This window comes from Dipodomys spectabilis, unplaced genomic scaffold (genome assembly GCF_019054845.1).
Source record: "Dipodomys spectabilis isolate Male_0828 unplaced genomic scaffold, ASM1905484v1 ptg000669l, whole genome shotgun sequence".
Lineage (NCBI taxonomy): Eukaryota > Metazoa > Chordata > Mammalia > Rodentia > Heteromyidae > Dipodomys > Dipodomys spectabilis.
Window position 1 is genome coordinate 2434112 of NW_024871346.1, and position 72089 is coordinate 2506200.

Genomic DNA, 72089 nt, shown 5'->3' on the forward strand with positions numbered 1-72089 from the left:
GTGTAGTCAATATTCTGAGTTTCTAGAGGAGAGGTTGATATTGCTCTTCTTCATCAACATCTATGTATTTTCTGCTAGGTTAACAGCATCTATGGAGATATGATGGATTCTATTTATTCATGATCATGTTTATCTAACCATGGTTTCTGCAAGAGCAACATTAGGCAGGAATTTAGAGACTTCCAGGCTCTGTTCAAATCTGTTGAAGAAAACCAGTGTTTTAATATGACAGGTAGGTGGAAAACATGCGATCTAATGCCTGTCCTGAATAACAGATAACCCTGCCTTTCATTCACTCAGAAAATGTGTAAAACACCTAACACAGGCTAGGATACCCAGTGATCTGTGCAATGTGATCTTTTTTTTGGTTGTGGGGTTTGAACTCAGAACCTGGGAGGTGTCACTGAGCTCTTTTGTTCAAGGCTGGCACTCGACCACTTTGAGCCATAGCACTACTTCCAGCTTTCTGGTGGTTACTTGGAGATAAGCATCTCACAGACCTTCCTGCCCTGGGCTGGCTTTGAACTGTGATCCTCAGATCTCAGCCTCCTGAGTATCTAGGATGACAGGCCTGAGTGCAGTGTGGTTTGGGGTGTGTTGGAAATCCTCTTTCTCTGCCCTAGGCTGCTTTCTTTATCTGACTGCCATTGAGTAACACAAGACTTTCTGTGATATTTTAAGCCACTGGTCTTTAATATTGCCGGAATACTTTAGGTTATATACTAATTTGGCTTCACTAGTTAAAATAGAGAGTGCAAATTCAATATACTTGGGGTGCAGTTCAAGATTACACCTTTTGTAACCAATTCTCAAGTGGCAATGATGTCACTGGCTCTGGAAGTCCATGTCCAGTAGCATGAACTCAAACAGAGCAATAAGCATTTGACAATGATTATTATTCCTGTCTCCGCTCTCATCAAACAGAGGGTTCTTTTATATTTTAATTGAATGTCCCTAAATGGCTCTCATAATTTAAAACAGCTACCATAAGCCCCCCAAATGTACTGCATTACTCTTGTCTGAATGTCTGTCACTACAGGTCTATGCTGGCAAGGTCAAATTTACCCTGTGTAGGAATGCGTATCATATAAATGTTTATGTAACGAATACAGTTGCATAATGGTTGCACAGCTTCATGACAATGCTGTACTCAGATCACAGCTCAAAATCTGTGATTACCGTTAAAAGACAGACCCACTGGCTTTGCTATCCCAGTCTCTTTTTGGGGAGTTGCCAGAGCAGGGTTCATGAACACATCCACCTGCCCCCGGCCACACAGTGGCCTACGGGACATGTCCTCTCTCAAAGGATCATTCTCCTGTCCTCCACCCCAACCATGCTGCAAAGCTGGGATTCATTCATGATTGGAGAATGAATGTGTCGTCAAGATTTTTTCCCTTATAGATACATTAAGAAAAAAAGAGATTATAACCAGTATACTTCTTCAGATATTTCCAGTGCCTTCAGTCTGCTGGCACTTATACATTCTGTGGAATTTCTCATAGGCAGAAGGGCTCCATTGTCAACTAACGAGGTAGAATAGCCTCGGGGGCATGCGCAGGAAGCTCTTTTCTCCAATAGTGTCCTCATTTGTACAGTAATGCGTACATGCGAAAAAAGAGGCATTTTTCTTTTAGTAATGGCTTGAAGATCATCCTCATGTATAGGATTCAGAAGTATAGATCCTCGGACTGTATGCAGTGTTTGATACTCAAAATAAACATGAGGTTTTCTTAGACACAAGTGCTACAGGTTCGGACTCCATTATCTGCAACACTCGGAACCAGATAGTTCTTGGAATTCAGAGACGTTTGCCTTTAGAAAGACAGGGCAGTGCATGTACGCGATGCAATATTTAACAGCTCTGTACCGGGAGCTAGGACAGCGCCTCAAATTTAAGTCCAAGCTTGTTCCTTCTGTGAAAGAGAAGTAGGGCTAAATAAAGACTATAAATTGCATTATATCCTTTCAGGTCAAGTTCCATTGCTAAATTAATTATTTAAGAAGTATGAATCTCAGAGCCTTTTGGAATTCCAAATGATGGGAAGGGTGTTGTGTTCTACACATGGACCTGCCTCAGCAGAGCCAGTGATGCCCAATAAATTCATCATTAGGACCCGTGCTCTAGCCTCGTTAATTTTGTAGTATATAAAATTCTAACCATGCATTGACATATTTCCATGACTTTTTTTTTTAGCATATATCTCCTGACTGATGTTAGGCTGCTTGAATGATGATCCTATGTATTAGAACTTAGGAAAAAAAAAACTTTTGTGATGGTTGTGCAGACTTCATGTCTTAGACAAAACATAAGAATGGAACAATTTAATATGTACCCCTGAAAATGTCCTTGTAATCATGTTATGAGGGTGCAATTTAGCAGTATATAACTCTAGGCAAATTAACCACTCCAAGCATTCTTGGAGTGTGTAAAACAGAGATGGTAATGCCTCTTACGTGTTACTATGAATCACTTTCTGTGCATAGTACTCACATATCATTGAATACACTGCCTTAATATGAGTGTGCTTAAATGGTCTTGCATGGTTATCTTTTATTTGTAGTACAAGCACCTAAAGTGTATTTTCTTTTTAGTGTACAATGCGGTACTAGCAAATTCTAAAGTTAGACAACTATGAGACCATTTCCAAGAATAGGAAAGGCTAAGTTGGGATACATGAGGCAAATGCATACACACACACACACACACACAATCAGGGTGAGTCTAAAGAATCGGATTAATGATTGGAGGGAGCAGGGTGAGGTGTGGCAGGTGTCCCAAGGCCATGAAGGCTCCCAGACACCCCTGTACCCCAGATGCCTCAAGCAGTGATAAGAAAAATGCCCACAAATGCTTTTCAGGAAGAATCTTGCTTCAAGACACTTTCTCTCCATTGATCCTGATGGAGAGGAACAGCTGTTGGATTTTGCACTTAAAATTACGCTTAGTGACATGATAAATTATACAGGTCTCTAAGCATTCACACATAGAAAGGAGGATATTCTTAGGAGAGGATCATGTAGGTAGAACGGCTATATGCATCTGACCATAGAAAATAATATTTATCAAAATGAACTCTGGGAAATGGAAACACAAGGTTTGTTTTTTTCTTGGCTGGTATTTTTCTTTTCTTTTCTTTTTGTCTTGTTTATCTGTCTTAGGGAGGGTAAAGGGATATACAAATGGAGGGACACAGGGTGAACAAACGCAGTCATTGTACTCACTGGACACCATGTTAGAAATGAACTGTACAACTTGTGGGAGGTATTGAGAGGGAAAAACTGGGAGACTTCAAGGGAAAGGGTGACATTGTTCCAAAAGAAACGCACTCTTCGTCTGGCTTACGTAACTGTAAGCCCTCTGTACATTATCTTTACAATAATAACTAAATTTAAAAAATTACCCCTAGATTATGTGTGTCTGAGTGAGGCTTGGGAATGAATGCTCCTTCTTCCCATGCTTAGGACCCTAGCCCTGGGGTCCAGCCCCACCCTCTGGCAGAGACCCTCACTGTTAGGATTCACTCCTGGTCCTGAGGCCCTGGCCCAGAGTTGGGATAGTGTTAACAACAATGTACCTCAGCTTTTCCTGCCTGTTGTGCCATATACTAGGTTCTAGAAGTTACTACCATGTTTGGTCATAAATTATTTCCAAGGATTTTATTTAAATTAATGGAGTTTTATTTACTTATCTTAATTGATTTAAATGAATGAATTTCAATCATTATGTGATGCTTATTTTCCCCTGGCCTGTGCATTCATTGAAATCATGCTGATGAAGTAGAAAATTAGAAGCTAGATGATAGTAAGTTAAAGCAAATTCTGAATTACATTTGGAACTGAGTAGAAATGTTCTCCCATTTAATCTTATAAAATTTACCATTTGCTCGGATACAAAAGGTACCCTAAAAAGACCAACTTGAACAGAAGGTTAAGCAGCCTGAACGACCTCTGACTTTTGTGAGCTTTTTTCATATAGCAGCCTTTGCAGCCATCTTCTACCTTACTCATGCAAAACAAACAAACAAACCAACAAAAAGCATTTCACAGCCCCCTCCAAGAGATGCACATAGTCTGAGCATAAGCCCATGAATGAGCAGGGAGCCACGGTCCCTATTCTTAGGGATTCATGGTGAATCGTGACATAACAAATTCATTCTACTAGGTGTGAGTTTCTACAACAATGGGCTTCCTGAGAGTCTGGCTTAGATAATAACTCTGTTCCATGGACCATACGCACGGCCCAGAGAGTGACCTGAGATGTGACCCTTACTGGCTGGGCTCCCTCTACACTCTGTGACATCACTCCACATTCCTAAAGACTAGCCAGCCCATTCAGTGGAGCCAAGTAGAAGAGACACGGTGGGAATTCCAGGCTTTTCCCCCGACTAGTAGCTGCCGATTCTGAGTACATCAGCTGGGGGTAAACATATGCCGGCATTTACCGTTTCATTCTCTTGGAGAAAACAGGGTAACACTTAAGTGTTTTGCCCTCTGGGCTTCCATTAAAAGTTAATTACCGCCTGGCGGGCCCACCTCAGAAGGCTGGGACGCGGGAACCCGTGTGCCTCTCTGCTCATCCCTGCTGGCTCATCGCTCAGAGCAGCGTGCGTCTTCCCCCTCAGTGAATGGTTATGAGTTAAAACCCACACTACTTTCGGTGCGAGCACTAAGTGAAAGAAGGCCAACTTGGTGTGTGGGGGGGGGGGGGGAGGAATTAGAGTGTGGGGTCACACAGTTAAAGAGGAAAAAAGTGCTGTGTGAGGTCCGATCTAAAATATCGAGGTCTGGCTATAATTAGCGACCCCCAGTAACACCAGCTATGTAATTCCCAAAGCTTGGTTCCGCTGATCGCTCATTTCAACATACTTAGGCTTTCAACAGCATGCACTTAAGAATGAACGCGTTTGTTCATTGATCAGTGTTAAAGCGATGCCAACTGATGAATGGTCGCCTTGTTTCTTGGTTTATATGACTTCAAATCCAGTTCACTAAGTTCACTACTCAGTATGAGGAAGAGTCTTCAAAAATGCTCCAATGAAGACAGGGAGGCTGTTTCTGCTTACAGTTATGCGAAGAGGGGGAAAAGAGATATCTCAGAAGAAGAATTAAATAGTTATGGTAGTAAAACCAAAACCAAGGTGATGCATACAGAAGAATGAAATGAGATGTGTGGAAATAAAGAGGGTGAGAAAGAAACTCACATGGAGAATTGAATCGGACCCGGGAAAAAAATGTCTGAAAATCTACTACTAGCATCAATGTCAAAAAATCCAAAGTGAACAGATGATCTGAGTGTGCGGCTGACATCGTCGGTGCACCCTCTTGGTCTGTGAACACTCCTCCAGTGCCTCGAACAAAGGCGCTGCTGTGGTCTACACAAGGTGCAGCAAAGCAAAGGAAGCGTTTCCTCTCCCCTGCACGCATTACTCATCTGTGTCCTCCGAATGTGTGTCTTAATTGCCTCTCCTGTCTTATTAGATTGAAAACCTACTGGGTTGGGACCATTACGACTTAGGTGAGCAGTACTGAGCTTGGCAGGTGATCAACACTCAATAAATGTCTATTGCGACTATAAACCAATGTATAAATCTCAGAAATAGGCCTAATCATGGACCTGACAGATTAATGCCTTGGGCTATTTTTTGTACAGCAGCATGGGCTAGCCAAATCAAAAATCAGACATCTCAGATTCAATTCTTTTCAGTTTTGCATGTAATCCTCACTCTCACTTTTTTTTTGGTCCTGTGACAGACAGGGGAAAAAAATGATAGTCAACTTTTCACTATAATTGAATTAAAAAGTACTCTCTTTTGCTTTCCCACCCCAGCCTGCCACAACCCTTCTTTGTTTTCTTCTCAAATGCTATTGACCTATTGTGGAGATGGCATGACTTTTTTATATTATTTTTATTGATAAAGTAATTTCAAATTGCATAGAAGATTCTTTTTGTTCTGGTGTGTATGTTCAACATTTTAAATTCTTCTCTGCGTGGTGGATTCTCTCTAGGATGAGAACTACTTAAAAGATGTATCTAATTTACACTCTGTTGAATCCCCAGAAGTGACTAAGAGAGAGCTATTCTCACCTGTTCTCTTCCAATAACAAAATCTGTGTGGAGAAAAATAAATAAAGCCAGGTCCATCCGAGGAAAGCTGGCATAGGTCTGGGGAGAATTCTGAAATAAAAAAGAAAGGGTGTTTGGGTCACAGAGGGTATTGGCGATTATAATAAAATAGAATAGTGTAATAGTGTGTGTGTGTGTGTGTGTGTATATGTATGTGTGTGTGTATGTATGTGTGTGTGTGTGTGTGTGTGTGTGTACCAAAGCTTGAACTGGGCAATGTCCGTTAGTTTTTATACTCAAGGCTGATGCTCTACCACTTAAACAATAGTTCCACTTCTGGCTTTTTTTCTGGTTAATAGAAAGCAAGTGTCTTAGGGACTTTCCTGTCCAGGCTGGCTTTGAACTATAATTTTCAGATCTAAACCTCCTGAGTAGTTTGGATGACAGTCATGCAAGAGCACTAGTCTCCATGAGTCTAATTATTAAGTTGTGATCCTCTTAAGAAATCTTCGTTGTATGGTCAAAAAGAGAGGCCTGTGCATAAGTCAACTGGTATTGCTTTCTATTTGCTACTTAAGAAATGCTTAGTGAATTTAGTATAGAACCTCAAATACTTACCAAGTTCCAACATATTCTCTATTGATTTCATAACATGTTAGCTTCATTGCTTAATGACCACTTATAGGTTGATTGGAGTAACTTTCAAATTGTCTTTTTTTTGTTTGTTTTTTTGTCCATCACGGGACTTGAACTCAGGTCCAAGGCACTGTCCTTGAGCTTTTTCGCTCAAGGATAGTGTTCCATCACTTTGAGCTACAGGACCACTTCCAGTTGGAGATAAGAATCTCATGGTCCTGCCTGGGCTAGCTTTGAACCATAATCCTCAGAGCTTAGTCTCCTGAGTAGTTAGTATTACAGGCATGAGCCACAGGAGCCCAGAGTTTGAGTTGTTTAAAAGAATTTTCTATCTTAAACCAGAATTTTCCAGCTCGAACCTTTATCTATGGAAGGCTAAATGCACTTAAGCCATCTTCACTACGATTAAAAATAAGATAGCTGGCATAGATTCAACACGGATCATGTTCTAATCACTTTTCAGAGTTTGAATAAATTAATTCTTACACCAAATCTACAAGGGAGCTACCAGGTCCATTCCTAGGGAATAGTTGATGTACATTGAAATTACTGTGTTCAAAGTCACATAGATAGTAATCACAGAGCTAAGATGTAAATGTTGGAAGTCTGTAGATGAAGAGTGTATTCTTTTTCTTTTTCTTGTGGTTGTTGTTGTTAGTGGTGGTTGTGGGGCTTAAACTCAGGGCCTGGGTGCTGTTCCTGAGCCTCTTTGTGCTCAAGGCTCATGCTCTATGACTTGAGCCACAATGCCACTTCTGTTTTTTGAGTGGTTAATTGGAGATAAAGAGTCCAACAGGGACTTTTCTGCCTGGGCTGGCTTCGAACCATGATCCTCAGATCTCAGCCTCCTGAGTAGCTAGGATGACAGGTATGAGCCACCAGGTATGTGCCAGGCTGCAAAATGTATTCTTAACCTCTGGACCCATGGATGCTAGCCTATGCTACTCTGAACGACAGCTTTCAACAGCTTTCTAGTCATCACCACTGATGTCACATCTTGACTTCCTCAACAGATCCAGAAACCTCCCGCCATATTTTATTTATTACATCTCCCACACTCTGAAATATGCTTGCTCTGGAAATGAGAATTCCACAATCTAAGCTCTGTGTTTTGCATATGCAAATTGTCACAGATTCTTTCCAGCATTCTTTAAATTATTTGCTTCAATGTTTGTTGCTGTCTTTAAAAATTAGCTCAGAAATGATGATTATCTTCATTGCCACCAGCTAAAAAGCGCTGGACTCCTACAGAGAAGCTTGAGGGAATTTGTAAGTTTTCTTTCTTTCCATTAATATTTAAGCTTAAGCGAAGGCAGACAAAACTGAATACATAACAAATAACCATCAAGATTACTCTTTATGGGTCAAATGCAATGACAGCCTCAATTATTGAAATCCCCTGCAAATGAAGGAGATGCATTTTACTAAAAATACTTTCCAAGTTCTTCCTTAAACTTGCTGGCTTTCCAGTTTTAATGAGCTAGTTTGGAGCATCGTATATAGCAATAGAATAGAGCCGAATCTTAGCTTCTGTTTTTCTTAAAATATCTCTCCAAGCCAGGTGCTGTGACTCATGGTTGTAATCCTACTTACTCAGAAAACTGAGAGCTGAGAATCCCAGTTTGAAACCAGACCAAGCAGGAAAGTCCTTGAAACTCTTGTCTCTCTGATTAACCACTGTAAAGCTGGAAGTGGAGGTGTGACTCAAGTGGTAGAGCACCAGCCTTGAGTGGAAAAACTAAAGGGGAGCCCCCAGGCCCTGAGTTCAAGCCACAGTACTGGGGCTACCAAGTTTTCTCTCCAATGTGGATCTTACAGGTTCATATGCATATCTATACAGTTATCTAACTATAGTGCATGCAGGAGTGAGACTCCATGGAGACAGTTTAACAAAATGAGCATCAGAAAGCTGAAGCCGGTTTTGAGTGGGGAGTTTCGGGACAGAGCCGCCCCTCCAGAGAGCTGTGGCACTCAGGTCATGCTCAACGTACAGATGTGAAAAAGGAAGAGTATTTGTGTCTGGAGGGGGGAGGGGAGGAAGGAGGGAGAGGCAGAATGGCGGAAAGGCTGACTCCGAACTTGCTGCACACATTAATGGACAGGGCAAATTGTAACTGTGGTGCACACCACTTGACGATTTTTTTTAAAAAAATGTAAAACCAGGGCTGGGAAGGTGGCTCAGTAGTAGAGTGTTTGCCTTGCAGGCATGAGGCCCTGCGTTCGATTCCTCAGCACCACGTAAGCAGAAAAAGCCAGAAGTGGCGCTGTGGCTCAAGTGGTAGAGCCCTAGTCTTGAGCTGAAGAGCTGAGAGACAGCGCCTAGGCCCAGAGTTCAAGCCTCACGCCCGACCAAAAATAAAATAAAGAAAAGGAGCATCACTTAGGCTGGGGGCAGCAGTGTAGCCCATTCATGCCGGTACATTGGTCAGAAAATGCATCGTATCTCAAACATGTGGCAAACGCTGGATTTTCCTCTTCACTTAAACTCATATTCAAATCTCATAAATTAGCTTCCTGGTGAAGAGTTTAGAGTCTCCTATGGGGGAAAAACAAGGCAGGAGCAACAGACTCAATGTGAAAGGAAGCATACCCCTGAATCCTGGGCTAGAATTGCTGGTTTTCTAGGTCAGATTTTTCTCAGCAAAAAACATCCTGAGAAAGAGAATGAGAAGATGACAGCCAGTCTGTCTCTCTCAGGTGGGATGCATTTCCAAAGAAGAATATCATTTAATTCTTACAACAGACCTCTCATGTCCATAGCAGCATGGGTGTTGCATAATTGTACAGAAAGTTAAGACAGAGATGAATGCGATCCAGCCCCCACCGTGGTGAAGTCTACCTTCCCCGCCTGACACACTTGGCTTGGGATAGCCGGCAGGCCCAATGGTGCCCACAGCCTTGGGGTTATAAGTGCCAAGATAAAGGTGTTCTCACGCTGTAAGAGAGTCTGAAAGAATTGCCCAGCCAGGCAAATCACCCTGGAGAGGGGGAGGGCTCACACGCGTGGTAAACATCGGACGGAGAGACGCATTCTTGGGATCTTAAAAATGAGTTATCTTGCGAACTCTGATGGAACATGATGGCTTTGTGGGCTCCCTGTTTTGGGTTGAAATGGTTTCACCTGGGGCTGTTTTGAATTCATATACATTTCTCATTCCAGCTTAGAAATTCTCAGTGCTAAATGCATGTCTTGCAGATCAAATTTGCCTGATGTGACACCATGAGACAATACAAGAGAATATTTGATTCACTGAATGCTCTTCCTCTGTTTCTGACTCTGTCTGTCTGTCTGTCGTCTGTGTCTCTTTCTTCCTCATCTTCACAGCTTCATTTTGTGATTTTTTTGAAGCTACCTCTATCAATGATAAGGAAAACATGACTGCTGCTACATGTCTAGCAACATTAAAGGACTCTTGCTACCTCATCTTTGTGCAAACTGTTTTTCACAAACTCGGGGACAGCCCTGAATGACGATGGTGAAGCCCAGGGAGTGTGTATGCCTGTGTTTCTGTTTACATATTTACTCGGTGGAAGCAATGGCTAAATGTCCTCTTGTGCACAGAGTAATGACTGCACAGTCTGTGGCTGAACGCTGAAAACTTGCTAGGGCATCTACTGCAGTAGCAGAAGCTCGGGCAGCCCCGGCTCTGACCGTGGGAATGGCGGGGAACATTCAGGTAGCTCTCATCCTCTTGAATGGGGGGAGTGTGGCTTAGGGAAGCATGCTTGAAGAGGAGAGAATTGCTTCTATGGAATTCTTCCTGACTACTTGAGACCACCTTGGTTTTTGAAAGAGGTTGTACTTGTATAGTTAAGAAATGGAGCACTATTTTCCTTAGAATTCTATTATCTTATTGAAGTCTGAGATTTGCTTCTCGACTTCATTTTCTTAGGCCAATAGTATCCTCAGATTGACCCCATCCCTACCATCATCATCACTACCAAGTCTCCCCGCACAGTTGTTATGTGCATTGCGCTTAAATAAAAGAGGGGTATTTAGGAGACAGAGGCCCTGTTGCACACAAACCCACTCTTTTCTTCAGATGGAACTGGAGATAATCTATGTACCTGCCACCCTCATTTTCTGACTTCTCCGCAGAGTCTCAGTAAAGGTAGGAGAACTTGACATTGATTAATTAGCACCAAGTAACTGGGGGCTGAGCTTCCGCTTTGCAGTTCCCACAGTTACCATGCTGGGTTGGAAGTCAGGGTTCTCCCGGGGGGCTTTTGAGGTAAGGTTCAGTGTACACGCTCATGTAACTGTCACCGGATGTGGGTGGAATCTGGGTTTATACACTCATGTGACTGTCACTCAGGCTGATCCCAAGAAACAGATCATATATATATATATATATACATATATATATATTGGGGTGAAATAACTAGGAGAGTTTATTCTTTTTTTCTTCCAGCCCCTCCAATTCATTTTATTTTTATTTTCATTTGTTTCTTAGCCCAGCTCCTCCTGCCATATCAAACGCCATCATTACCCTCTGTACCCACACTAAGGTGAGGGAAGTGCTTGCCGCCCCCAGAGGTACCCGGTCTTCATTAGATGTGAACTGTCCATCAAGCAGATCCGTTGTAAATTGAGGACATTGGCCGTTCCCACGGGAAAGAGGCTGACGGGTATGAAAAGAGTCAGAAGCCAGAAGACGGCGCTTCTGCCAGACTCCAGCCCGGGAAGGGCTGCATAATCACCAGGAACTAGGAAGACAGACGGAGCTGAATTAAAATTCAGCCTCATTGCTCAGGTGCTAGGATAATACTGCACCAATTTCTCAAACTTTCTGAAAGCGAATTCCCGCAATGGTGGACACGTAGGCAGTTTGCCCAGGCCTGGGTGTCCGGTGCACATTCAGGGGCATGATGCAGGTGAAATGCTGACCTTGGGCATAGAGGTCACAGCTGACACACACTTGTTGTATTATTAGAGACATAATGGCTATCCTATGTGGAAAGAGGGTAATGAAAAGACTCAACTGAGAAGACGCCATTGATTTGGCTTTTTCCATTTAAATGCAGTATTTATCTCTTTCCATTGCCGATTTAGTCTTGGATATCAGACAGCGAATACAAAGGGAAACATTATAAGTCAGATAGTCAAAAGTTAGTATAAAGTGGACCCATTGCAACCATGAGATGTACAAGAAAAAAAAATTATCCACCAATAAGCAGGAGGGATGCATACTGAAAAATGTGAGGTTATTGTTTTTTTTTTTTTATAAAGTAACTTATCCCTGTGGAATAGTAAGTTGGGTGGAGTTGTATTCAGATATGAAAATCTCACAATGCACCCCCTTTGTGCAATTCATATATGCTACTAAGAAGAGAGAGAAAAGGAAACAAACATTAGGGAAATAGAACTTCCTGCAATGTCTGTAGGCATGGACATGCTCTAGAATCAGTTTTATGAATTTTCTAGGTGAGTATGAAGCCTACTGACTTCTCTGATCTACCATTTCATAACATCGGCTTCACTGTGGATTCACTATGCACAAAGTGATTTATGAAAAATGCACATTCTTGACAACAATCTGCTTTGTAACATTTGTGTGTGTGTGTGTGTGTGTATGTGTGTGTGGGGGGAGGTGTATCTAAGTACTGGGAGTACTGGGGCTTAAACTCAGGGCAGGGCACTGCCTCTTTGTTTTTTCATTTGAGGCTGGCACTATACCACTTGAGTCACAGCTCCACTTCCAGCTTTTTGGTGGTTGATTGGAGATAAGGATTTCATGAACTTTCTTCCCCAGGCTGTCTGCAAACCTGGATTCTCAGATCTCAACCTCCTGAGTAGCTAGGATAGCATGTGTGAGCTGCCGGCATGCAGCTTGCTTTATGATATTTTATTCCTTTAAAACAGCCTCTCAATTCTATCCTTTCCCATTAAGATTGAGTAGAAAGGATGACAACTCAAATATTTTTATTTTCACTTGTTCATTCAACAATCAGCAGTAGACTCTGCAGTACCCGAACTGACAGAGAACAATCAGCCTGGCTGGTCTCTCCTTGAATGATCTGAAGGGCAAGGAGGTAATTTTCTACAACCTCAGGGATGAAGTACAACAGTTAATTAATGACAACAACGACAATAGCACCTCACCTTTATTTCCTTACTGCATTTTTCCCATCTCTAAGCATCTTCCTCGGGAAGTGGGTTCTCTTATTTTATCCATTATTTTTACTCCTGGTAACCCGTGCTTTGTTAAAACACAGCAGAACTCTCCTTGTGGGTTACCATAGCAAATTGCATAAGAATTTACACCATAAATTATTCATTATACCCAATTTAGTATAATTATTAATTCCCGCATACATTGGTGCCTGATTACATCTCAGGGCTCCTTGCTGGATCTTGACCATGTTCAGCTCAAAATAATGATCTGTCATGGCAAATCAGGATCTAACAAGTCCCACTAAAACCTGGAAACATTTAATTAATATTGGTTTAATGGAACAATGATGGATCCAGTTGTTACAATCTGTCAAAGTTTCCTTCTGAGGTCACCCGAAATCTAACTGCTAATGAATTTCAGAGCAAGCAGTGGATGGGCTTTCCAATTCAAGGGCAAATTGGGATGCTTCCTTGGGTATCATTCTGCAAAAGTAAATAGCTGTGTTCTCTCCAAAAGGCTTTGCTCCCAACACCAGTTTGGATATATCAAACTTTCATGCTTTTGCTCCCTGGATGCCCTTTCCTGTGTTGTATGCGAATGTTCCATGCTGCATTGCTTCCCATGCTGATTTCATTTTACCTCTGAGTTGAGCCGAACAAAGTTTGCAGTTGTATTTCCCACCAGAATTTTAACCTGCATAGGATCATACTGTGGACTCATGGTTACAAAACTGTGCATCTGACTCCCCAGAGAGTATCTCAACCTAGAGGTGACCTAATTTGGACTTGAATTTGGGGTGTCTCCTGCAGTGTGGAGGAAAAAATGGGTCTGATGTGCAATAAGATGGATGCAATTATGTGATGTTGTATTTACACACTGGCAGTGCATTTTCCTTCTTGGTATGAGTGCCCTGCACATGAAGAATGGCACGCTGGTGGTTGTATGCATGCTGTCCCTGAACTTGGGAATCTGAGGTAGGAGGATTTTGAGTTCAGGTCAGCTTGAGCTATAGAATGAGACCCTTTCCCAAAAGAAAGTGACAAATGATATTAAATATTTATAAACTTGCAGAATAAATTTAGTGGGTTGTGCTGTCCAATACTGGGAGAGAAATCTCACTAAAATGATAGCGTCTGGATCAATGAAGGTAAGCAATGTCTTAGGTATATATATATGTATATATATATATACATATATATATATATACACACACACACACAAACACAAACAAATATATATATATATACATGTGCGCACACACACACTATATGCTTTTTCTAAACGTATTTGTTTTCACTCACTGTTGGCAAATAAATATTCCTCATTTTGCAGCCGAGCATGCCAAAGAGGAAGCTCTCCTCTAGCAAACTGATGAGCAAGCATACACCTAGATATGTATGATATCTTATGTCTACAGTTGTCAGTGGCAACATATCGTATTGGAAAGCAGCTCTAAGCTATGGGAAACAGGACCAGACTGAAGAGCTCAATGGATGAGCTGTTCTAATCTTTCCTTCTTAGGCCCTGGGTTAATGTTAATGCAGCATCTTTAAAGCATGTCTATGGGTAAAAACGATTGGGGTAAAGTTGATTGATTGGTTTACTGGCTGCTCCCTCTCAAAGTAGCAGGAATGTACACATCCCAGTCTTTCACGCAGTAACGAATTGTGGTTTCTCATTTCAGTTCTACTTCCTTGCCACTGCCCTAGATATTTTCAGCATTCGTGTCTAAGGTTTCTTTTTTCATTGTGTGTGGATGAATTTGGTTTCAAATACTTTTCCCCAGGAAGTATAAAGCCTGGGACTTCCAGATCACTGTCAGTCCAGTGCTTTGAAGGGCAGTAGAAGCCACAGGAACATTTTAAGTGGCCATCTTAGAGACACCGTTGATGGACAAATGCTGTCATCTTTGCCCTGTAGTTCAGCAAACACAAGTTGAAGATGCTCTGGCCACCAGAGAATTCATTAATATCTTTACATCGAACTCCCACTCATTCTGTCTATCCTAGAGTTCTTCAACAATACAGATGTGACTACCATGCAAAAGAGGTCATAGCTATGTTTATCTATAACTCTTCTATCTGCTTCTGGGACTTCATTATACCTAGTGTCATGCGATGTAGAGGTCTTTTCTGAAACTAGTTGCTGAAGTGTGGAGCTTTTCTTTTCCCCCTCTTTCTTTCTTGTTTTTGTAAGTCTGTTGGGTCGCTATAAAGCTGAGAGGAAAAACTCCCAGGAGTAAGGCTGTGAAAGATAGTGTAGGAACAAAGACAGAAGAACCAGGTAGAACAATGAAAAAGAAGCCAGAAAAGGAGAGAAAAAACTGCAAAGGAAAGCCAGCCCCTCTGACCTTTCCCACTTTAGACACATGGATTTATATCACAATTTTCACTCAAGCACCAAATGAATCGCCTTATTATTTATGGAGTAATCAACCAGTAGCTCCATCCTTTACCTCCTTGAAGCAGACAATCAGCAAAATATAAAGTCACTGATAGTCTCTATTAACTTGATTAATTAGGAATAGTTGGTTGCAGGAGGGAAGAATTTTGGAGGGGTTCAGTTGGCACATTCACCTCTAGAAAAAAATAAACTTTGTGGAATGAGGTGGGGAAAATCAAAAGACCATTGCATACAGCATGTGGGAGAACCTTCTCAGGTCTTTCTCCTCTGAACACAATATCTTTTAATAACTGGTCTTCACTTAGTACTCAATTAGTCAGACGATAATGGACATATTCATAGATATCATGGCCAGAGTTGAGAAAGGAAGCATTTGATCAGCAAGGCCTCGTATCAAATCTTAATAGCCACTAGGCAGAAATAGAACAGTAACATCTGAGCTTTTTTTTCCAGCTGGGTAAACAAAAGGAACAAAGGCTAAAATCACTACAAAGCAGTGGTGCTGAATTATGGAACGACCAGGTAGATGTGAGTGGTACCTCACTCAGTTGGGCCATCCTGGGGCTTGGGCCGAATGCTGAATGCCTTGTTAGGGTTGGGTCTGAGGAGCCAACACTGGACTTCTTGCCTCTAAAGACAAACCAAGATAGAAGAAGTTAAGACTGTATGGGTATCAGATAGAGAAATCAATTAAATTTCAAAGATGCTTTGATTGTTACCAAATTAAAGATGAAATTCATACTTAGGGTGTTCAGTGTTTGCATGGTTGGAGCATTAAAATATTAAGAATGCTTAAAAAATGGTCTCAGCAATTCTTCTTTCCAAAGATGACCAGCACTGCTTAATATTCACACTGAAAACTCATTTCCCCAAAAGATCATTTTATATATTTTTTTACCTTCGTATTTTCAACACTCCAACTCATGGCTACATGTTTCAAAAAGCAGTAACTAGGAAGATAATTCTTGTTTCTTTTAAAAAACCAACCAAGGGCTGGGGGTATAGTTCAATGGTACGACATTTGCTTAACCCGAGTAAGGGCCTGCATTAACTGCCTAGCACTGCAGGAAAATAGAGGAGGAGGAGGAGAAAAAGGAGGAAGAAGAGGAAGAGGAAGAGGAGGAGGAGGAGGAAGGGGAAGTGGAGGAGGAGGAGGAGAAAGAGGAGGAGGAGGAGAAAGAGGAGGAAGAAGAGGAGGAGGAAGAAGAGGAGGAGGAGAGGGAGAGGAGTGGGAAGAGGAGGGAGAAGAGGAGTTGGCAGCAGCAACAGCTGGAGGGTAGAGTAAGTAGCTGCTCCTGCATGCATGACCTTCTACTAGAATGACACAGATAGAAGCACAGCCATAGGAGGAGCAGACTTCCTTCTCCAGCCCTGAGGTCTCCACCTGTCACTGCCTCCTGGAAGATCATCACAGACCCAGAAAGGAGGCTAACGGGCAGAGCCAGTTTTGTGTACTTGCTGAGACAGCCCAGCCCTGTACCATCACACAGACATGTGCAGGAAGGGAGGTACAGATCCTAAGAACAATCAGTCAAGTGAAGTGAACCAGCATTTTTAAGATGCCCATCTTCTGGATTCTAGGACCTTCTTGAGACGCTACCCCTCAATCTTCCCTGTACCTCCTCTGAACTTGTTCTTGTTGAGGTTTGTTATGTCCATGTCTGCTGCCCACCACTCTTATTTCCAACACTGAAGGTCTCAATTCAAATCTTCGAATACATCACAGTTCTAACTGGACTTCAGAACTTTGGTCTATTCTGTTAATAATGTTTTTCCCTAGTTTTACAAGTAGATGAATCAGGTCTTAAAAAAAACACATTGTCTGATAATTCTGATCTCTGCATCGGAATTTCTGGATATGTTTTCTACAATTTATCATCATCTTGACTATCTGTCCTATAGTTCAGTCCTTTTGAAGACCTAGAAGTTTGTTAGTGAACCCAGAAGTTGGGTTTTAGGAACTGCAGGTGATACTATCTTCCCTCAGGGAGGGACTTTTGCTGGGCAGTTATGCGTGGATTTGTTCAGCGTGGCCTAATGAAGCAACCTATGCAGGTAGGTGAGATTGTGTGAATCATGGCTTCCCTCAATTTTCCAGAGGACAGGTGTCAAGAGAGTCCAGCATAGCTCCTCAGGGAAGGTTCACACACTGTGGTCGGTGTCTTGAGGGCCAGACCTGGGAGTCTAAGATTCCCACGGTGCACAATTTTTTCACTCAAGTTCTCAAAGTTTAGCTGGAAATGTAATAACTTTCTTCCTGGGAAGGACAGCAGAAGCACAGCCTCTGATCCTGTCCAGTCTCTCAAGCGTCCCCCAGGTAGGAAGTCATGAAGGTGGCCCCAGGGCCGCAGGCTGCCATGCTTCTTGGCCAGAGGCACAGAAAATAAAATGCTCTTTTCAACCTCGCTGTCTTAGAAGACCTGGGTTTCTTATACCCTTTCGGTTTGCTAAGGTTTTGGTGTTGAAAAGAGAAGATAAAGAAGGTGACTTGGAGCATTGAGGCGCGCGCTCTTGCTGCCTCGCATCCTGCTCCAATCTGGAAATTCTGAACTCCGGCCAAGGCCATTTGCGTGGTGTCCTTGTTATCTCTTACATTGTTTCTCCTGCAAATGATTTTCTAGTACCTAGAAAACACAATTCTTTTTTTTGTTGTTGTTGGACATTGTTTGGGGCCTAACCCGTAAAGATTGAGCTGTAATAGAAGTTTCTTAATATATCTTATTCTTCAAAGGAGAAATGTATGATAAAATGGAGGGAGCATCGGGAAAGGGCTTAGATGTCTAACTTGATATTAATGAGCTAAAGAGTGCAGGGTCATGAACATACTGTACTAATTTTTCCCATTTTATGAACACGTTAACTATCCCTCCACAATTTTTCCCGTACTATCTCTGATAACACACTCATATGAGCTAACTTGGGGGTTTGGGGTAATACAAGCTTTGTAAATACAATTCCTCATTTTCATATTGGCAGGTCAATGTGGGTGCTTTTATTTTTTAACCATTTGTTAGCCCTCCTGGGAAGAGTAGGAAGCAATGGACCTTCTGGTCCTGAGGAGGAATTTTCTGAGCTTTAGACAAAATTATCTGACAGGAGCTGATCAACTATTCCCTACCATAAGTTCATCTTGTCCATGGTGACCACAATATGCATACACAAGAACAATATGGATATCTCCTTTGTAATACGTTTACATAGATGGAGTTTTGCACTGAGGAAGTTTGCAGTAAACAAAATGATAAGTTGAGCACCATTCATATAAAACTTTTGGTAAGTGGCCAAATTAATGAGGACTGCTAAAACTGTTTAGGGATAGAAATGACTCTTATCCAGGCCTAAGAAGCAGCATTTCTGTTATTCAAGCCTGGCTAAGAGTTTTGGCAAATCAATGAACCTAACTGCCCTTGTGAAATGGGGAGACTAGACGAGATGGTATCATTAATAGCTACTCAAGCATTATTTATGGAATGCCTGCTCCAGGTCAGGAATGTTGTTAGAGTCCCGATTTCTCCTGGCTCTAAATTTTGAGAGACTATGGAGCAAGAAGAGTGAAGAATATATGGACACTCAAATCTGTTAGCTAGGAAATGCTCTTAGAATATGGAGAAAAGAGCAACTAACTCTGGGCCTTAAATGGTGGTTGTAGCATACAATAAGAGAGGGCTGGGAAGGTGGCTCAGTGGTAGAGCGCTTGCCTTGCATGCATGAGGCCCTGGGTTCAATTCCTCAGCACCACACAAGCAGAAAAAGAAAAGCCAGAAGTGGCGCTGTGGTTCAAGTGGTAGAGCGCTAGCCTTGAGCTGAAGAGCTGAGGGAAGCGCCCAGGCCGAGTTCAGGCCCATGACCAAATCCCTCCCCCTCCCCCCCCCAAAAAAGAAGAGAGGCTGTGCTTCTGGAAACTTCTTCCTTTACACAACTCAGAAAGTAGGAAATCTAAAGGATTGGAACACAGCTTTTAGACAAAGCTTGAATGGTTCATGTAGCCTGTGTAATGGGTGCAGCATGGTGTGCGGTATGGAAACAACATGACAATCACCTGATTGCTCTTTTTGAATCTCAATAAATTCCATTTTGCCCATTGTGACACAGTATGTATGCACAAGAATAATATCCATGGAATGCATACATATGTCTATATACACATGCATTAGCCCTGTAATGTATATACTCAGATGTGGTTTTGCTTTCTTTACTAATAGTTTAATGGCCAAACATTTCAATCTATACATTGAATAATCCAAACCTTCTAAATTACCTAAGAATAGGATTTTCCATAGAGTTCTGACAACTTGTTCCAGAGATGGAGTTTGGGCATCATGGTATGTAAAAGCAAAATGGGGCTTTTATTAAAGATATTGGCATACTTTGGGGTAAATATTAGTCAGCTTAAAAAAGATTTGGTTACAAACCTATAAAAGCACCGATTTTGGAATATGTCTGCAAAAGAAAAACAAACAATTGTTTGTTGGGCCACATTCCAAGAGCTCATTTATTTGATAATAAATTAGTGATCTATGATCCCTAATTCCTCCCTTCCTCCCTTCCTCCCTCCCTCCCTCCCTCCCTCCCTCCCTTCCTTCCTTCCTTCCTTCCTTCCTTCCTTCCTTCCTTCCTTCCTTCTTTCCTTCCTCCCTCCCTCCCTCCCTCCCTTCCTCCCTTCTTTCCTTCCTTCCTTCCTTCCTTCTTTCCTTCCTTCCTTCCTTCCTTCTCCCTTCCTCCCTCCCTCCCTTCCTCCTCCCTTTCTCCCTCTTCCCTTCCCTTCTTTTTCCTTTCTGCCTCCTTCCCTCTTTTTCCTTCCTTCTTTCCTTTCCATCTGTCACCTAACTATCCCTATCATTATTTTAGTAAGCCATCATCCTCTACTCTAATACATCCATGTTCATGTTAATTCTTTATATTAGATGATTATGAATATTTGTCCTGTGCTGAGGAGAAAGAAATGCATATATATCCATTCAAATGGAGGGCAAATTTTAATCATTATGTTACTGCCATTTAGGTCCAATTGTGGGGGGAGGTGGGTAAGATAAAGTTTATTTCTAGAAAGAGAAGAGGGAAATAACCATAATTCAATAGCATTCTCGCTCAAGTTTCAAACACCTGTCAAAAGTTTCCTTCAAATGCTAATAAATAAGTTAGTTATTCCCTTTTGCATATCAGGGGACTGTGCTCTATGACACGCAGTAAATGCTCTGCAAAAGAAGTTCACATACCTTTAGGATATGTCTGGCTGTAAGCAAAATGGGAAAAGGGATGAGAGATGAAGCACTTGCTGAAGTTGTCTTTCACTGAAGCCTCTTTGTGTGCCCAGCTCTGAGAATTCTGACAGCGGGGAGTGAAAGCAGCACCCCAGACCCCCGGGGAGCTCGCCGCAGGGAACTGCCAACCTGTGGCACAGGGGAGCCACGGGGCGACCGGAGTGCCATCTCCACAGCTCTGCAGTCAGGAATTTGCATATCCTAATAGTAAAACAAAACAAAGCACCGTGACTGACGACACCCCCGGACGCCCAAACACCGCCCGTCCTTGAATTTTCTATTTATTTCTTTTCCCTACCCTCCTTCCTAGCTGTCCCTCATTAGGCTCATCTCTCATTTCCATAGATTAGACTAATCATAGTCTAACCTTCTACACAAATCTCATCTATCATAAGAGTGCATGAATTTTCATATAAGAAACGAAACTTCAGATCGAGACAGAAAATATTACCGGGACTAAGCTGGGCACAATGGTTCACATCTCTAAATCCAGCCTTTGAGAGTCTAAGGTAGGAGGATCATGCTATGGAGGCCAGCCTCTACAGTGAGTTGGAGACTCTGTCTTAAAAAAAATTACATGAATGAGGACTCCAGCAGTCTTGCATATCTTTTATTCTATTACCCCTAGTTGTGATTTAACACAGCACATTAGCTATTTTGCCTCAGTGCAGAATTAGAACATTCATGCTATTTTGCACCTGACTCACGATTATATTTCTGTGCATTGTTGTGCTTTTTCTCACTGCTGTAGTTCATGTGAATGCGGTACAGTGGATTTATTCTTTCTACTCAGGAGGCTGAGATCTGAGGATCGTGGTTCAAAGCCAGCTCTGGCAGGAAAGTTTGTGAGACTCTTATCTCCAATTATACCACAGAAAAAGCCAGAAGTAGAGCTGTGGCTCAAGTGGTAGAGCACTTGCCTTGAGCAAAAGGTGCTCAGAGAACTGTCCCATACCCAGGATTCAAGCCTAAGGACAGAGAGAGAGAGAGAGAGAGAGAGAGAGAGAGAGAGAGAGAGGAAGAAAATATGTACTTGGGGCTTTTTATTTGGGCAACTGAACATCCCTATGTATAAAGTGTGCACCCTTCCTCAGTAGTGTACCTTGTTACCGGGCTGAATGCTGTTGTCTGTGGGAACTGAGGTTTCACAGAGTCTCTGTAAAGGTAGACGTGAGGAACAGAATGGGCAGCCAAGCAGGGATCTAGATGTCTTACCTTGATACCAGCCAGGAATGCGCTGCGTGCTGTCTTTTATCTCTGATGGGGGATTTGCCTCAGATCCTCCTCCCTCCCTCCCTTGGTACGGTTATAATGAACTGACCTGAAAATAAGTGCATTAAGTGGCCATAGAGCATAAAGACACTAATTAGTTCACTTGGGGATCGAACCCATGATAACAGACCTATTCATGCTTTTCTCTATCCCCCAAACTGCTCAGATAAAAGAAAAGGGAGGAAAAGAAATCTCTCCTCTCTATGACAATCCTCAAGAACAAACACTTCAAGTTTCAAGTATAATCTGGTTGATTCTGTCAGAGGGAAAATAATTCTGTCACTAGTCACTGGACCGACCACAAATCTTATTTCAGAGCAAAAGAAACACAAATTAGCAAGACACATGGAAAAGGATTTGCATGCTTTGTTGTCGAAGAAATTTGTCGTGACATTATGGTGACATGTTACGCTCAGACTGCTCAGTGTGTGGATCTTTAAAATAGATCGCGTGCAAGGTCGATGCAGTTTCCACTTGGCCCGATTCTGGAGGTGCATGCCTGCACATGCTGTTTCCAGGGAGTCGCCTGGTGTTCTTCAGAACCATCGGAGGGACACTAAGGGAGGTCGGGAGCTTCCTGTGCCTGCCCAGTGCCCGTGGGTGGTTTAGACTCTCTCAGACTGTAAGGAGCAGTGGATGAAGTGGCAGGAGCTGGTGGAAAGCTGCAAGGGTAGATGAAGAACTCATCAAGACTCGCCCCTCCAGGCCTCAGGAGGGCGCCGCTCCACGTAGAAAGGCTGTAGGGTGGTGACGGGAGGCATGTGGAAGGGCTTCAGAGTGCATGGCTGCATCTCAGCCTCTGCCCACTGGGTTCCCCGTGTTCTCCTAGGCCTGCTGCTGCCTGTTTTCCAGGTGCTGCCGCGGTTACTGTATCGCCCAGCTCCTGCTGGGTTCTGTCGGTTGCTCCCTTCATTTTGCTTTCCGACCACACGAGGAATGTTCAATCTCCTTTGGAGGCCCCAACTCTCCTTTCTTGATGGGATGGGTGGGGTTACGCTAGATGGGAGACTACATAAGCGCATAGAGGACATTTTTGGTGTCTGTGGCTTTAAGTGTGACTAGTCAGCATGCCCCACCCAGCTCTGCTCTTTCTGTTATTTGCTTTTGTGCCTTGTTGGGAGAACTGAGGTTTGTGGGGTGACAAGTGCCCTTCTTCTTCAAAGAGAAGAAACACACACACACATACATACATACCTCCCCACACATACACACACACACATTCACACACACATACCCCCATCCCCACATACACACATACATATATACATACCCCCCACACATACACACACACATACACACACACATACCCCCACCCCCCCACACATACATACATATATACCCCCCCACACACATACACACACACACATACCCCCACCCCCACATACACACATACATATATACATACCCCCCCACACACATACATACATACCCCCCCACATACACACACACACATACACACACACATACCCCCATCCCCACATACATATATACATACCCCCCACATACACACACACACACACACACATACCCCCATCCCCACATACACACACATACATACATACATACATACCCCACACACATACACACACATATACATACCCCTCACACACATATCCCCATTTAACAAATACATGTATGTGAGTTTACTATGACTATGGTTACTGACTGATCATTGATTAGAAAACACGGAGAAGGGTTGCCTATTACTGGAACAGAAACGACTGGTAAGAGTCTTGTGATATTACAGAGAAAAGAACTTTATATAGCTTTACAAAAATGACCACTGAATGTGTACTCATTGGCCTAAGACAGGAGTCCACAGCCCCTACTCCCGTCTGCACAATTGTCAGACCACAGCCTAAACCTCCATCAGTCAATGAATGGATATAGAAAATGGAGTCTTGGCCAGCCATACAGAATGAACTTGTGTCAGTGGACAGACCTGGAGATCATGAGCTAAGCGAAATAAGCCAGGCTCAGAAATACACTCATCATTGACTGTATGAGGACCTCCTATGAGCATCTAGACCAAGAAAAGTAACCTGGCATGTATGTAGGGACACTGTTCATGGGGGAGAAGAAAGATGATGGTAAGGGGTGATATGATCGAAGAATGTCATCCATGAGTATAAAACTTATATAATCAAAATCACAAAACTTAAAAAAGAGGGAGTGGGGTATCAAAAAGGCAACAGGAGGATTGAGTTTGTTGGAAGTATAGTGTCTTCATGTAGGAAAATATGACAATAAATAACCTTTCAGCGTGATAAACTGAATGCAAATGTAAATAATTAGAGAAGACAATTTTTCATGTGATTAGCATTGGGATCTTCGAGCATCCTTACCTTAGGAATTTCTAAAAGGGAATCATAATTATCCAGTGTCTCAAGCATCACCAACTCCATACACGGCAGTGTGTACTCTCTTAACTGATTTTGAAGAGAGGGTTCTTTCTATTTCATGCAAAAATCTGACAGAATCTTACTAATTGTTTGATGAAGCATCCCAAGAAATTATAACAATAGGGCACATATTCCCAATGATGAACATTTTTACTTAATTTAAATACCAGATGAATATTAATAGGCAGCTTTATTCACTTTCAAATGCCTTCCCTGTTTTACTCCCTTCCTTGGGTCAGTGGTCTGTAAGCGGAGTTCTGAATAGTTTGCACAGTCTTATTATCTACAAAAAATATGCACAAATCCACAGGCATCCTGTGAGACTCTTCAGAATAAAGTGTACTAATTCCTACTAATTCTTGCATGCACTAAAACATTCTTCTTGCTATGCTAGGTGCATTCTATAATGGGAAGTGGGGCCTGCTTTAAAATATCACATTCTGCCATCAAATGTTTTGAAAAAGAATCTTTGGAGAATGTTTGTTTGCTTTCAATAACACGTCGTAAACTGTGCCCACTGGGTTCCTCCCTAGAAACCAAGCCTGTGCGCTGTGGTGGAGAGCAGTACCATCACATGGCTGTTACCTGTCAGGATAGAGTAGCTCCACAGTGGAGAAGAGCAGGAGGAGGAAGAGGAAAGCAGGAATTCAAAGGTGAAAGCTTCTAGTTTTCCCTGGAAGATATATATTTGTTTCAAGGCAAGAAGAAAGTATTTTATTTTCCAGTCCCTCTCTCCCCAGGCTTTACAAAATGTAGAGGCTCTGTTGTCAAGTTAGGAAATTAGAGCTATGATTACCTTTAAAAAGTTTTACTTGTCAGAATTTCTTCCCAGCATGTAAAACACCCCTTTGTAGTACCTCGAGCCACACTTTCCACTTCTAGAAGACATACCATGGAGAGCACCTTGTCCAAAAGAGTCAGCATCAATGCTTTTCAAACCATGCCAGTTGCTGCTAAGAACTTTTTACTTTTATTCTCCACTGGGCAAATCTTTGAAACTTTTTTGGAGTATGACAAATGCGATTCTGTTCAGAAATAACCACAGAGAACTGGCATTACTTACATCTGGTATGGGTTCCAGAGAATCAATTGCAATTCAATGATCATAGGTAAAGGGAAATATATATTGAAGGGGATTGCAATACAGACTGTGACAAGTCTGATTAAAAACAAACACTATGGTCATCTCAAGAATTGTCACTGATAATGAATCAGAAGCTGAGTGTGGTGATACATGCCTTTAGTCCCACTGCTGAGGAGGTTAGGTGAGGAGGATTCCAAGTTCAAAGGCATTCTGGACTAAGAAGTAAGACCTTGTCCCAATACTTTTTTTTTCAAAAAGTATTCTTTTAATAGGAAAAAAAAAGAGGTCTGGGGAGGTGGCTCAGTGGTAGAGCGCTTGCCTCGCATGCATGAGGCCCTGGGTTCGATTCCTCAGCAGCACATAAGCAGAAAAAGCTGGAAGTGGTGCTATGGCTCAAGTGGTAGAGTGCTCGCCTTGAGCTGAAGAGCTGAGGGACAGTGCCCAGGCCCAGAGTTCAGGCCCCACGACTGACCAAAAAAAAAAAAATGTGCAAAGTGTGAAATAGGTGAAAAGTTTAGCTATTAGCTTCAAAGTCTTCTCAGTAATCTCAGCTGACCCAGCTTTATATGAAAATCATCATTTCTGTCTTTTATCACCATCAGGGTCTGATTTCAAAAATATTCTCCATAGCAGATGCTGGTGGCTCACATCTGTGACTCACGCGTAAAATCCTAGCAACTGGGGAGGCTGAGATCTGAGGACTGCAATTTGAACCTAGCCCAGGCAGGAAAGTCCATGGCAATCTTATCTCCAATAAACTACCCATAAAAAGCCAGAAATGGTGCTGTGGCTCAAGTGGTAGAGGGTTAGCTAAAAGAAGCTCAGAGACAGCATCCAGGCCCAGAGCTCAAGTCTCAGGATGAGTGTGTGTGTGTGTGTGTGTGTGTGTGTGTGTGTGTGTGTGTGTGCATCACACATAAGTCTAGAATACGGCTGATTATGGTAGTACCCATCTGCAATGCAAGCATTTATTAGGCTGAGGCAGGAAGAAGAGTTGAAGGTTACATAGGAAGGTACCACTCCTACACCCTGAAAAATAAAAGAATGAAAGAGAAGAAAGAAACACACTGCAACACCTTAGGAATACTTGGAAATATCAAGAAAGATGTTTAAGTGCTGATTGCTTCTCACTGCCTTGGATCCGCAGCGTCCTGCTAAGTGTTTAACAACAGTTTTCTTTAGGAAGAATGAAGTCTGAAGGGCTTGATTTCCTTTGTTCATCGTACCCCAGCCGGTTCCAAACCAGCAGCCTGCTGTGGGTGAGGGCAGAGCAGAGAAAGAATCCGGACAATCCCGGAGGTGCCATGGAGGGATGCGCCTCTGCTCTGAGATTTGTCCCTGTAACATTGAAAGTGTAATAAGTCTCTCACAGATGACTTCAGAAAGCAAATAAAGAAGATTCTAGAATCTCTCAGTCATCAGAGACAGGTGAGACTCTAGACGGATGCTGAAAAGCCCATTTGAAAGCCAAGTCAATGTTTTACTAAAGGCTGAACAGAGATGGCTCCCAAGCACATTCACTAGCACAGAAAGCCAGGAAGAAACCATTGACACAGTGAGAGTGAAGAAACAAAGAATGAATATGGAAGTGAAGACTAAAAATGACTTAGAAATATTTGATGACGGCAGTGTGAGAAAACAATGAAAACGTGCACATGTCCGTGCATCTCACGAAAGCACCGAAGTTTAGCTGTTCAGTATGACAGCAGACTGTGTGTGCAATTGGAGGGGTGTTAGCTCGGCTTGTAAACTGAGACGCAGGCTACTCAATTTAGAAAGCCCGAGTTCCTTTCTAATTGATAATAGCCACATCCAGAAAAGAGTTAAAGTCCTTGATTTGGAGAAGTTAGAAAGGTTGAGATTGGATCAATGAAGATGAGATGGAAATGTGATAGCCCATGTTACATACGTGAGAGTTCCTTATTTATACAGCTTCAGACCAAGAGGAGAGGAGGAGAATGCAGTCCACAATCCAAGGCATAGCCTACAAAGTTGAGAAGCGAGGGCAGATCTGGTCATGCATCTTCCCATTCAGTACCCCATTAACTGGCCTTGGCTCCAGTCAGCCTTACATGAAATTACTCCTCCTGAGGCTGAGGCTTTCACTCCTTCAGCTGGAGGTTTTCAGTTTTTTTGTATCTGCTAATCCCTTGAACGTCCAGTCTGCCTGCTGTGTTTTACCCAAATTCACAGCAACGACTCTGAAGTGAGGTAACGATTTGTCTAGCGTGGCCCGGTCATCTGAGGGGATTGCCACAAGTTGTTTTCCTTCGTGTTCTCCACACTGATTGACAGGTTGGCAGGATCTCAGGAGCTGGCACCAAGGACTGGAGGTCCTGGAATCCTAACCACAGATCGCCTTGAGATCTGAAGACGAAGGGCACTGGAACAACTCATGCCTTGTTCCTGTTCCTCCCTTACCTTCCACAGGTAATCAATCCCAGAACTTCCATAAGAATCGGAAAACCATTGGCTCCCGCTTGCTCCTACTCTCAATGGATGGAGAGAAGCATGTCCTTGATGCCTTTATTTTTTGGTTTAAATGTACATTGCCAGAACGTGTCTCTGACTTCCCTGCTTACATTGGAAATGGGTGGACTTCTCAGTAGACATCTGGTAAAGTCTAAGGACTCCTTTCCTGCCTGGCGGGGACTGTAGTCTCTCGATCACATTGGAAGCATCTTCCCCTCACACTGGTGGGGTTCTTACCTGGCACGTGTTGGAGAGCAGTGCACCATGGTGCAGAGCTAGCTCCAGTGCGGCTTCGTCCATTGTTTCTTTCCAGTAAGGACTTCAATGTCAGTGTTGTCTGTAGTATTTAAAAAATACTTGCTTGAAAGACTTCAGTCTTTCAGGAAGTTAGGAAATGATTGCTCACCTTGCTAATGATTCGTCAAAGACCCCGGGTAAGAGTTTGTGTCACTTCCGTGTCTTCTCCTCATTCTACTTGTGGTTTGACAGAATCACAGGAATATGTTCAGGTTGATTTCATGGGATCTTCCTGGCAGGGACAAACAACATTCCCTAGGAATAGTCTTGGGGGGAAATTCACACGTATTTGTGGCTCGAATGGGTGGATTCACGGTTTATGTGCTTTTCATGGAACAAGCATACTGCAACCCGTCCTTTCCTCAAATGGTTGCCTTTAGTCTACATGCCAATGAATGTCCAGATGCTTGTTTGTTGAAGTTTCAGGGTAGTTTGTGACACTGCAAGGTATACAGAACAGAGGTCGATTAATTGGGACGTTTAGAGGGTCAGGCCCAGGGAGGATGGCTCTGAGCGAGGACACAAGGTGTCGCATGGTTGTGTGGTTGTGTGGTGCTGATTCTAAGCACCGTATAAGTGTGCACTCTATGCTCACTCAGTACTGAATATTCCCGAGCCTTTAACATGGAGGTGCCCGCTTGTATGGAATGCGATTTCCCTATCCACTGGCGTCCCCAGTTTTGTGGTATTGTTTCTGTGCCTTTCAGTGTCACGAGGTCAGACTTAGGCATGCGTAACTCCTGAAGACGACCACAACTCTTGAAGTGTAGTCACGGAATCAAAGCCAACTGACTGCTGTAATGAGAGGGCCGGACGGGAAGTGCTCGGAGACCCCGCTCTCCAGCCCCTGTTCTTTGACTGAAGCACAGACCCAACTTTCCAAGATCAAAGAAATATTTTCTTTCTCTCTCTCTCTCTCTCTCTTTTTCAAAGCTAGAAAGCCATTAATAGCCATCTCTGTAAAGTAACTCAAATGAATATTTCAAAAGTGACTTGTATAATTAGCAGGATTTCACACAGTGTCAGGCCGCATGCAAGGCGGGCTGTGGGGGACAGAGGAGCTGGGGGGCTGGGGGGACCCTAGCGGCCGTGACGTGTTGCCGTCCGTTACATTGTTCTGAACCGAGGCGGCTTCATTTCCGAATTGAACATGCCCTTTTTTCTTTAGGAAACAGGAATTCATTAGCAACGCTAAAGAGCCACTTTGTCAACTGTGGGCATTTAGAGAACGCGTATTATCACCATCACCTTGGGTGTGTGGCCACAATGCAGAAGTCAAAAGAACTAATTTGTCACTGGGTATGGTGAAGAGAAAAGGAACTGATTACAGGGTCACGCCTTCTGTAAAGGTGGCAGGAAAGCAAACAAGGCCGCAGAAGGAAATTGTCTAGTATTGGGCTACTAACCTGTGTTAGTGGGAGCTCTCTCTTACTACCGTATCTATTGTATCACTGGCATTGCTGCTTCTGCTCTTGTTTATTTGACTGACTTTAGACAGTAACATTCTTCTTCAGACATTAAGAAGAGGGAGGAAGACATGGAAAAGAGGGTGAAACTGTTAAAAAAGAAATGGACTCAGTGCCTGACTTATGTAACCATAACCCTCCGTACATCACCTTACAATAAATATTTTTTAATACAAAGCCACTAAAAGGAATTACATCAAAATTAAAAAACTAAAAAGAAGAGTATGCAACTACACTATACAAAGTTCCTAAGATGAAGAGTAAAAGCCTTTATGCCTTTAATTCATTTTTAGTTCCAATCCGACCAGGTACAAAATCAAACCCATGACGAGGCTCATGAAAACATAAAGGCTTCAGGGAGCAGCATTGTTCAGGGGGAAAAATTGCTTTTGGTTATTGGAATAAAACACTGTGTTTGGAGCACAAGAATTTAGAATCTAAGTATGAATTAGCAACACGGACAAAATCATCTTCTCAGATATTCCAAATTGTACAAACAAAAGCCTAAAATTTTAGTATTCAAAAAATATCCCCAACAACCGGAAGACAGCTAGGGAAGGGGTGACATTGTCCAAAATGAAATGCGCTCATTACCCGACATAAAAAACGGTAGCCCTCTGCACATTAGCTTTATAATGACAGTTTAAAAAGTTAAAGGGAAAAAAGTATCCTCCACAGACACATAAGGATTTTTTTCTGAGTATTTTTAGTGAAACTTCCTATTGTAATATCTATTGGATTGTTAAGTGAATTTTGTCCAGGTAACCCCTAGGTGAGGCTTATTTATTCATTTTATTTAAATCAATCTGTATTTCATCCACTTTCTTTCTGAGCAAAGGGCAAGAAAGTTCATCTTCTTGATACAGCTATGGCAAAGCAAAACATAAATTATGGTGTGGTGGTACAAACAAGGTCTCAACTGCTGGAACACAACCTCATCTGTGCTTGCATTAAATATTTTTCTGAGCTACCATTTTTGCAACGGTTACTCCCTATGTTCATTTCAAGTATATTCTTTTCAGAGAGGAAAAATAGGGACAAGAAGAGAATACTAAAGTTGCTTTGCTTTGAGCTCTGCCCTTATTTCTTTCCTTCCAAAGACTGTAGAACTTGGTGATAACCTAAATTCCTATTGCAATTGAAAACATGCATTTGTCTTGCTTTTTTTGCGGGGGAGGGGGGGAGAGGTGGGAGGAAAGAGGTCTTTCTTAACTTATCTGCTTTTAATGAAATCAAAATAGAGGGGCTGGTTTTGATCTATTGGGGTAGATCCATTCTCCCTACGACAACTTCCCCCCATCACTTGCCTTTTCATGACAAACATTTGCTCATGACACCACTGGCTCCTATCTAGCGTTTCCAGTTTCTGACCTTCCAGGCAAGGAAAAGGAAAAGACTGGCATTCTGACTAAGTCCGAACAGGCTCAATCATCTGCCATGGCAAAAGAGAGAAAGAGGCTTTATATTCTTAGCTGCTTCCTAAATCCTTAGAAGCAGGAGAAAATGCTTTGTGACCAAGGTGTTAGACATAAAGTTATGGCTCAGAAAGAGTATGAAATAAATGACCTGACCAGAGATGTCAAAAATCAAAGTAAGCGGACATGACTATCTGTCTGACCGTCGGTGAATGAGTCTCTTCATTACATGTGTCTATTAATATTATTGTTATTATATATTATATAATAATGATTATTATTATATTATTATTTCTCTGCAGAAGCAAATGAATGTCAGAAACAGAATGCCCTGCCTCATTTGTACCCCATCCAGTGCCAATCAATACTCACAGAACTCTCTGTGGCCTGTCAGTACTCTCCGCCCCTTCCTTGTTGAGTCTTTCTTAATTGACTCCACTGAAGCAAATCCAATTTCTACTCTCGGTCCTTGTACATCGATGTGAAGCATGCTAAATTTAAACTATTTCTGCTCAATTTTGTGCTGTCACCCCTTGACACACAAGACAGAATGAGATCACCTGAATGTGCTTTATATCTTATTTTAAGGCCATTTAATTGGAATGATTTTTTTTTCGGGATTATATTAAAGTGATATCCTAGAGGTGAGAAACAAACAGATTACTTGACTCCATCACCTAGCCCCTCTGAAACCACCTTTGCTTTGCTTTGTCTGCCTGATTTGATTTATGTATGAGACATAAGTGTCAATAACTTGTTTTTGATGGGTGCAATACTGCCAGGGAAATGGATATTGTTGAACATTAGGCTATAAAGAAGGGTATGAAGCATAATTCAGATAGGCTTCATGAGACTTGTCCCTCATGTGACACACATGCTTTTCATTTCCAATTTCACCAGAACTAGCAGAAAGAATGGTTTCCAATCTGTACCACCTCATAAAAATAGACCTGTGTTTAATTCTTCAGGACCTAAAATTATCCTTTGGATATTGTCAACCAATCATCCAAGAAAAATATTCCCGGCCAAATGTAATATAGAAATCTTCTAGGTATTGAGATGGCTGAAATATTGCCATTCCCTTGCTTTTAATGATTCCATAAAATAATACAGAAAATCCAATGTGCTGATGAGTGAGAGGGCCCTGGAATTTTCACCTCTTTTTTTTTTTTGATGAAATGGAACCATTTTCTCAGTAGTATACTGCAGTTTGCAAACAGGATACTTTTAAATAGAAAAAAAACCCACCTAATATTAAGCCCTGAAAGTTTTTTTTTAAAAAAATAAAATACTAAAGAACTATGTTCATCAAGGCCCACAGCTCATTTAGTTGTAACCAAAGGCATTACATGAAATATGTTACTTTTATCCCTCATTATTGTGATGTTGGTTGGGATGATTTAAATTGTTCCAATTAAACGTCTAAGAAAATCATAAATGCTGGCTCTCTCTCTATCGGCAGAGCCTGATAGAAAAGTTAGCTGACTGTATTTTAGACCTGGAGACTAATATTCATGTATGCACTCTTTAAAACATTTGGCCATGGAACCAAGGATTACTTTTAGTTCAAATTTAGTGGAAAAAAATACCCAGTGAGTTTTCTTCAAAGGCCTACTGAGTAGGTCAGTGAATTGTAACTTTTCTTTCCTAAGCTTGCAGGAGCAAAACATGGGCTGTATATTCTGTGTATTCTGTATATATTAGTAAATGAATAATTGTGAATTGGGGTAAAAAGCCTCTAGTGAGCTTTTCCTCTAATGTGAAAGTACATGCTTTGAGGATATCCAACTAAGGAATTGTCCTTGCAATCTCTGTGCTTTCTTCTTTCCCTGAATGACGTCCAGACACACTGCGGATGAATGCCTGTGGTCCCTCCGCGTCAGTGGACAAAATCCAGGGGTGATCATCATCATTCACCTGCAAACCAATCTCCACCTCTACCTAGGTTGGCAGGGTTGTCAGTTAATCACTGGTGTCCATTAAGCTACTATGTTGGTAGATTCTTTTTTTAATATTATGCTTTAATTAGAAGAAATTATTTGCATTAAACTTCTCTCCCTTTTAAGTCATTTAGTCATCCACAAGGGAAATGGGGAGTAGAAATAATATTTGCACATATTTTGTTCTTGTATAAACATAGTAGCTACTGAGAGGATGAATAGTCTACCATGCAGTAGTTTCTAACAGGTACTTCAGATATTTCTACCAAAAGATTAAAATCACCTCCGGCAGGGGAACATAATCAATTACAGCAGTCTAGTGGGTGAATGTCTCCCAAGGAGAATTAAAAGTAGGAGACACAGTCCTTTAGGACTGTGAATTGAAAGTAGGGGACACTCTCCCATTGCTCCTAGAAGATAGAGGTTAAAATAAGTTATTGTAGGAGCCACCACTTTTGATGAGCCAGGATTTACTTTAGAGCAATGCCTCTCAATTGTTAATGTTGTCAATAATCCATCTGGGAATCTAATCATATCAGACTCTGACAGCACAGTCTTGGGTTGAGCCTGAGATTTTTCACTTCTAAGATCCTGGGTGATATCGCTCTTGGTCACAGCTCAGAAATGGAGCTTTTGATTAGAAGATGGATCTGGTCGAGGTGAGTTGATTCAGCTATCTGCCTCCAGGAACATTTGCTTTCATGAATGAATGTAACTTTGGCCAGACTTGTACACATCCTTGTTTGCAATTATGGATTTATCTTCTTGGCTTTTCTGGCATGTGGCACACTATGTGGCATTATTCACATGGCTCACACTCATGACATGTAATTTTCATAAGAACTGATACTAAACTCTATTTAGTTCGACCTTTCTCCTATCTTCACTAGTGCCGATTGCCCAATAAACATTTGATGAATAAATGTAGAAATGGCTGAGTGATAACCAGGGTTACTCCTGTTCTTAACGTCTTTCTTTTTCCTTATCAAAGGGTCAGAAAAGCACTGGTGGCTCTTGCCTGTAAGTCTAGCTACTCAGGAGGCTAAGATAGGAGGATCACGGTTCAAAACTAGCCCAGAGAGGAAAGTTGGTGAGAAGAGTTCAAGGGTCAGTACCAGCATAAAACCAGAAGCAAACAAATACAGGAAGATCCTCATGAGCCTTTTATCGGCACTTGGTTATTATGCACATTTCCCCATTTAGGTTTCACTTCTGATTGTTTTCCCATTGGGTGAACGATTCAAAGTTGAACAGAACAATTGTGGGTTTGAATGTGAGGCAAAGGAAAAAAAAAGATTGGCAACATTTTAAAAATGAAGAAGCAGGAAATAGAAAAGATGGTATGTTCAGGAAGAAAGGTAACCTCGAAAACAAAGTTGCTTGTTTGGAACTGCCCAGTGTCTGGAGTGGAATGGAGGAAAGCAGGGAACAAAGCCAGTTGGGCCAGGAAAATAAATGTATTGAAGAACAGAATCATCTCCCACAGGATCAGCACATGAAGATCAGCACACCACTACTCATTCCAGCTGAAGACATCTGAGCTCTGATTCATTACCCAAAGCTGAATTGTACTATTAAGAGCAATGGTCCCAGTGGGATGGAGTGGAGAGGACTATGGTAAACCTGTGGGTGGTGTAGAGTTTCTTAAATTCCTTAAATGCTTAGAAACTCTGATGGAACCTCTCAGCATGTTGCCTGTGCTCCTTGTAACTACCTATGAGAACACACAGGGGTAGTTTAGTTGTCATTCTGTCTTCCTGATGAGAACTGCAGAGGTTTCAGATAAGTGTGACTGCACTAAGTGTGCAGAAGTCCCGGACTGTCTCGACACAGGTAAGCTTTCCAGGCAGTAATAGATGCATTGTTTATTAGCACAGACCACATGAACGAACCATGCTGACGTGTCAGAATGACCGCTTGATAGTTCATATCATGCAGTACTTTCCCTCGTTAGAATGTACAATATTACAAAGTACATTACCTTAGTACTTACTCCTGCTGCTAGTCCTTAGCATTTTTCATATATATTAATTCATTCCATTCTTTAGAAGGCGGTCACTCTCACCATTTTATAAAAGAAGAAAGGCACAGTATGTTGAAGTGACCTGATCAAGCACAAGCACACACACACGTGCACACACACACACATATTGCTCCTACATAAAATCTGCTCAAGATTCCATAGTATTACCTGGTGGATCTAAGTTTTGCAATCTAGCCATGTGGTTTTCGAATCCAGTCATGTGGTTTTTAAATGCTGTACACTACTGACTGCCATACTGAGGAATAGTTCATGAACTTCATTTGGGAGAGGCTTACAACAAAATTGCTTTATGGGTGAAGATACTTTTTCTTTTTCCTGCCAAGAGCCATTGGTTATTCGTAACATCATCCCTGGTCCATACAACATTATCTGCACAGACAGATGGCTGCTGCCTATGGAAAGCATATGCAAAGCATACATATGTGTCCCATATGCTACCAAATGATTTTCTGGGTTTTCCATGGCCCAGGGCCTAGATACCCTAGTCTTGGCTGGACAGGGAAATAGGGTTTAGATGTTCAGGTTCATAGAATCTAGGGCATACACACACACACACACACACACACACACACACATGTGTGTGTGTGTGTGTGTCTGACAAGATACATACATATATATATATATATATATATATATATATATATACACACACATATGGGTGAATATATATGTAAATATATGACAACCTGAATGACTCCATTCCATTCTCCAATGCCTAGAAGGAAACTAAGGGATGCAAACAAAGTTTTTATCTATGTTTATGTTAAGTCATTCCCAAAGCAATCTCCTAATATTTTTCAAGACAATATGGAAAAGTATCAGTACATTTCTGGCCCATAATTAACTGAACAACGAATCAAGAAGTATTTATAATTGTCTTTCTGCTAAGATGTTTGATCAGTGGTTACAATGATTTTTTTAAAAAAGATATAATGCTCAATACATTTTGCAGCCACACAGAACTAGCAAAGATCACTATCATTTCAGATGGCTGAGATCTTTCTGCATTCAGCCTGAATCTTATAAAACAAAATTTTAGTGGGCTGTTGTAAATTCTTGTTTATTGCACATTTACAGGATAGAGAAATTTATTGCCAAAATTCCTGTGGTTTTATTTGACTACCTGCTCCCCATGAGACAATGTGGTGTTAACAGATGCTTAAAAAAGTTAATGCATTCTTGAACTGCAGTAATCGAAGCAGAGACTCTAGTTCAAGGGTGGTCACGGTGAAGCTGTAATGTGAACTGCTCAGACCACATCTTGAATATTATGCTCAGTTCTGTAGACTGCATTTTAAGAGCTGTCGGAAAGGTGGATTTCACCTAAGGGGCCATAGTGATGCTGACGAGATTGGAAACCAGGGTTTCAGAAATTGGGTACATCGAACCTGAAGAAGAAAGTAATAACACTATAAAAGTCCATATTTTTAAAAAAGATACTTTATTTCCTGAAGAGAGAAGATAGGTTGATATGATTCTAAAGAGAAGTAGACTTGATACGTTCACAATTAAGTCTTAGGCCTAGCTATGTTTGGGCTGAAAAATTTCAATAACTGATTTTCTCTGTCATGACACATGGACTCCTGTGTACATGTGTGTGTGTGTGTGTGTGTGTGTGTGTGTGTGTGTGTATTTTAAGTTAGCCTGAAAGATACGTTTTTCTTTTCCTGTAGCTGTGCACTGATACCTATTGTGTATAAGAAAGGACATTAAGGCACACTGAAACTGTCAGGCTTCTTGTGCTGCAGGATGGCTGATTTGTGTACCTAATGTTCTGGTGGAATTGAGCCAAACGATGATGGAAAAAAAGTGGAAGAATTTCATTAAACTGCTAAAAAATAGACTGACAATCTGTTTTCTATTCTTCGTACTGACGCTAAGAATAAAGGCTGAAACCAAGAATCTCAATATAGAACTCCTTTGTGTGTCTTTATTGTGTAAGAATCAATTTCATTGGAGAGGAAGAAAACAAAAGTTGCTATGGTACATCCTGGTGTGAAAAAATGAGGTGGTGGATTGTATAGCTCTCCCATGGTTTCTTGACCAACTTTATGAATGTTCTGGAAAGGGAACAAAAAACACTTACATGGCAGAGGAAAACTCCTCTAAGAATGGGAGCAGAGCAGAGGCCCATGGGAGACCGCAATGCTGTCCTCATTGTAATGGAGCAAAGCGCTGTGTGCAATGGATCATGGGAATGTTATAGAGAAGAAAGGCGAATCAAGGCTGAAGGCCTCTGAGGGTCTCCTGCTGACCGAGAGGCTCCCGTTGGTCTATCTGGAATTAGATGGTACTTCTTGACCATCTAACCTCAGAATTCCATCTGACCATGATTCCTGACGATCACCTTGGATCGAATCCTTAAACACTCTTCTTGCCTGTCAGGCCTTTTTCATTTTTCATTCAGTCACATCCAGTACAATTTTAGGAACTTACTGGGTAAGAAAAAAATAGGGATTTTTCTTTTGCTGAAAGAAGAGACTTTTTTGATTTAGAAAGTTAGATGTTTGTCAAATCTAAAACAAATCCAGTAGGTTCTTAAATCAGTTGCAGAAGAACCAGGCTAATGCTACAACTTAGCTGCCTGATTTGTAATGGATTGTGTGTTCTCCTGTTTCCAGAACCACTGTTCTCCTCTCTGTGAGCAATAAAGAGTCTTGCAGGAAGAAAACCTTACTTTCATTGGCGTGTGTGTGTGTGTGTGTGTGTGTGTGTGTGTGTGTGTGTGAAGATAGTATTCTAACCCCACAAAACGGTTTGAAAAAGCAGGAAGGAGAGAGGGGAGGAATGGGGCACCCCTTCACCAAACTTAGGGATTCTCAGGCCATTTCTCAGGCACCTTCTGGGCATGCGGCTCACGTCTGTAAACTCAGCTATTCAGAAGATGGAGAGTTGGAGGATTTCTGCTCCACATCACCCAAGCAGAGAAGCTCTTGAGATTGCATCTCCCAAATAACCAGCAAAAATGCAGGCCTGGGGATATGGATGACATGATAGAGAGCCAGCAGAGAAAGCAGAAGGCCACGAGTTCAAATCCCAGTACCAGAAAAAAAAAAAGAAGTAGGGCTCAATCTAGCTTGTTCTGTCTTTGACCTTTCCAAATGAGTCTAGGCAAAGAATCCTATTAGTTCAGAGAGTTCTCACACCTGGACAACAAATCAGGTTTCTCATTTCCCACCTTGGCTGGCCTTAAGGAATTCTGTGAAGGCAGCTGGGAAGGATTCCTGCGCCTTTCTAATGTTTCACGACCTCCTGGCAGCTTTCCATCTGTCAGTCTTGACCTGCTACTTGCCTATGGAGTTGAGCTTGCTCTCTTCTCCTGAATAGTCAGTGCTCCGTATTGTGGAAGTTCTTAAACATTGTCATAAGTTCATGGTTGACATATTAGCAAGTATGAGTAACATGAGATGTCTTTAAAAGGTAATTCACAGAAAAGACACTTCCATACTAATTAGCTGGCAAAACCAAGGTGCGCAAGAATCCATTGTGCATTTTCACGAATACTGCAATTCAGTATTCGGTGTTTGCTCATTCAATGCGGATGCTGTCTGTCTAGAACCTATATGAGCCACTAGGTTCTCCAGGGTGTTATACACTTATACACTTATGTCCTGGGATCAAAATGAATATTTTACTTTTTTTTAGTGGATGTTACTTGGAGAAAGGGAGAGATACTTTTGAGCAGTAAAGTAGAAGCTTTGTGAGTGAAAGTACAGCTCAGGGCACAATGTTTGTCTCTTATTATGTGCAAGGCTCTGGACTTGATCTCTAATCCTGCAAAAAATAAAAACAAAAAACAAAGAACGATCTTTTTTTCTGAACCCAATCACTTGTCTTCAAAAAAAAAAAAAAGGAATAGGAAGTATGTGTTGGTTTCCAGTCCTAGCCTGAGGAGCAGGAGGGAGGGGAAGGGAGTAGGAGACAGACGAGATTCCACACTTTGACAAGTGGAGAAGAGTATCTTACGTGCCTATGACACAAACCATCACAGCGGTTTGTGTGGAAGAACACAAGGAGAAAATCTGACAAATAGCAAGAAAGTAGAGAACACACCCTGGAAGCTAAGAGCTGCTTGTGGGGAGGGAGAAAACAAGGAATTTGCTCTCTGAAGCAACTAAGATCTGTCTTCCAGTGCTACTTGAAACAGCTGAAGTGTTCTTCTGTTTTACATTCTGCTTTGATAGCAAGTCGGCTCTGTACAGAGAACACAGACAGAGACAGACAGAGACAGACAGAGACAGAGAAATCATTTTTCCTTTTTTTTTTTTTTTTTGTTGGTCATGGGGCCTGAACTCTGGGCCTGGGCACCGTCCCTCAGCTCTTCTGCTGCAGACTACCACTCTACCACTCTACCACTTGAGCGTCAGCCCCACTTCCGGCTTTTTCTGTGTATGTGGTGCTGAGGAATCGAACCAAGGGCCTCATGCATGCAAGGCAAACGCTCTACCACTGAGCCACCTTCCCAGCCCCAAGAAATCATTTTTCGATGCTATAACCAGAACAAAATGGTGGTTTAAATGATGACAAAGTTTAATGAGAGAAAAAAATATTGGGGGAATAATGCAAAGAAATAGCACTTTGTAGACTTAGTTTTTATTTAGGCTAATTTTGCTGTATTGGGTAAATTTGGTGGTTTGATAAGGAAAGTACTTTGAGAAGACTTTATTTTTTCTGACAAATAGTAAGGATACTCACTAGTGCTCAATTAGAAAACTTGTAAAGTGTATTTTTAGTAAGTTCATTTAACATCATAGAAACACACACACACACACACACACACACACATACACACACACACACACACACACCCCAATCCACAGCTTGTAACAAAACAATCAAGGGGTTTGGCCCAGAATTAGCAGTTACTAATTAAACATATTTCTCCTTCCTGGTTCTGGCAATCCAACAGACTAACTGTGGTAAACAAACTTTGTTTCACAGCTTTGAAGTCTTCACACTAGTTTCCCCAACTTAGACAAATTATACTATTTATAAAAGTGCATAAATTGTAATTTAAGTTAAAAAAAAGCCTTGAAATTTTTATCAAAGGCATTCAAATGACTCTCTCCCCAGGTCAGCTAATGAGTTGTCAGGGGCTGGCCCCTTACTGTAGTGCACCCCTGCAGACTAAGACAGTTAAGCATGTTCTCATCAAAGGAAATGCTCATTAGTAGAGCTTTCAGAAACTGATTTGATTATAGTTTCACTTGTTAAAGTGAAATATTTTGAGCTCATTAGGATGATTATGATTCAAGGTCATCGTTTGAAGCTAGTCCTGTCAATATAAGATAAATGGGCCCTCATCTTTTCCCTTCTTTACGTCTGTGCTTTTTAAACTCTTCTGTGTAAAAGTTCCGTAGCCATAATTAATTTTTAGTTCTTCTGTTACAAAGCTGTTTTTTTTTTTTTTAAAAAAAAAAAAGAACAAAGATTTTGGCTACCAAAAAGGCCTTGAAGAACTATTAAGAGGAGGAGGAGGAGGCTATCTTGTTTCAGAAAAATCAGAGAAAAACCTTGAAAAGTTCAGCGTTTGAAATCCAGCTGTTTTCTCCTTGACCTTTCCGAAGTTTCTACAAGGTACTTTATACATAATTTTGCATGTCCTCTTTCATCTGAGAAGGATAAAACTAAACTGAAAACCACCCAAGAACTACCAATGGCTTAATTAAACATCTCCTCTTTCATGGAACCAGATGAAGTTAACACCTTTTAAAGTTCTGTCCTTTCTTTCCCTAAATCTAGCACTTGAATCTCGCAGTGTTAAAGAGCCGTTAGACATGAAAAGAGTGATGTCAACTTTCATCAGCCAGTCATTTTAGCATGAATTTGGCCCTTGAACTTCCTTGCTCAAATATTACCTTTTCCTTTAACACTAAAAAAGAGGTTACAATGAAAGGACCGTATTTTTTTAACCTCTTGCATGTTATATTGGAAAAACATTTTGATCTTTCAGATAGTTAAATCTCCAGTGCTGTTCAGATGAATTTAAGCTGATACAGAACTTGAGTAGTAAATGGCATTTAAAAAATTATAGTAGACGTGACCTTCCAATTCATAACAACTTTCCTCATTCTTTGACCGGCAACAGGTAATTAAAACCACTCTGAGTTCTTAAAATGTCTTTACAATGACTTGTAAGCTCACGGTTTTGTTTTTTTAAGTTATTACTGTATTACATAATTTTAAATGGTAGCAAGTTAAGGTCCCAACCTGTGAAAACGCATGAAGGTTGATAAACGGTTATTTTTTAATTCTTCCATGCGTCTGATGGTTCCTTTGACCATGAGATTTGTAATAAGTTTGGAAGAATTTCTTCAATGCCCATTAAGTATTAAGCTAATCCAGCCTTATTTTAGAAAGTCCAAAGCATAGAGCACCTGGCCTTTGGAAAGCCAGGGACCTGGGCGTCTGGTAAATGACAGACATGAAGGGATGGTATGTCAGCGGGGTTCATAGCAGGGGTCCACCTTTCCTCCACAACTGCTTGTGAAGACGATACATGTGTGAAAGAAAACAAACAAACAATTGTGCAGGATGGCTGACAGGTAGAGAGGCCAGAGCAGCAGGCCCACGGACAGGACCCAGGCCTGGCTGGCTTCAAACCCTCACAGCATTCATTTGCTTTTTATGAAAACAAATTCCATTACTTTCCATCTGTTTTTTTCTTCTTCCAGTTGCACTCATCAATGACCATGTGACATATTCTACATGAATACAACGTGCCTGAACAATATATGATTTAGTTCTGGAATATTAGCTTGTGTAAGATAAAGACTGCATTCACTTGGATGGTAATCAAATACTATGGGCTAAATAGATATTCGTCGTGGCAGTAGGGGCTGAAATTTGGGACAACATGGCGACTTTCTGACTGAGGATGGCCATTTTCTCTCTGTGTTTTCACCTGGTCTTTCCTTAGAATATGTGTGAGAATTTGAGGTTCTTTTTGTCCTTCTCAAGGCCACCAATTGTCTTCTATTAGTACTCTACCATTAGGATCTAATGGAAACTGACTTACACCTTCTCAAACCCCTAAATCCAAATATAGTTACATTGGGTTGGAAGGGTGTGTGTGTGTGTGTGTGTGTGTGTGTGTGTGTGTTCAGGTTCAGCCCATAGAAGGGATTTATTGGATAAATAAATGAATAGAATAAATAGACTAAATGAATAGAACTATTTTTTTTCATGTACTTACTGGCTCAGAATCAAACAAATGTGTCTAGGCACTGCAACTTGTAATATCTCAAGAGCTTGTTAAACTTTCTATAACATTTAAGTGTCTGTGTATATTTCATTTTTTCTCCGCTTTCTTAACATTTAGGCATACATACTCTTTCCATGTGCGAAGTTAGAAATATACAGGCACACTCTTCACTGGGCGGTGGGGAGGAGATGTTACCTGTTCCATCTGCTAACATTTCTGAGTCTTTAGCTATCGCCCAGCTAGTATGCTTTTATTTCTGGTTTACCCCACATCTCATTCAAATTTCAGGATCATTTTAGTCATTGTAATGAGCAAGGAAAATATTGCCTGTTAGTTTGGCTGAGTTGTCAAGTGCTATCAATCGAGCGTGGCAGGCGTAGGGCAGAAGGAGCCTAGCTGTGGGGCGGCTGGTATGCTCCACTCTGGAGGTGCTAGTTTTGTGTTTGCAGTTGCTTTTGCAGTCATGCTCATCTGTTGGCCACGGGCAGGGATCCTAGCGACACTGACCTAGCTCTCAGGGACCTGTGTGATGCAGCTAGGAGCTAACTGATGCCTTTTGCTTAAAAGAATCTAGTAACTTCTTATCACCTGCAGCTTCTTCCTACCAATGGGTCGCTGTGTGTACTCACACTGAAGTCTCAAGTCAGGCTAGAAAAGCTGGGACATAGCCACTCACTGGGGAATCTTATTTTTTTTTTTTTTGATGGAAGGGAAGATTTTAAACTTTGGTGTAAACTCTCCCTTCTTCTGCTTGTTCCTATTCTCCAAGGCTATACCCAGAGGCCTAGCACTTGGTCCAATGGAGGTATCATTTGCATTCTCTTGTTTTGAAAGCAAGAATTTGCTAAAGCTGAAGTCAACCAGCCTCTTCTCCAAGAAAGCAAGGTTTTTTTTTTTCAAATCCCAGCTTTCAAACTGTCTGTCTTTCAAATCCCAAAGTAGATCCCTCTCCAAAAGGTGGCACTCAATGACTGTCAAAGGGTGACGTGGACGCACTCACCTCTCAGGGTTGGGTGACACTGGCTCCAGACTTGATGTCTTTTAAAGCTCCCCGAAAAACTTAGAGATTCAGAGTCCTTTGTTGCCCTGACCTCCAGAGTTCCGCATCTGGCTTCCTTTCTCCTTTCTATTCTCAAAAGTGACTTGGCCTTTGCCCTCTTCCTCATTAGGTTTTCTCGCCAGAGCACCATCAATCATCCTTGCATCTTTGCACCCTAAAAATAAATGGAAGCAAGTACTTAATTAAGGGTGAGACTAGCCTGACTTCCTTTCAGCTCTGGCACTTTTCTCTGAGGCTTTCTGGAGCAGAGTTAGTTTTGTGTTTCTTTTTTTTTTTTTTCTTCTGACAGGCCTTAGGAAATTTAACCTCTGTGGTTCTCCATTTTTGAACCCACGTTGAAATCTTTTCACAAAGTTGCCACAGTGAGGAAGGCCCTATCCTTCTAAAGGTCATGATGACTTCTAGAACAATCAGGCAAGTTTTCCATTAACTGCTTACTTGATAAATAAATATAAATATATATACACATACATATGTATATATGTGTGTAAAATACATGCATACACATATACATATATAAATTTAAACATTTTTAGCCACTTACTTGCATGTTTTTCTTAAGAGTATCAACGGGTGCCAGTGGCTTACATCTGCAATCCTAACTACTCAGGAGGCTGAGATCAAAGCCAGACTGTGCAGGAAAGTCCTGGAGACCCTTATCCCCAATTAACCCAGCAAAAAGCCAGAAGTAGAGGTACAGCTCGAGTGGTAGAGTACCAGCTTTGAGTAAAAAATCTAAGGAAGAGCACAAAGCCCTGAATTCAAGCCCCAGTTCTCTCCCCCACACACATACACACACACACACACACACACACACACACACACACACACACACACACACACACACACCAGGTATCCCTTAGGTTTTTCCACATAATTCTAAAACACTTCTTCCTTTGTAGTCTCATTTGGTAGCCTTCCCAGGTTGAACAGTCATCCCAGCTCAGAAGTTCACATTTGCACACCCTGGCTCCTAGACAGCGTAAGCAACACCTGAGGTTATGGAGAAGTTTTTATGCCAACTCTGCGATTGCTTCTGTGTTTCCAAGATGTTTTTGAAGGTCAGACCTGGGGAGTTATTTATTTGTTTGTTTGTTTGTTTGTCGGCCATGGGACTTGAACTCAGGGCCTGGGCACTGTCCCTGAGCTCTTCAGCTCAAGGTTAGTGCTTTACCACTTGAAGCCACAGCATCACTTCCAGTTTTCATTGGAGATAAGAGTCTCATGGACTTTCCTGCCTGGGCTGGCTTTGAACCGCGATCCTCAGATCTCAGCCTCCTGAGTAGCCAGGATTACAGGTGTGAGCCACCAGATCTAGGCAGGCTAGGGGAGTTAAGTGTCCCTTTCCAGATAACTTTCTTTGTACATGATAATGCTGATAATCACATCAAGCTAAGGTTCATTTTTCTGGTTAATCAATTTGCTTAATCATTAATAGCTAAAAATCTTGTTTTCTGAACCTTTTTCTTAGTGCTAGTCTTGGTTATGATTAATAGTCTGGTGAAAAGAAGTGTAATAATGAAATTGCATTCAAGTGTGCCCTGGAAGAAAATCAGGTAAGAAAACCAATAACTACATGAGAGTTCTCATGAAAACTTTGGTCACGATGCTCTTTAAGAGACTGTTTTCAGCAAAGAAAACTTTGACCTCCATGCGTCATAAATGGGGCATTGCTGAAGCAACAGGAGATGCAGGATTGCTCTGGATTCAGGGATAGTACTATGAGTAATGCAGGGCCTCCTTAGAGTGTCAGACTTGAAGTTCAAAACTATCTCAGGATGCACTTGCTGCAGGTCTCATTTATTCCATTTTGTCTGCGCATGAATCATCATCTCCTTTGGAGGAGTGTTTTGTGATGCAAATGCAAGTCTTTGGGGAACTATTTGACATCACATAGTCACCACCGTTCTGGCTCATGGAGTGAAGCAATCAGTCTAGCGGATTGACAAATAAGCAGATTGACAAATAAGCAGATAAGAGACCCAATAAGCAGATTGACAAGGCTGGGACCGGAAGCATGGACATTCTTGAGGTGTGAAGTTCAGTATGTTCCTCATATGGAATAGAAAACTCAGAGAGAGTGCTCTGAAGCTATTTGACATTCATTTGACTTGTGTCACTATTAGATTTTCTATGATGATTTGGTCAGTGAACTGTGGTTTTATGAAGGAATTTCCCTTGATAGTTTAAAACTAAGACAAAAATATTAATTTTACCACCTTACGTTCTCAGAGAATGTCTCTGTCACCTGATATTTAAGAGGCAGACAAAAAGCTAAGTTGGTTTTAAAATTTGGGTATAGTCATCTGTACCATGGAATCAAAAGACATCCAGAGTTCAGATGTCTGAAATATTATTCCATCAAAAACTGAAACTTTCGATGTAGAAACAGAGCCCTTTGAATTTTTGAGTAGAAAATATGTAAAAAATGATGAAATAATCTGAGTCCAAAAACCTATGTATAAAATAAACATGTTGACCCTAGTAATTCTGATTCCTTTGTACAACTAAAAGTTGAGGAGCTTACATTTAGAAGATGAAATAGATGAGGAAATGAATGACCACAGACATGAGTTAGAAGCACTAATTCTTTCTAGAATTAAGATGTACACTTAAATTTGGGATTGACATGGAGTTGGAAAAAATTGGGAGCTTGTTAGATGAAAGAATGTGGAAGTAAACTGGTTATGACAGGCTAGAAACCTGAGCCTAATTTTACTATTTCACCAGGTACAATTTATGTCATAAAATGTAAAGTTCATTATGTGGATGTGCAGTCAAGGAAACAAACACGTGTGTGTGTGTGTGTGTGTGTGTGTGTGTGTGTGTGTGTGTGAAATGCACGGGAAATGCTAATATGATCATAAAGTCAAGTGCTGTGTAGAGCAATTTGTGCCCACACATTGTTTCGTGTCATTCATATGACCATTGGAAAGTATCATTACTCTTATTGACGCAATTCTACAAATAAAGAAATTGACCCTTAGGCTAGTTCCAGAGTCTAGAAATGAGCCTGGTCCTGGGACTATCTGATAATAAAAGTCATGTTTTTCTTCTTCTTATCACACAATACTTACACGCAAGGAGTTTCCTTGTGACATTTCCGTACATGTATGCAATGCACCCTGATCAAAGGCTGCCCATCCATCACTCTGTACTGCCTCTTTACCTCCTTTCTTAGAACAATTTCAACAGGTTTCATTGTTCTACTCTTATACGTGCCAATAAATCAGTTTGCCATGTGTATATGTCCAGGAGTATGTATGTCTTTCAGGCCTGCCTTCCACGAATGAGCAAAACCATTTGACAGCTAGCCTTTTGAAGTTAGAGTTGGATGGAGAGCGTGTTGTTCTCCATTTGCTTCTTTAACAAGAAGTTCTCCGATCCCATCCATCTTCATGCAGTTCTTCCATGGTATGTATGGGTCATACCTTTTTTATCCATTCATCTTTCATTGGGCACCTTATTTGATTCTACAATTTGGTTATGTTGGACAGGACTGCAAAAAACATAGGCACGCAGCTTTCTTACCTTCTAATTTCCAAAGTGACCGAGGTATGTGCAATGGCTGGGAGGCATGGTGGAGTCACCATGGAGGCCTATCTTGAGTTTCTTGGGGTGCCTCCATACTGGTTACCATAGTGGTCGCAGTAGTTTGCATTCCTACCAAGAGTGCCTTATTCCTCGCATTCTTTTTTTTTTTTTTTTTTTGTCGGTCATGGGGCTTGAACTCTGGGCCTGGGCGCTGTCCCTCAGCTCTTCAGCTCAAGGCTAGCGCTCTACCACTTGAGCTACAGCGCCACTTCCGGTTTTCTGGTGGTTTTTATTGGAGATAGGAGTCTCACGGTCTCTCCTGCCCGGGCTGGCTTTGAACCATGATCCTCAGATCTCAGCCTCCTGAGTAGCTAGGATTACAGGCGTGAGCCACCAGCGCCCGGCTTTCCTCTCATTCTTGCTAGCATTTATTGTTGGTTTTCTTGATGAGTTGCCAGTCTGACTGGGGTTGGACTGGATCTCAGTGTGGTTTTGATATCCGTGTCCTTTATGACTAAAGGGCCTGCAAATAACAGTCAGACAGTATTCTCAGTAAGTCGTATTTTACACAGTAGTTTTCAGCACGCCGTATTCTGACTGTGGCTTTTCACATATGGTCAGCGTGAAATATTCCATTTGTGTCACTGTGTCAGCCTTGAAAACAAGTTCAGGTTTGGGAGAAATTAAAAAAGAATTTGGATCAGTGATTCTATATGTTGCAATCATACAGAGCCAAGCATAATTTTGTAAACGAATGTGAGTGAGATGAGTTTTAAATAATCCCGGAGAATATTATATAAATGATAAGTCACATATAAGACTGGTCTTAAAGAGATATGCAGGTAGTTTAGATCAACCAAAAATAAAACCAAAAATAGAGGGTATTCTCCTGCATCTATCTGTATTCCAGACATCCCATTTCAATCTAGTGCTCATCTAGGTTTAGGATTTCTCTTTTCTTTCTTTTCTTTTCTTTTTGTAAGTTGATATAGTTAGTTGAATATGGTCACTACTAAAATACAGAGTCTGAATATCTCTCTTATGCACATTTCATGACATATTTAAGAAGCACTGGACAGAAATTGAAAGCAATACCCTTCTCACATTTGTTTTCCATTATTAATGTCAAAAGCCATCCATCCATTCCATCTCTATCTGTCTACTTATCCGCCAATCTATCATTATCTCTTACTATTTCCATTCTTGTTCTTATCTTTGCCTCTCTAAATATGTCAGAGATGGTAAAGTGTTTAGTAAGAGAGTGATTTATAAAAAATACCACCAAACCACAGTCCTGTCTGAAATAGTGAGGCTGGTCAGCATATGCAACTAATTCTCACGGAGGCCTTCTAGAAAACCAATGACAAGATTGGGACTCTAGGCTAGCCCCAGGCAGTCAGCAGTGGTTGGCTGCTCCACCCAGCCTCACACACAGAGTTTCTGAGCTGACACAAAGCTTAATGGAAATGAACCTTGACGATGTGGCCAATCGAGTGTAAGTGACATCCTGCTTGGCATGCCATGATGCTTTTTTTTTTCCTTTCCTCTCTTGAAGGCATAATGCTTCCTATGGGAAACACTGACTCAAAAAGTCACGGTGTGCTTGGATAGGACACTTTCCAACCCTGAGTTGGATACACATGAAATAAGGACCTCAGAAATAGATCCCTCCGTAACCTCCCTCCTCCATTCACTAACTCAGTGAAAGCCAACGGCCCCGAGTGTCATCCTACTCGGCGTCGGGTTATGAGCATATCTTACATAATAAAAATGAATGATGTGGGTAAAAGATGAAAATAGACTCCAGTCAGTATAGATGAATGAACGAATACATGTATAGTAGTCAGTCAATATATGATAGTATTGCAGTGAGTTGGGGATTGCTTTAAGTCCTGGAAGCATGAACAACGAGAGATTCTCTATCTGGATTTTAGGATCTTTCAGAGTCGAGAAGGTAATGTACAGAAGAACACAACCACAATGGTTATGATGGCTACTAATATCCAAGAGCTGTATAGATAAATAATTCTCTGAAAAGAGACCATTTTCATGAGCAGCACAGAATTTCAAATTTGAAATCTCTTCTGCCTCAATATAAACGATTCCAGTCTCAGTGAAGATGGCTGAACTAATGCATATCACATTGCCTGGAATTCCTTTATCGGAGAATATTTTCCAAATACTGTCCTTTGAGAGCATTCACTAGACCTTCTGAACCCTTCTGATGCAGGTGTTTTCCTTTTTCTTTGAAGAAGTCTTAACTATAAGACACTTATGCCCAAGTTAGAACAAAGATCTGGGAATAGAATTCATTATGGCTAGATAGGCTATGTGCAGTGTCAGCCTAGGCTCACAGATGGCTGCTATTTGACTTTAAATTCGAGGAAAAATAGGGCCAAAGGAACGCTACTTCAGTCGGTGGACCAGATCAATATGCCGTGTGGTGTTTTTAGGGGGAGACATGCAGTGAACAAGTCCTTAAGACAAATAATACTAAGTGTTAGGGTAGGTTAATTACAGAATTAAAATGGCAGACTGGACAGTAAGTGAGAGATACATGGGACTAGATATCATTGAAAGTTAGAAGTTTTCGAGGATGAGGGAGAAATGCTCAAATCTGTGTTGCCTTGGTGGGTGTTTAGCCATTCAACATTTCTTAGCATAAGTCTCGTTCCATGATGGTCCAATTCAATCCATAAAATAATGCTTTATTATGAATCGGTAATATCATCACCTCTATTAATAAAAGTATGAGGCAGGGAAGAGATGTTCATGGAGTCGGTGACCAAACAAAACTCCAGGTCAGTCTCACTGCGGAGCTGGAGCCAGTAAGCCTGAATGAGTGAGAGGGAAACTCTCCCCGTTCTCATCCCTAAATACTTGACTTGGAGCTCTGGCACTCTACCAGGTAACATCCTGGTACATGACTTAATTATGGATGATAACGACCATTCTTTTATCCGTTCCTAAGCTGCTAAATTCAATTACAAGATAAATAAGTGGGGACTGAGGTCGGTAAGAATTCACCCCTCACCTACATTCAGAATTAATCTAGCGTAATTGCTCACTGGACGCCAAAACGTAGCTGAAGCCAGCGGTAGGGATTTCAGTGCTGGGAGATGTCAAACACCAACCCCAGGAAACCAAATTTGTTCGTTTTGTTTGTAATTACTTTTTGAGCATTAAGTGATTTCGTTTAATGAAGTACCACAAATTAAGTACTGAAAAGAAATGATCTGACACAGACAAGGGAGGTGCGCAAAGGCTACAAACCGACTTCTCCTTCATTTTGACTTCCTTTCATTTGGGAAAATGATGTGACAGAACACTGCTTACTGATTTTTTTTAATACCAAATAAGTTAGTCCTGGCTAGAGCAAACTCTTCAGTCACATTTGGGAAGCAGACTCTGTGCTCAAAGCTCACCTGCTCCTGACTTGCCTGGATCAAGCTGGGAATAAATGTTTCCAAAGCTGGAAAAAAAAAATCCGGGGCAGCCTGGTACATGGAGCATAACTTTGGGTTTGCTCTGGGGCAGGGGGGCGGGAACTGAGTGCATTCAGCAATCTTGGCTACAGGCTGCCCACCTCCATCTACTTTCACAACCACAAACAAGAGGGATGATCAGAAGAGCGATGGAAAGAGAGAGAAAAAATTTTGGACACACATTAAGCGTAATTATATGCCAGGAAGCCTGCTAAGTGGCCTCCTATTTATTAATCTACTTAAAGCATTGCTATCGTATCAGGGGATAGTCTTTTTCTACAGGGCAGAGCGATTTGGAAATCTGGGCTACATTCAATTGCTGATTTCATGCAATGGATCAGAACTACAGGAGACAGCTAGGGTGGTGGTGGTACTGTCTGAATGAAAGGGTAAACGGGTTACAAGTCTCTCTTGTTTGTTTCTGGGCAGATCCTTTTCACACGGCTTACCTGTGAAGGTGTCAACAAAAAAGCCTTGCGCTGATTCCAGGTTTTTTTTGAGTAGGGATGCCTTCTTTGTTATTCTCCATGTGAGCTACGCTGTAACACCCACTGCAACTTTACATGATATTAGTATCCCTAGAAAGATTAGGAGAGAGCTGAAACTGCATAGAAGATACAAGGAACTTCCTGGTGCTCCACACACGCAGACTCATTATTAAAAGGCTACTTCTTACTTTGGATAAGGAAGTGCCTGATATCGTTTAATTCTGTAAACTAAGCAACGTTAACTGAAGCTTTTGTCCAGACTAAGTTATAAAAGAGACCACTGATGCCCAGGGAACACCTCCTCGCATGTTATTATCCTTCTTTCCTTGTTTTTTTTTCTTTTTCAGATGAGAAAAGAAGAGGCTATATATGTAAGCAAGAGGCACATATCTAGAAAGCAATGTGCATTAGTTCTAATTCCATTTTCTCAGATTCCAGAGTTCAGCCTGCCTACCCTACCTGAGCCATTCATCATCCTGTGAGTTGTTTGCAATGTTCCTAGGCCTCAAAGACGGATTCCCGTGCTCACCCCCAGGCTGACATAAAGGAAGCAAAAGGAGAAAAAATAATACTGCTTGCACTGTATGCCTTTCCCATGTCTGATACAGTCTAAGCAGCAATTTTAGCATGGGATCCCATCGAAGCCCACCTGGAAAGTTGCCCCCTCGAACTGTCATGCATCGGATGCCGCCCACCTCCAGTTACTTTGAAAGGTCCTTACTTCAGTGTGTCCCCGGCCCCTGCAATGTTTGGCTTCCACGAGTTTGTTTTTGCTCACCCACCGGGGAGCTGAAGGACCCACTGAACTTCTCTACGTACCCACTGCCTTTCTGCTCAGCAGGTTGGGAGATGAGATTATCTATGGCAAGCGATGATCTTCACGTAGACCCCAGGGGGCAGAGCTCACTGGCTACCATCACCAGAGGCAGAGGGAGACAAGCCAAGTCCCAGGGGCTGTAAAGTCTTGTATAGCCTGGGGCTGGGAGAAGCAGCCACCTCTGTGAGAATCATATGATCACCAGTGGAAAGAAGAGGGCAGTGGAAGAAGGGATGCATGACTCTGGGGATGGGCAACTCCTTCACAATGTCTCCAGGTTCACCGATGGGTAAAACTTAAGAGTCAGCCATGTGGTCCACTCAGGAGTATGAAACAATCGCAAAGTACTTGAGACACCGACAGTAGGTTACATGCATTAGAGCGGCACTAGGGAGTCCTGCAGAAGAGAAGGAAGGGCGTGAACAATAACCTACAGTCAAGTCTACCCCTCTGCTCTGTGCTGTCAGCAGGAGAGGGCTCCCTGGCGTTAACCAAGGACAAATGCATTGTAAGAACTAATTGCATTATAAGGAAATAGCACAGTAAAGACCACAACTGTCTCTCTCACAGAGTGCATTCTACTTACCCAAATGAGGGATGGTGGTAATTCTTTGTCCTGCACGGTTTAAAACCTTAAAGCCCCTTTAGAGACTTCGTAAGTGTAGCTAGCTCAAGAAAGAATGTAAAGCTGGGTGCTGGTGGCTCATGCCTGTAATCTGAGCTACAACGGAGGCTGAGACCTGAGGATCATGGTTCAAAGCCAGCCCGGGCAGGAAACTCCGTGAGACTCTTATCTCCAATAAACCACTAGAAAACTGGAAGTGGCGCTGTGGCTCAAGCAGTAGGGGAAAGCACCAGAGTTCAAGCCCCACGACCGACAAAAAAAGAAAGAATGTAATTTAGAACTTGCAAAATAGACTCTCGCTGTGTTGATTTCTCTGCACTAAATGTGTTTTTCATCTTAATACACACGCATTGGTACTTTCATTCAATTAAATGTTATTTTCTCCAACGAAGTGCATTCATTACCGCAGTACCTAAGAAGAGTAATTTGATGCAAGCTGGTCATTGTCATAAGCTAAAATTCCAAAATTTACATGCTCTGGTTAGTTCAATTTGAAATGTATATTGGCTAAAGACATACTCCAGCACACATGTACTATTAAGAGTTCTTAGCAAAATACATTTTTTGTGAAACTTAGTACGCCAAAACTCCATGTAATTATTTTTACCAACTTTGCCTTAGTAAGACGCCTGGCTAGAAGACAGGACTAGCAGAAGGAACTCGTGACAATTCTGTGGGTCTTTTTGTAGATCCTGAGGTTCATTGTTTTAGGAGGACAAACCCATGGTAAAATCAGCCATGCAGATCCAGCTCCCTCAGCGTGCTTGCCAACACACCAGCGCCAGACCAGTGAAGAATCTAAAATACACATTTACAAATACAACTTGGCTAGACATATACATAAAACAGAACACATATTTTTAAGAAGTTTAAAAGGTTATCTTAGGGGGCTAAATTATGTGAGTATTTTAGCATGGTTGAGAATACCCCAGATCATGGTGAATGTTTAAGGAAGGTAAAAAAGTATTTCTAGGAAATATTGGTCACTTAATCAAATACAGATTTTTTTTACCTTGACATTTCACATATGATTTTTTATATATTTGCAGGCTGAATCATAAAACAGGCAACATGGTTTAAAGTTATATGCGTGCACTCCTGGGTGGAGAATCATTGTACATTATTAAGTATTTATCTATCTTTATACCAAGAGACAGAGCAGATACATCTGAGTACCTTATCTGCAAGACATCAAATAACTGATTGGATTAAACTTATTGTGTAATTGACTGTATAATTTTTCTTAGGGAGCTGAATGTCTCAGTCTAAGATAAACAAAGTTGAGGTCAGACTTGCCAGACTGTACACATCCACCTAGCAGTCTGTCTGCTCCCGACTTGCAGCCCTGGGCTCTTGTGCGGCCCTGCCAGCTACCTCCTCCCTTTGTAAACTCAACATGCATCTGGGAAGCTCTGTGGGCCTCACTCCTGACAGCTGCCCATGACCCCAGGGAGAAGGGGACCTCATCAGCAGGACCCGCAAAGACAATGCCCAGGGGACGCTGTCCTCCGCCACTGAGCCAATACAGAACCCTGTGCCAGCCCCCCCCCTCCCCTGGCGTCCCCACAACTAGGCCAAATCTCCCCCCACAAAGATGGACAAAGCTCTTAATAGAGAGATGGGAAAACCTGACCGTCCTCAGGGAAAAGCAAGCCTCACTGGACCGGCAAATCTGCCCTCCGGCAAATCTGCTTTACATAGTCACGGTAATTATTTTATATGATTATTTCTCTTTAGTCATCATTAGTATTAGCACATTGTAATGGAGAAAAGAAAACAGTGTTTTTGTTTTCTTCAAGACCACTGGAAAATACTGTTCATCAACATTCAGAAATCAACAGGGGAATGCCTTTTCCATTGACACTATCCCTCAATTTGTTTGGTTTGAGTAGTCAGCTTTACGTGTGGCTCAAGGATAAAAAAAACAATAAGCCTCTGGTTCCATTCATTTATTTGACTCTGCATTCTTCCTTCAAGTCGAATAATATGTATGCTATAAGCTATCAGATGCTGTTCAAGGAAAATGGGAGAGAAGTCTTTCCAGAAAGTTAGCTTTCTTACTTTTCTCCCTCATGACCTGCTTTTTAAATCAAACTTTATTGAAAGCACAGACCTCTGCCTTCCACAATAACTTCTGTGTAATATGAAAGTACCTGCATTTTCATTATTTCAAGTGCTTTAATTTCCATCTATCTACTATGTTGCTGCTTCTAACATCTGTTGAGAATCTTACAAAGGCAGTATTTCTGGCAACGTTTCTTTTCACAGTTGCATCCTGAAGTCTCCATCCACGCCAGAGGTAAGTCAGGACTGAGCGCCTGCCTTTGGTGCCTGGCGTGCTGAAATCTGTCGTGTTTTGTGCTTTCAGAGAAGCTTGTGTTTGCAGAGTTCTGTAGCTTGTAGGATGATTTCATCGGGTTCTGCTCTTGGGCTAAAAGGCAGAAGCAGAAACCAGTTTGCAAGAAGGACATATGGAGGTCACCTGCATGAGGGAAAATGAGAGGAGCAATAGCCAAGTTGTTGTTCTGAGATGTCTCCTGTACCCAGGTCTTTAACTCATTCCTTTGCATTAATCTCCTTGGGTCGGATTTGGGTCCTGGCTGCCAGGTTGCAGAATTTCTCCCTTCCCGTGAGTTCAGACGGGATTCCTCATTTCTTCCTTGTTTGCTCCACACTGGTCCCTGCTGCGTAGAGTCCATCTGTCCTCAGCACTGTCTAAACATCTCTCTTGTGTCTTTTTGCACAGCTTGATGGCAAATCAAGGCAGTTAAGGAAGTTAGAGAGTCCCTACCTCATGTAATCGGTCCTAGGTTTTTTTTTCCAGAAAGAGGCCTCTACCTTGGCTTTTAGTAACAAGAATCCTTCTTTAATCATTGCTACCCGATTTCCCACCATGTTCAGGTGAGTAGATGATTCTGTCTCTTCAGATAGTAGCAGGTGCTTAATAGGGTAACTGGTTTTTATCACTTATGGTAAACAGATACAAGAAGTAGGGATGGAACTGTCTAGAACAGGAAGACATGCATTTAGCTTTCAACTACTAGTTGTGTCACTTCGATCTAGTTTTCTGCCTGTTTGAACTCAACTTGCCATATCTATCTATCTATCTATCTATCTATCTATCTATCTATCTATCTATCTATCTATCTATCCATCTATCTATCTATCTATCCGGCCATCCAACCATCCATCTTTTGATATATTAAAGGTTGCTTTGTGTTTTTTAAATTCTTACTGCTTTGAGTAATTTTCATAATTGAATAAATTTTAACTGCATTGATTAATAATGCTTAGATTATAGTCAAGCAGTCAAGGGATACTGAGTATCTTTTGACATCCTTGCCTCTGATTGAAATTTTTTCCAAGTTTCCATTAGTCATTTTCTTTTTGAAATTATGTCATTTCCAGAAGATGGATACTAAGAGATAGGAAGAGAAACAAGCCAGACTTCTGCCAAATACTCCACATTCTCTCAAAGACACCAATCAAGATGCGTTGTATCCATAAACTGCTTTTTAAAATGGCAGCTCCTTGGTACAACTCCTTCAAGACAATAATTAAATAATAATATATAAACAAATAAGTAGGTAACATGAATGAATGCATAAATAAGTAAATATATGGAGGACAGGAATGTAAAGCAAGTTCCATTTGGGGGTGAGCACTAGATAGAAGAAGAAGACAAGAGGGCTATGCTTGGGTGGGGGTTAATATGATGGAAATATTCTATATACATGCATGAACCTAGTGCAATGAAAGCTGCCGGAACTCTTGCAAGCGAGGAGGGGTTGGAATGAGGGGTGGGTGGTGGAGGAATGGGTTGGAGCAGAGTCCTTTGCATGCAGCCATAGAAACATCACAGAGGAACCCTCATGTACAGCTAATATAAGCTAATAAAAATGGAAAACAAATCATTCCCATGTCTGTGTTCCTATCCTGGTAATTATCTGCTCCTCACATTTAAGAAAGTTACAATTATTTATATTGTCCTTAAGGACATAGGCCGTACTCAGCAGCTTCCTCAGCAAACAGTGAGGGTGATTCCAAATTGCTCATTATTAAACCAGGGCATACGCTAGAAGAGCAAACGAAGCACAGCATAAAACTTTCACCTTTAGGAGTAGGAAAATTAGAGTATTTTATTGTACAAGGTTTCAGGAAAAAATATGTAACGTCGTCTTCTCTTCCTTGAAGATATTCTGACCTCATTCTCACGGGCCTGTTGTGACTGCCCGATAAAAATGATTGCAAAGCATGTTGCAAGAATAAAGTGTGATATAATTGCTCAATAATAGTAATAATTAGATTTGAGTCCATTATCCCACAGAATAATTGCCACTGAGATAGAAAATAGTTTAGTCCTTCTGCATTCCTTTCTTGAGGACATTTTCTGCTTAGTTTGGGACCTTTACCTTTTCTATTTTCATAGCAAGGCCCCTGACCTCCATGGGTTTGGAGGACAGCAAAACTGCTGAGGATCACACCTGGACTGTTACCAGCTGTGGCTGGCTGGAAGCAAATCCACGATAAACTCACTACCCAAGTCCTCAGGTCTGAAGCTTCAAGCAGTGAAAGTTTTCCTTTATGATAAGAAACAGCCGTGTTTTGCTTCAGTCAGATGGCAGTTGCATGCTCTAAGTCTACCCACATCTTGCTTAAAAGAATTTGCCAACAGTCTTTCTAAGTAAACACACAGGCCTCAATCTTTTAATCTTTTACTATTTTAAATATGTACACAAACACTGTACTAATGTATAGGGTGTCCTGAGATGTTTGCATACTGTGTACCTCAAGTCAGGGTAAGAATTTTTTTTTTAAGTTTTAGAGCAGAATATTCAGGAGGTAAGAGATAACGCTTGTTTGAGTATCCAATCTTATACATGTTTTACCCACTAGTTTCAGAGCAAAAGACAAAGTAGGTAGAATACTAGTTTACTTGAGTACATATCCAATGTTATACATGTAGAATGAAAGTTTGCACCGAAGAGACATGACTCGGATTTTATTATGATTGCAAGAATTATATCTCTACAAATGCAATTCAGTAGACTGTAAATGTAAATATCTCAGTTCAGACCTAGTATTTATTTTTGAGAATGTCCACTTGGAATTAGCAGTGCCTTAAGTACCCATTTAGCTACTTTTCATGTAAATATATCGATATTACTCACACTTCCAAAAGACTCTGAGGGACATCTGCTTCTATGAACACAGATGGATTTTATAAACGGGTGCTCATTTTCAAGAGCCTCTGAAATTTAGCAGACTGTCAAGTAGGATTTCTGTACTACGGATGCTCATGAGCACAGCAGTTCCGTCATGGTCTTCTGGGCTCTACACCTAGTTGAATGGCCGAGACTTTCGCGTTGAAACCTGTGACTATGGAAAGTCACTTGTCCTCATGTGAAGAAACAAGAGCCTGGAATGACAAGGCAAGGCTGGGATTTTAACTGAAGCTCGTGATGTGGGAGTAGCCAGTCTGTCAAATAGCCTGGCACAGTAGACCAGCTTCAGGTCCCTCCTCCCTAAAAGGGTGATGTGACAGGAAAGCTGACTACAGGTAGCAAACAATAAATCCTTCCATGGCAGGAGCTGCTTCAGGACTTGTGGGGATGAACCCATTTCCTCTGGCAGCACTCCTCAGACGCAGACCCAAGGATCATTCCCGTTTTAACAGAGAGGTCAGTGAGGCATGTACAAGTTATCTTGCCAAAGGTCCACAGCAGAAGTAGAGGGATACAGGATGTCAAGCCCACTGCTTGGGTTAAGAGCTCAGAGTCTCGTCCATGTGTAAAAGGGCAGGCCTTGAGGACTAAGTTCTCTAATGGCACAGAGAACAATTAACATTGGCCAAAATCTCACCTGACTGAGCACTGGGGAGCAAAGGAAGATCACTTGAGATAGTGTACAACTTCAGATACAATCACAGACTTACTTAGGAAAACTGGGACAGGTGCTGTCTCTGCTGCTTCCTAGCTAGCATTATCTTAGGGATGTACTATATAAGTTAGACATGTCCTTATGTTCTCAGGTTAAAATATCTCACCCCCCATCTTGTGGAAATTGGTCTGTAGAGGGTGCTTTATAAATCATTCAGTAGCAGATGATATACCTAAAGCAATGGGAGTTTTTGAAATATCTACATCAGATTAAACCTGTGTTTATTTCACGAAGGCTCTGATCTCTCATGGATTTTTGGCAGGCTCAACAGGACTCCAACATGAACTATTGTAATCAAAGCTTTTTATTTTTCTGAAATTCAAACTTGGAGTATTTCCAGTCCCAATTAAATAGCATTTGATGTGCTTTGGACTTCTCTTTTTAAATTTATTTTATTTTTATTTTTTTAAGGAAGAACTTATCTTTCTCTCTTTATATTGATGGTCATGAGCTCTGTTTAGACCAATGCTTTTAAAGATTTGCTCCAGAAAATTATAAGAACACCAGAACTTTAAAAAAAATAAATTTGATATCAAGAAATGCAGACCAATAGCTCTTATAAAAGCAAATATAAAAGCAAATATAAACATAGGACAACAAATTTCCAAATATTACTTTGTCTTGTTTTCCAAAAATTTTTGAACATTTGAAAAATTGGTATACTTAATATTGGTTTGCATCTTCTTCTCAAATTTCTTGTATGTTGTACAGATTACACTTATAGTAAAAAAATTAATAATAATAAATGGCCCATTTCTGATTTAACAGACAAAAAATATCCGAGAGAGTCATACCGAGGGGAGTTACTAAGGAAAGACTTTAAAAATGTCTCTCAAGAGACTTTCCCAACAAAATAATTCATGATTGTCTCATATTGTGCATGAACCATCCTCATAAACACAGCACAACAATCCAATTAATTATGTATACTAAATGGCTTGATAATTTATGAAATTGTGGGATTCTGTTTAGCCTGAATTTTAAGTAAATGCATATTTCAAAAAAGAGAAAGCTTTGTTATACCAAATCTACCTCTTTTAAAAAAATGAATCAAAAATAGCACTCACCTTGCTATGTAGAATTCTGGATTTAGGAGCACATTAAATTATAAATGCTGATTATACTTCAGCATTTATTCTGCAAACTGTTATCATATAAAGTTCTATCCTAAAATTCTTTTCCAGATTTCTCTTTGTGATTTATTTTATAAAATCAATAATATAAGATAAAGATGACTGAATATATAGTCTTTAATTCTTTGTGTTAGAAAAAAGGCATATTAGATATAAATTATAAGCAAAACTGTATTTTTATTTTGTTTTGTCAGTCGTGGGGCTTGAACTCAGGGCCTAGGTGCTGTCCTTGAGCTTTTGTGCTCAAGGGACAGGCTCAAGACTAGCACTACACCACTTTGAGCCATAGCTCCACTTCCCATTTGTTAATTGTTGGTGTTTAATTGTTGATAAGAGTCTCACAGACTTTCCTGCTTGGGCTGGCTTTGAACTATGATCTTCAGATCTTAGCATCTTGAGTAGCTATGATTACAGGCATAAGCTACCAGTGCCCAACTCAAAACTATTTAAAATGTGAAAGATGGCTATAAAAATATGAATGCTGAGAACAGTTACGGTACTTTTTTTGGTGTGTGCTAGAATATTAGTTAGTTTTAAAATGAGAGCTGTGAACTTATTTTCTATTCAAATGCGATTAAAAATAGACCCTGAAAGGATTAAAACAAGCTCCATTTCCTTTGTGAGATACAAAAGTTTTACTTGGCTGTCAACTCTAATAGCAAATCTCTGGCCATGTGCTAGTGGCTCACGCCTGTAATCCTAGTTACCCAGGAGGCTGAGATCTGAAGATTATAGTTCAAAGATAACTTGGACAGGAAAGTCTGTGAGACTCCTACCTCCAATTAACCACCAGAAAGCTGGAATTGAAGCTGTGTTTCAAGTGGCAGAGCTTTAGCCTTGAGCAATAAAAGCTCAGTGACAGTGCCCAGACCGTGAGTTTAAGCCCTAGGACTGGTACACATTCTCTCTCTGTATCTCCCTCTGTGCCTCTGTCTCTGTCTGTCTGTCTGACTCTCTCTCTTTCTCTCTCTCTCTCTCTCTCTCACACACACACACACCAATCACACACACACATACACCAATCACACAGAGCTCAGATGGCTTTGATTATTTCTATGGTATCTATGATCTATGATATGGTATCTTGATTATATCTATGGTAACTAAGACAAGTCTTAGTTCACTCACTGAAAGTATTTTGAATTACAAACCTTTAATTGTCAACAAATCAATGTTTCATGGCTGTTTTCACCAACAATGAGAAGTAAAGAAATGATGTTTCAGGAAAAGGTGTTTGACTATGTGATGAACGGTTACTGCAATCTCTTCTTCTCACTCTTGTGTTCTGTGTGTATTCAGTTTTCCACTGATTGAATTATTGGAGAAAACCTAATGAGCCTTTCATGTGCTTCATTTTGATTTGAGTGACCAGAGACGATGTGTTCAGCGTGGAAAGGCCACAAGTTAGGCACAAAGTCCACCAACAGTTGGCATGTGCTCCCAGCCAGTTTTATCTTTCTCTCAGGAGAACACTTTGGTATGAAACAACAGAAGTTTCACAGGATGATTCACAGAACAGAGAGGAAGTCCCATAAGCCTAGGTCTTTCCCCGAGGGCCCAATAGTCATCTCTTGCCTAACATATAATAGATATGAAAATTCTCACCCACCCTGGGATTTACTTATCTCAGGCACTCATTTGTATACACGTGCATGAGTGTGTGTGTGAACAGTTCTTGCACGCGTGCTTGTGTGCAACTTGGTATTATTATTGCCATCATCAAGATACAGGATTAGATATCATCAACTCATCCTGTCTCTCATCCTCCGTCACCTTCTCTTGGCTGATACTGTTGCTCCATTATGCATTACTTATTATTAGATTGTCTTTAGTAGTATCCTCAATTGATTGATTACAGTGGTGTTTTGAAATACCTAACTACAGGGATGGATTTGCCTCTTTCAGCTTGTCAGATTTCTCTTCATACATTTTGAAATCCTGGTCTTGGTTGCATGCAGATTTCAGGTAATGTTTCATTGATAAGTTAACCTTTTTTTTTTTTTTTGGCCAGTCCTGGTGCTTGAACTCTGGGCCCAGGCACTGTCTCTGAGCTCTTTTTGCTCAAGACTAGCACTCTACCACTTGAGCCACAGCTCCATGTTTGGCCTTTTCTTCTGTGACTAATTGGAGTTAAAAATCTCATGGGCTTTCCTGTCTTAGGCTGACTTCAAGTCGCAATCCTCAGACCTCATCCTCCTGAGTAGCTGGACTACAGGCAGGAGCCACCAGCACCTGGAAAGATAATACTTTTATCATTAGGTAATACCATTCTGTATTTCTTGTGATTTTTCTCTGCTATGTCTATACGCCATATGATGTTAACACAGTCAGCTTGCGTCTTAAAATAAGTGTTGTTCACAATATGTCTTTTCCTTTTTCTTCCAACCTACTTACATCCTACTTGAAATACCTTTTTTGTGGCTTTTGTTAAAAGCACCTCTATCCATCTCTATTTTAATTTAAGGTTAGGAGGTACAGAGTTCAAGTAAACATAGGTTAAGTCTTTGCCCTTTATCATTTTATTCTGCATTCTGTTTCCTCTATTTCTCATTCCTAGATAGCTTTTCTTTTCTTTCCTTCTTGAGAGTTACGTGAACATGAATGAGCTCTGTTTAGATTTATCGGTAATGATTTTAATATGTTTTTGCCTATACTTCCTTAGTGGTTTCTGGATGACAATTAATACTTGCCCATTTATACATTTTATAGATATAAATATAGTTAATAAAATTTTATTCTCAAATGTCTTATTGATTCAGATTTCTAATGTGCTCTCTACATTTATGTTTCGTGAAGGTTTTGAAGCAGATCTAATCTATCTATCTATCTATCTATCTATCTATCTATCTATCTATCTATCTATCTATCTATCGATCTATCTAGTAGAGGGTCTAAACAGGAAGAATGTTATTCCTGAGATGTATTTTATGGCTAGCAGAATTAAGAAAAATCCTTAGATGACTGACTTGCAGTTGATGGCTTTTCTACTGCTCTAAATCACACATGACAGTGTCGGTCTGTCTTCTCCATCATGTCCTGATTCTTTTCCATTGTGAATTTGTTCTATAATGTCCCTGCATCTCTGTCTGGTTGAGATGGGACTGTGATTTCCTTCTAATTCCACGTACCAAGTGCTTAGAGGAAATAATATTTCTCTTCTGAATAGCTTATGATTGTTCCCAACACTGAGTTGAAAACATTATTAAAATGTGAAAAATAAAAATTCCCATTTGTAGATACAACAACTTAAAATGCCATTATATATTCTGATGATTTTATAGCTCTGGGCAATATGATTATCACTTACAATGTATACGATTTAATAAGGCAATTATAAATATAGCATATGTTACCAAACAGTACCACCACAACAAATAAATGCAAGCTTTTTAATCTTAGCCTCAGAAAGGAGTTAATGTACCATCACCCTAATTTATAATCAAAATACTAAATAAAATTCATTTTAACAGTTATTGCACATCTAAGGTGTTTCATATCATAAATTTCATAAAGCTAAAGGCAACCTTGTCTTTTTTAATTGAAAGATATTGGAGACGAAGTGAATTTCAATACATATGTACACTGTAATAAAATTATAGTAAAGTAGGACTTTAAGTACTGCCAAAGTTTTGTCAACATTATTTTTGTCCCCTCTAGGATTCTTTCAAAAATTATGAATAAAATTACTAAGGAAATCTGAACAGAAAGATGAAGCACTGTGTAGTTTTTAATGAAATTAAAGATAAGACTTTCTTTCATTTTTGCTGAGATTTGAACTCAGGGCCTTGCACCTTCCAGGCCGATGCTCTACCACTTGAGCCACTCTACCTACAGTAATCTGTCATGTTTCAGTGCTTCTTAGAAAGTCAGGATCAATTCTCCTGTTACCTGAAATAATACAAATGGAAGAGCATGCATACACACAGATAGTATGGTTCTTTTTTTAATGAAAGACGCTTTAATTGAGCTTTTTTGTGTGGGAAGGTACAAGAAGATTAAGAATCTTGATCATCACCAGCAGTGCTATGTAGTTCTATCAGAAAGAAAGTAAGAATGACGGAATCTGATGTCCAGTGTTATTCTGAGGAGCACATCTTATAGTAACCCACTTTCTCTGTATCTGCTGTAGTTTGAATATCCTTTCAAAACTCAGGTGGGAAAGAGGCAGGCTATGACCCTATTCTTGAAGTAGGCTGGGCTTGTGACTGCACCAACATCAGAGCTGGGCTCGGCTTTGGCTCAGGTTTTATTTCTAATCTCACGCCTTGTTGCCTTGTTTCTCTTCTAATCACCAAGGGGGCTTTGCTTCGGTCTTCCTGGAAGATTACATGCACTGTTGCTCTTTTGTCCTTACATCCCATGCTTTCCTGTTGAAGTGCCAGCATTCACTGTACATGCTCTGTCCCAATGACCCTCTCCAACTCTTTGTGCCTAATTCTCGTGACCATGCCATGTCTGATTTCTCTCTCTACTGCCATTCTGCATGCCACCTTCCATCATTTATCTGCTTTCAGTTTCTGTCTAGGGTGCTATCACTCTTAGAAAAAATATGTAATTTATCCTATTCAGTATGTGTTACCTAATCATAGCATAAGGTTTCCTCAACGGGGAAGCTGTCTGACTTGGGTTGTCTAGTTCTTTGTTGGGGGGGCAGCTATCTTGTGTTCCAGAGCTCAGTAGAAGTCAGTGGCATTTTCTATCCCACATCAGGTCATGTCTCTGTCCATCACACAAGTTTCTGAGGTTTAGAACATTAGTGTGGGAGCAGTGACCATGACTGTGAATGGTTTGATGACGCTGTGTGTAGACAAAAACTCCAGGTCTGGACTCCACACATCTCCAGCGCTTTTAGAAAGGCTGCATCCATGTCAGCTGATAATGTTACAGAACTATTTGCTATGAATGTTTGTTTTAATTTACACAATTAATTGAGACATTAAATTCTCTAAGACTCTCTCTCTCTCTCTCTCTCTGTCCTTCTCTGTGTGTGTGTTTCTGTCTCTGTCTGTCTGTCCCTCTCGCTCTCGCTTTCCTACCATAACCATTTGTACTACATCTGTCATGGAAGATCTGCTGCAGATTTTGCATTTTCAATTAGATTCCTCTTAGTACAGTAACCATGGTCATAGGGATGAGACTGTTAACACATTGTCCTGCTTTATGACAGTTCCAGTTAATGCCCACCCTGAGATGACTTGAAATTGTCAAAGCCAATGCTAACAAAGCTTAACTTTAATATTGACTCATCCACAGTCACAAAGTTATTTAAATTGGAACAAGATATACCTACCAATACTCCAAATCTCAAATGAACCCCTGTGCGAATTCATTGTTTTCCATATCTTGAAGTAACTTTAAACATACACAAAATAGAGTTGAACTGATTATTTTCAGAGGGCCCAATTATTCCTAGACCCATGTTCTCTCTGAGTGTCAAGAGCCAAAAAAGGATATTTACCCTTTCTGTTAAGAGACGAACAGTTTAATGAGTGACTATTATGAGAGGTTTCCTTTCAAAGCCTCAGGCAGAATTGACACCATTACACAGCTAAGAGGCTGAAAGATGACAATGTCTCCATAAACAATCAACTTTTCACCAAGGTGTGACAAGCAGAGGATTTAAACTTTGTTTTCCTACAAAATGGAAATAACCTGGGTCTTAAGTGCCTACATTTATTCACATTCTTTCACTTGTAACCTTGTGTGATTTTTTTTTTGTTAGTTTGTGGTTTTTTTGAATACCATGGGCTTATCCCGTTCTCACTCTCTCAGGAAAACTTTGTGTGTTGTATTGACTCCTCTTCTCTAATACCACCACAGTTCTACCCCTGCCATGGCCTCAATAATTCTATACACTAGATGGATATACATATATACATATGTATATATATATACATATATATATAATAAAATTTTGTCTGCAACCTGGGCACCAGTGGCTCATGCCCATAATCCTAGCTACTCAGGAAGCTGAGATCTGAGCATCATGGTTCAAAGCCAGCATAGGTAGGAATATCCATGAGACTCTTAACTCTAATTATGCACCAGAAACTAGAAGTGGTGCTGTGGCTCAAGTAGTAGTGCACTAGCCTTGGGCTGAATAGTTCAGGGACAGCACCCAGGCGTAGAGTTCAAGCCCCACAACCAACAAAAATAAAATAAAATTTAAAATTTAAAAATTTAAAAATATATATAGTCTGTGATTAAGTCATAGCCTGGTAGTGGCTGGGTTTTTTTAAGTTTATAAAACATCAAGAACTTTAAGAGGATAGTGGATGAGAGATTCCCATCACTTTCCTCCATCCACAGGTTCTGTGACACTGGGTATCATGAAATCACTAAAGCCCAAAGGTTCATATTCAGTGGCCAGGTGAACACAGAAATATAATAAAATGGCACTGGAGATCCCCTAACAGCAAGGCAGGGAAAGGGGGAGGCCCTTCTTGCTGTTGGCTGTAGTATCTTCTCAACAGAGTTTTGAATACAAAGTGGGTTCTGTGATTCAGAGATGCATACAATCCCAGTTGAGAGACATTGTACCTTACCATTCCATTACCTAGCAACAGAAATGCGTACATCTCTCAAAGTGAAGATTAAGGGAGACAAAAGCTCACAGCTCTTATCCTGCCCCCAACAGACACACATGAGGAGTGTTAGAACACAATATTAACATAAATCCACCTCACCAAAAAACAGATAGAAATTACACAACTAGTACAGTCACTCTAGACACAAGAGACACTAGGAGAGATCACACTCATTCTCTTTCAAACGGACAAAGCTGACAGGGCCACAGTAGAGATTAAGCCTTCTGTCTTCTTCTGTTCCTAGCACAATTGCTTGACTATTAGCGGGACATGGACAAAGCTCATGTGAATTATATAAGAATAGTGCACCCCAGATTCTGAAACAGTATTCTCAGACTCAGAACCAAGTACAGCTCAAAAAGCCACAAGAAAACTACAATACATTGTCCACCTGGAATGAAATTGAGCACTCAGCATCAAACCAATATCTGAGGGCACACCATCAAAATAAAGCTGTCAGATATAAAGAACTATACTTAGAAGAGGCAAATATATAACATCCCAATAGAGGCTCAAATATCAACATAGAGAAGTAATGTTTGTTTTCTTTTTTAAAGCAAGGCAACATAATTCCTTGAAAAGTTTTTCCCCCCCCAGGGCTGAGGACCAAACCCAGGGCCTTGCACGCATCGGGTGGGCGCCCTTCCACTAGACTAAACCCCCAACCCTTCCTTGAAAACTTTAAAATTCTTTAGCAAGTGACTTCAAATTCTTGAACAATCTTGAATCTATGATTGATCAATTACTTAAACATTTTTGAACAATTATAAGTTTTCAAAAGATAAATGACTTCCAAGAAAGAAACACACAGAAAAAAGTGAAATAATGAAAATAATAAAAATAAAAGAGTAATATAAATAAGAAGTTCCATAGAGATAGAGATCATGTTAAAGAACCCATCCAAAATTGAGGATATGAAAAGCTGTAACAAATAAATGAAAAACTCAGTTAAAAGCCTCATCAGTAAATCTGATCAAATGAAAAAAAGAATATCAGTACTTGAAGACAAGGCTGATGAATTTTCACATTCAAATATAAATAGGGTAGCAAAGAAATTATGAACAAAGCAATGTGACCGTTGAAATGTAAATAAGAGAACAAACCTAAAATTAATAGATCTGGAAAGAGTCTAGGTAAATTCTAAAGATACAGAACCACATTAAGTAAAATAAAGACAAAGAATTTTGTATATCTTGGGAAAAATATTAACCTCCATGTAAAATGGGAATGCATAGCCACAAATAGAATTGGGCAGGAAAATAACTTCTACATATCATATTCTGGTTAAACAGCAAGAGTACAAAGAAGTATTATGCAAAGCCACAAAAAAGAAAACATAGTACCAAATCAAATCCATCAAAATATCAGCAGATTTCTTTCTGGAAGCTGGGAATGGGAATGCAATGATTCATTTGAAGCTATAGAAGAAGATAAGTTTAATTGTCAATGAAGCAATGTTATACTTCAGAGTTGAAAGAGAAATAAAAACATACACTAAAAGAACTCATGACTGCTACTTCAGAAAATACTACACACTGAAGAGAAAGAAAAAGATGCATAATTGTAGGTTTTACAAAGCAATAAAAAAATCTAGCAGGAATAAAGGGGGAAAAGAGGCCAAAGGAAAAAGCATAGAATATTTGACACAAACATAAGAGGGAGAAAATGTGGCTCAAGTGGTAGAATGTTTGCTTAACAGACACAAAACCCTGGGTTCAGGCCCCTGTACTGAAAAAAATAATGAAACAAGCAGAAGAAAAACAACACAAAATAAAAGAAAGACAATTAAAAAATAACACTGAATATAATTATCTTAATTTTCTAATTCAAAGCCACATAGTAATTTATTGGATCACAGAGTTTCTGCTGTTAGCCAGGAACTCACCTGACCAGCAAAGACTCGTAGGCACAAAAAGGAAGGAAAATTATTTCCCAGCAAAAGAAATAAGAAACCAAGTAGTTGTAACTGCACTCTCAAGCAACAAAGGACATATAAAGCAAAAACTAGTCATAAGAGACAAAAAAGGGTCACTACACATTGACAAAAGGGACAGTCCATCAAGAAGATATAATGAGTGCAAATGTTTATGTATTGCATGTCTCTGCACCCAATTTAATGAAACAAACACTACTAGACATAAAGGAAGAGTTAAGATCCTGACAATAATGATAGGTAACTTCAATATTCTATTCTTACTGTTAGGTCATCTAGTCAAAACAGTAAACAAAGAAACTTTGTGATTTACAATTGGACTTTACAAACACTACAGAATGTTACCCAACAACCATAGAATATGCATTGTTCTCAGCAACAGCTGAGAACTTTCTCCAAAATAAATCATGTTTTTAGGGCATTCAGCAAAGTCTTAATAAATATTTAAAAATTTAAAATATTATATAACTTACCTGATAATAATGGAAGGAAAGTAGAAAAACTACAGGAAATATACAAACAATTGGACTAATTTTATCTGTATTTATCACTGAATAAATAGGCAATTAAAAAGTTTCTGGAATCATATGCAGGTAAGAACACAAGTAACCAGAACCCATGGGATATAGTGGAGATAGTTTTAAGTGGGAAATTTATTTATGAGTGGCTACCTTAAAATTTAGAAAATTTTAATTTTGAATGAAAGTAGATTCATTAAGTTTGAAAGTCTAGAAGAAATAAAAATCTTTCTGGACACATATGAGCTACTAAATTGAACCAATCAAATATAAAATTTGACAGGTAATCACATATATAGAGAATGAAGAATGAAAAAAATCAGGACTATTAATGGGTGATGGTATGTATATAATTCACCAAGAAGAGTAAATCAAGGAGAGAGATTTTAAATGTATAAAAGGGCTCACTCTCAGAATTTCCATTCCTAAAATTAATCATGTATACAATGACACAGGAGAGTGGGCAACAAAGGTGACATTTCCTTATTGGGAAAATAGACATTGTGACCATCCTGAGTTAGTATTGATCTAGTTGTGTCCACTGCGCAATGGGTTGTATGTTGCATGGGTCAATGGATGTTTAAGATTCTTTGAGTTTCAGCAGTTCCATGAAACTACTGAATTGATTTACACATGTGTTCAGGTTTTTCTTCTTCCTTGAGCTCTAAGCCCTGTGCACAATTACTAGTCTCGTTCATACTTGATACTTTGAAACTTAAAATTTCAAAAACACTTCGTGTTGCACCGCCTGAACCACACCCAAGGATTGCTTTATCCAAGACTGACCTGGAGTTTTCCCCTGTCTCTACATGCAGCCGATATCCGTTTCTTTTGCAAGCACATACCTAGAAATCATTCGTGAGGCCTCGTCTCCCTCTCTGTTACTAGATCCTTCCACTATCTACCACATCTCAGCAACATCCTCTTCCTTCCAGCTACCTTACCATCTCCCCAACTTCCATGATGACTTCTGGCCTCTCTGCTAAGTCTCCTATCTATTTTTGTGCTTCAATGCTTGTGCTCTTCTAATTTATTCTGCATGCCAGAACGAAAACAGATTTTCACTGATTAGAATTAAGGTCCTGTTGGCAAACAGGTTTTCCCTAAACTCCATGAGCTCTGAGGTCTTCTTCTCAAGGAATGCTTTGTCGTAGCTGCCTATTCAATATTTGTGCTTTAATTAACGCCTCTGGGCATACGCGTCATAACATTTCTCACAACATATACACACTGAACTTGGCCTGGTTAACGCAGCTTATACTTGGCATCTTGGATCTAGGATACTTCCTCACTTTCTCTGATGCTACAAATGGTCTCCCATGCTCCAAAGGAAGGTGGATCCCGAACTGTGCTGTATGGGACCAGCCATGTAGGTCCCCCGCCCGGAACTGAAAACTCCACGCCAGCAACACAAGGGAAACACACGCTTTCTGTTCTTCATCACAAGTCTCATATACCACACAATCTGCGGTACACGCAAAATTTTGGAATATGTATAAAGGTTTGTTGAGTAACTGAATGACCAGTACGTGGAAGTACTGATTTACACCAGGCCGTTAGACAAGTCAACGATAGATACTACAGTTATAAATTATAGATCTTACCTACTATAGATATAATAGATATTACCAATTGTACTTATAATAGATATGACCTATGAGATACCATGGTTTTATTAGCATGTGGTGGTGTTTTCTATCATACTTCCTTTTTATTCTAGTGGGTATCCCACGCATAAAATGAGAGTCTGACAAGCTTTTCCTGTATTATCACCTATCATACGTAACTCGAAACACGCTGAACACACAGTAGCTCTGTTCTACATAAACATAAAATTCTCACTACTAATTAAGTGTCAACATCAACACCACAGCCCGGTCACTCTGACTTCAGAGCCATGCTTAATTGATTCTTGCTGTAAACATAAGGGGTAATTAAGATGTTATGTTCTAAATTTCCCTCTCTCCCGACACACACACACACACACACACACACACACACACTCAAAGGCATGCATGCTCCATCACCACCACAGTCTCTGTTTACTTTCCATTTTGTGGTCAAATGTTCCCTTCAGAAGATACCAATTCCATACACCCACGTATGTAACTACATGTAAACAATACTTCTGTGTGTGCACAGGTACATCTATAGACACATTAATATATGCTGTGTGTCTATATATGTGTGTGCCTATAATCCAGAGCATTTCTTAAATCTATTAATTCCTTACTGATTTTCTCTTGCAGTGTATCTCTAGTTGTTTCAGTTGAATGGCACAGCTTCTATCCCGCCCTGCAGTCTGTATACGATGCCCATTATATTTTGTATGAACTTATACACAGCCTTGTGTATCAGGTTTCTGAAATGAAGGCTTCACATACATGAATAATGTAACTATGCATCCACAAATGGATATGTTGATTCTGAGTATGATTTTTTTCCCCTAATAGAATGGAAGTCTGCCCCAGTGGTATTGATTTGGTCCTCCTATTTTTTCCCCCTCCCTTCTCCCTTTACACACCCGGTTCTGAGAAGCCCTGTGGCTTTTCACCTCTCTGCCTGGTTCATCTGGCCCAGTAGGACTCTTTCTCCCAATTTGCCCACACCGAGTCATGAGCACTAAATGAAGCGAGTAATTCGGCGCATCGTTGGGGGGTGGCGGTGGGGGTGGGGGGGGAGGGGACAGCTGACAGTGAACGGTGTCAGCTGCACAAGCAGCAGAAAAGCCGACATCTTAATAAAACAGCCTCGGGCAAAATCCCATTAAAGCCTTCAGAAGCGTGTCTCGCTGCCGTGGAGCAGGTAGACGCTGAGCACTATGAGGCAGCCCTGAGTGCTCTCAGGGATCCCAGTTCAAAAAAAAAAATTGAGTGCTTTTTTTTTTTTCTTAATATAAATCATCCACCAGCATAGCTCCTCAGAGTCATTTGCAAGGCAGAGAAAGAGAGAGAGAGGGGGAGAGGGAGAGAGAGAGAGAGAGAGAGAGAGAAAGCCAGCACAGGAGCAAGCAAGCACAGCACAGGAGCAAGCACAGCACAGGAGGGAGAGAGGGAGGGAAGGAGGGAGGGAAGGAGCGAGGGGGGAGGCAGAGAGAGGAAGCCATGGAGCCGGGTCCCCACCAGGAGGAGTCTGTGTGTGCACCCATTCCAGGTGCAGCCAAGACCTCCGGCTGACCTTCGGAGAGGCAAGGCAGTGGGGGGACCAGGCAGGACTTGGGCAGAATGACAATGAGGAGGATGGGCCAGTAGGGGCATTGTCTGCACTGCTCCTAGGCCAGAAGAATGCCGGTGTGTCTTGTATGCCATGCAGAGGAGAGAGATGAGCGAAACATTTGTGAGTAGTGTAATAATGGACCTTGGCAATGCCAGTGATGGACCTACAACAACAGCCCAATAAGTGGGCATGCGTGTACCTCTTTCCTACTTCCACATTTGGTACCCACTGCGGAGATTACAATTCCAGTGTATTATTCACATAGTACACCTATAAGAACTATTGGAAGTACACCCGGAAGAGCTGATGAATTCAACTTTTTTAAGCCTCCAAGACAGTGAGGACAGCAGATCTAGCTGGTACCCGTTCCAGGGTTTAAAGGTTTCCTTGGTCGGAAGTTCATTGCCATATCTAGAAAGACTTCTTTCTACTACACGTGCAGGTCATTTTCCTCAAAAGAATGATGTCATTGACAAACAGCACAAATTAACCTGACCATAAACATTTATCGTCATGAAGTTGGATACTCTTTAGGTTAATCATAAAGATTAACTTCTTTTCCAATGTCGCATTAACTTCTTGCAGTTCAATGTGCACAATTTAAGGAAACAAATTCACAGGGTTTCTAGTTCTTTGTAGTTAAGTACAGGTTTATGGAATGTCATCTTTGTGCT